The 70355-nt window shown below is 49.4% G+C and overlaps 1 protein-coding gene across 1 annotated transcript; it reads right to left on the reverse strand.

Moving 5' to 3' along the window:
* Nucleotides 1-44669: 44669 nt before the first annotated feature.
* On the reverse strand, nucleotides 44670-57994 carry Rhbg (Rh family B glycoprotein). The gene is made up of 10 exons (XM_090340740.1): nucleotides 57723-57994; nucleotides 50927-51113; nucleotides 49803-49953; nucleotides 49537-49684; nucleotides 47778-47944; nucleotides 47367-47504; nucleotides 47119-47252; nucleotides 46406-46527; nucleotides 45454-45527; nucleotides 44670-45279 (listed from the first exon to the last, which is right to left on the reverse strand). The coding sequence occupies exons 1-10, from the start codon at nucleotides 57907-57909 to the stop codon at nucleotides 45211-45213; spliced, it is 1377 nt and encodes a 458-aa protein (XP_090196866.1). The 5' UTR covers nucleotides 57910-57994; the 3' UTR covers nucleotides 44670-45210.
* Between the last annotated feature and the right edge of the window lie 12361 nt (nucleotides 57995-70355).

The following is a 70355-nucleotide window of genomic DNA, read 5'->3' on the forward strand; positions in this document are numbered from 1 at the left end:
GCAATGGTGTGAGTCCTTAGAGACTGAGGAACCCCAGGAAGAACTGGGGGATCACCACACAGAGGTAAAGATCACACCAAGCTCAGAAGGCAGCTGGCAACTCATTTCTGGTGGGAGAATCAAACCTTGTCCATATGATTTGTGTTCATGCACAAGTTGGAATGCATATACCCAAAGTCACTGCTTGGGTGCATACTTTACTAGGTGATGGAAGGGAGGAAAAGGGTTTGATAACAGGATGAACTCTGGATTTAGATTCAGCCTGAGCCTCTAGACCCTCAGGGGTAGAGAGGTCCCCACACAGGCCCCTAAACCCAGGGAGCCTACCTACACAGCCCAGGCCCTGCCTCCAGACAAACAAATCCTTGTTCCCTTCTCAGATCTACATTCTTTGTGCCTTTCTTGGGACTCTATGTCAGGCTTCTCCACACCCTGGGAGCCAAATCAGAACCTCAACCCTGTCTCTCTACATCTCTATCTTTGCTTCACAGCTTTTCTGGCTTCATCCATCTCTGTTTTCAGGTCTCCGTCTCTTCATAACACCCCCTCCCCCTTTGTTAATTCAAAGGCTTCTCACTGAGCCCCTCCCCACTCTTCCCAGAATAACACTGAGTAAAATGAGATAAAACCCTGCCACCACCCGCCCATAGGTTTTTGTGTTTTTCCCCCCTATCCTACTCCCCTCAGCCTCCTCCTCCAGGGCTACAACCCCCTCTTATAATGTCAGATAATTGCTGGTGTGCAGCTCCCGAGGAGCCAGAGCTGATACCAGAGAAGGAGAAAGGGGGAGAGAAATAAATAATAATCTGCCTCCATTCAGCGTATATAGGTTACCTGATTTACATATATGCTAATAATGCTATAATTACCCTGCTGTTCTGGCCTATGATCAAGTTCTATAAATACATAGGATAGCAGAGATACTCCTAGCAACACCACCCCCCAAATTATCAAGCATATGTATGTATACGTGTGCATTTATGTGTACTCAAGTCTGTAAGCTTCTCTTTGTTATCAGGAGCTCAGCTCTTTGGACGTTCAGCTGCCCCCCACTCCGTGTTTCGAGGCGATTCCAAAGGAGGCAAAATGAGAAAAAATATTCTAGTTATATTTCATTCTTGTATTGTGGAAGTTATGGTTATTTTTAAAGGAATCAAAGATTTCCCAAAATTATTGAATCACTTATTACCTCCCCATTGCTTCTGTCTTCTGCAGCTGCATCCTTTGGGATACAGTTTGGAAAACAGAGAAAGGGAAGCCCCCATATCCTCTGCCTATTGAGATGTTTCAGAAGGTGCTGTCAGGGGAGAGGAAGCAGAATGCCCTTGCCCAAATCTGTCCCACACCTTACTCTTCGAGCACATCCCCAACTCCCTCAAGAACCAGGGGTGAGATTCACAGGGGGTGTGCAGATTTTGGGTGGTGGTAGCAGAAATGGGGAGGAGGTTTGGAGGAACATAAAAGATGCAATCCACAGCTGTCTGCTTTTAATTATAATTATCCCCTTTTGCTTCCTTTCTAGCTAATGAGGGGGGGATTTAAATCCCCCCTTTTTCTCCTCCTCCCTCCTTTCCCTGGAGTTGAGGGGTGGGGTGAGTTCAGAGTCCTCCTCCCCTTCCTCTTCTGTCCCCTGGTTACTGGGAGAAAGGCAGACTCCGGAGGGTGGTGACAGTATGAAGAGATTTGTAGGAACAAAAGAAGGACAGGTTTGGATTGCTGGACACGTCCCAGAGTTAGAGAGACCCCCCCCATTCCACTGGCACCCCCTCCCATCAGCCCCCCAGCTCCCTAGACAAGGAACTCAATGTCTTCCAGCCGGTGAGAAAGGAGCTAACGGGAGCCCTGGTCTAGAGGGAAGGGGGAGGGAAGGGGTGGGGAGTTGGGGGGGGCTGCAAAATTAGTCTCAAAGGATCTTTATTTCTGAGCTAGTGAAGCAGATGTAATCAAGGGGAGAGAAAATAATCATAATGGAAGGAATGGGGGAGGGGAAGCTGGGCTGGAATGGGGGGACTGGGCCAGGAACAAGGCTGGGAATTGGGGGGTAGAGAACTTTGAGTGGGGGAGTCTAGTGCCTTATCCCATGGGGAAAGAAGGACTAGGTCTGTAGATTTAGCCCTCAGCCCTCAGAATCTCTCATTTGGATCTTAGGAAAGTCTTGGTCAGGAGGTAGCTGGAGAGGCACTGGGGAGAAGGGAGCCCCCTACCCCACCCCCAGTTGAGGGAGGTAGTGAGGAGAAGGGAGATTGAAAGCAGTGGGGGAGGGTGAGAGAGGGGAGCTGGCCCGAGACTCAAGTGGCCTCCAGGTCTGTGGGACAAAAGTTGGAGGGAGATTTGTGTATGAGAGAAAAGAGGAGGGGGCTATGGGGAAAAGGGGGCTTTGACAATGAACTTGAGACAAACTTCATTAGCATGCAGGCCTGCTGTCTGTCATGTTGAGCTCAGACTGAGTTCCCATGCAGTCCAGGAAGAGTGGGAGGGAGAAAAGGGGAGGGACTGAGGGTGGGGTGAAAGAGAGAAAAGAGCCCTGACCATTGTATCATTCTGGGCCCCAGCTTCCACCAAATATCGGGACCCCAGCCCTGGAAACCAACCCCCAAATCTCTCTCCCTCCTTGAAGAACAGGATAATTTATCTCCCACTTTGAGTGTGTGGCCGCACCCCTCCTCTCTGTCTAGACTTCCAAGTACTGGCCACCCTCCCTCTGCCCAGCCCTCAGCCTTCATCTTCCAATTGTCACTTTTTCCTTCACCATAAGAACCTGGATTTGCGATTTGTTCAGTTGACAGGGTTAGTGGGCCAAGGTGGAGGCTTGGAAACAGGGGACTGAACACTCCAGCTTTTAGATGGAAACTGGACCTCTGTGTAGGACTCCCATTAACTCTCTACCCTATACACACACACAGAGAGAGAGAGAGAGAGAGAGAGAGAGAGAGAGAGAGAGAGAGAGAGAGAGAGAGAGAGAGAGAGAGAGAGAGAGAGAGAGAGAGAGAGAGAGAGATCACCTCAAGTTCAAAAGTGAATTAAACTGGAGGGAGTGTTGGGCCGGGGTACTTCTGTCATTCCCTTTCTCCTGCTTCCTTGGGGGACTAGAGTGGCCTGGAGGAACAATAGTGTCCTCTTCCAGCCTCAGGTTAGCAAAGGCAGGAGAGGACGTGGGAACGGGGGGGGGGGGGGGGGGGGAGGATGACAAAGACTCCTTCCTACATAGGCGTGAGAAGGAAGTGGGGGAGGGCTCCTCATCTGAGTGGGCTGTTATTTTGGTGGTGGTGGGGTCTCCAGATAGGGGCAGCACCCCCGTTTTGCTGCCTTTCTAGGGAGAGCAGCAAGAGAAAGAAAGAGAGAGGCAAGCGAAATTCCTGAATGGATGGGCAGCTGCTACGTCACCAGAGCCGCATCCTCCACTCCACAAGAGGCTAGGAGCTGGGGGGAGACGGCCAGTCCAGCTGCAGGGCCACCCGCCCTGCCTCTCCTCTTTACAGAAGCCGGGTAAGTAGTCGCTTGGGTGTGGGGAGGTTCTGACCCTCTCCAAGCTCTGGGCAGGGGGTGGGAAGAGAGCTCCTAAAATGAGTCAGGCCACCCTAACCTTCCTACCTTGCCTGCTGGTTAATGGAGGCTGGCCCAATAATCCCCGAAAGAAAAGGCTGATACAGACTTGTGGGTTCCCCAGAAAGGAAGGAAGCATGTGTGAGGTGGAGTTGGTCCACTGCCCATCGGCCAACCAGACCTGCCTGCCAGCGGGGTTTCATTTCAGCTTCCAGGGCATTTGTAGTGGAGGCTGGAGGCAGGCAGGGGCTCTGCCCCACTGCCCAGAGACCTCTGCGTCCCCCTCCTTCCCCAGCTCCTGCCAGCAGAGAGACAGCTCACTAAGTTTGTCAATGGGATTGGGGGGTTTAGGGTCACGGTGCTACTGATCCTATTAATCCGCCCCTCCCTTCTCTCCATCAGACATGGCCAACATCTTAATGCTTGTACCAGAGGAGCAAGCGGCAGGAAGGGAATTCTTAGTGCGGATGGGAGGAAGAGGGGGAAAAATGGTTCTAAATCTCCTTACTTTCTTTCCTTACTTGGGCGCTTATTTCCTTCTGCTGCCCTAGAGACTGCAGGTTTTAGGGCAAGAAAAAGTCTGAGGGACTTTGGGAGGGCGAGGAGAATGGAGCCACATTTTCTAGAAGGAGGAGACCAGCCAGAATCAGGAAAGACCCCAAAACACTTTGATATTTAGACTGATTTTGCTCCCGTGAACTGGCAGGTAGACAAGGGGCGCAGGGAAGGCAAGGAAAGTATCGTAGCAGATGCTTGAGTTCCAGGATGGGAGACAGCCCCTACTCCAGTCCTCTCCAGATCCACCCAATGGAGGGATTTTTGTCTTTTAAAGGAGATCTATGGGCTGGAAAGAAGAGGTACTCTCTGCCCCAACCACACTGTGCTTTTGGGACCCAAGGTGGGATCATTGTATGTGGGAGTGGTGGGTGGTTGAAACAGAGCAAATCACTCCTGGTGCCCCAGAGGCCAGATTGCTAGGAGAGAGGCTGAGGCTACACACACACCACACCACACACACACACACACACACACACACACACACACACACACACACACACAGTGCATACAGTGCTGTGCTTCTCACCACCTAGTTCCCTGGACATTGTGTTTGCCTGGTGATGGTGGCAGGGCAGAGATCAGTGAGGAGATGTGCACCTGCCTGGGGATTCCAGAAATCCTACTGAGTTCAGTGGAAGAACGAAGCCAGAGATTTCACACCTTGTCTTATGCCTGTTTTCTGGCATCTCAGCAAAATTGCATGCATGGGGTGGGGTGGGCCCTCTTTATAGGAAGCTAACATTTTCAGACTGAGAAGGGGTTTTATGAAATGGGTCAGCAGGCAGAGCTGAAGCTGGAGTTGAGGTGAGAAGTGAGGAGATGATTAGAAAGCATTCCTCTTGGAAATTAGTCTTGAATTGAAGACTTTATTCCTGTTCCCCAACTCCCCTTTATTCCCCTGGTTTCCTCTGTATTAAGCTGACTTTCATGATTTGAGGTGGGGGATTAGTGGAACTGACTTTGAGATAGAATTCACTAGCCTACCCCAACACATAAACACACACACACACACACACACACACACACACACACACACATTAATCTACCCCTCTAGTGTTTTGGAAACTGGGACACAATGTCACATGTTTATTCTTCTAAACATTATTTTAACCCCAAAGCAAAATATTGGGGAGATAAGACTATACAGTATGGACTGAAGTTTCATAGCCAACATTAAAATAATCAACTATTTTGTATGCATACATTTGTGCTTGTAAAAGGAGAGAAAACTGATAGTCACATCGTGTCTTTATGGACCCTGAGAAATACACATGGCTAGATGACAGGTGGGTAAGTAAAGACCAAGATAGGTGGAGAAAGCTACAGAGATAATGTGACTGGGAATGTATTTTTTTTTAAGGTTTATCAAGGATTTATTTTAGTAAAACCAGTATCAAAGAGGGAGGCATAGGAAAAAAGAAGAGGAAACATTTCCTGTTTCCCACACCAGAAATAGGAATCAAGACCCCTGATTGAAATATCTTACATGTGTACAGGACTTTACACTTTATAGTTTATAGATCTAGCCAGACAAATACCTATCTCTGGCCATAGATCCTTCATTTTATCGTAAGAGTAGACAGTAGGTAGTAGGATTCTGCAAGGACATAGTGTCCATCTGGTAGGAAATTAGTTTTTAGATTGAAGTCAGAGATCTCTACAGGTTCTTTGTTCAAACCTTTGGGCCTGAAGGTTTGGGGTGAAGGTGAGAGAGAGCAAAGATTAGGGATGGGTGGCGTCATTCAGGGGATTTGAACTGGAGAATGCCTCCAGGGATGCTGGCAAGCCTGTGTGTCCAGGCCTTTTTCTTTTAGGATTCTCCCTGTACAGACTTGAGCTCTGGCAGTTGAAGAAGGGAGTCCAGACTGCCTGGGTTCTGGAGGGATGGCAGTAAGAGAGGCTACAAGGAAACTGGGACTATTAGGAAAAGCAAATTGGGAGCCATCCAAAAGATTTTGACCTTCGTGTTCTCCTTTTCCACAGGAGGTGGGCATCCAAGAAGCTCCAGTCGCCCTTGTTTCTGGTGTCATCGTAGATGGCCACCTTTGGCTTTTGGGGTATTTATTTTCTTCTTTGTTTTGGATGCTAGTGTGGGTGGGGGAGGAAAGGGAAAGCTGTACTTGCATTATCTTGATTTTATCCTTCTCCCTACTCTCCTCTCTGCCTCATCCAGCTTCTAGCCTCTAATTTTAGTCCACTCTGTAGTAAGGCCTGTATAGTTAGTGGGAACAGAAATGGAGAAAGTTAGCCTAGGAACAAAAGGCCACCCTCTGTCTAGTTCTATGGTGAGAAGGAAAGAACTGGGGATCCAGGGAAACCTCTTTCCCTTCTTACAAAGCAGAAGTGCAGGCCAACTGACTTTGGGTGGGGTTGGTTGGTTGGGAAGAGGACAGAGCTATATGTATGTGGGGGAGTCTAAGGAACAGTGAATAGATGTGTGCACCAAGATGTGTACCTGCACACAGTGAGAGGTAGTGCTGTTGGACATGTATGTGGATTTGTCATTGTATTTGTCTAATAGGTGTGTGTGTGTGTGTGTGTGTGTGTGTGTGTGTGTGTAAGCACCATTACACATTCAGCCCTATACCCTTAAGGAGGCCATTTACAGATGGCTGAGAGTCTTATGAATCAGCCAGCACTCACCCTTTCTGCTACTTTGTTCTTACCTCCCTAACATCCCAGGGCTTTTAGGCAAGTGAACATGTGTAGGTTCAAGAACAGAACTGGAGCAGCCGAGAAGGCAGAACGTAGACAAGCCTGAGGACTTTCCAGGGTAGCCCTCCACCGGAGGTGAAAAAAATACTCTGTGGAGAGGAAAAATCATATCCTCAGGGCACAAATCCTCTAGATTATGCTTTCTGATCTCATGATCTCATTTATGCACATCTATGTGCATATATATATATATAACTTTTATTGTCATAATCCTATAGATAGAACAAATATTCTACAGCAAAGGAATATATGGTAATGTCCATGATTCACTTCTAAGACAGAAATGAATTTCTGAGTCCACCCTTTCATCTGTATCTTCAAAACAAACAAATACGGTAAACAAATAAAAATAAATTTTTATTTAATTACCTGAATAGTTCAAAAGATTGGTTTACTGGCAAAATTTATGTGGGCACTCAAATTTTAAAGATCTGTCCAAAAGCTACATCCAGAGAGCATAATTCAGGCCATGTTGTTTTCTGCATGGGCCTCTTCAAGCACACAGACAATAGATGGGCAGCTGTGGAGATGGAGTGGGGATAAATGCCAGAAAAAAGAGCAGGCTCCAGCTTTCTTTAGGGTGTAGCTCAGTGGTAAAGCACTTCCCTAGCATGTGTGAGCATTTGCTCTCCAGCACCCCAAAAGAATGCAGGATCCTGAGCTAACTGGATCACAGACTCATATCAGCATAGCGATTTGAATGCTTTCCCAGTCTCCCAGAATTTGCCTGAAAGGACTCAAGGTGGGGTCCACAAACCATCAGACAGCTACTGTATGTACTGAATGCAGAGGACTCTACTCCAGCTAAGTAAGGCCTTTCTAGGGCATCTTAGACTGATAGGAAAACCACAAAGGGTACCCAACACACCTATTTTGCTCCATCTGTTAGCCTCTACAAACCTGGTATCTCCAGTTAATAGAAGGGTCTCTTCTGGTCAAAGAAACTGTGGAATACACACAAACACAGCTACACAATGGACACAATGCCCCTTCCTCTCCTTGCTCCTGTATGCAGATCCCACAGGAAGCACAACTGATCATTTCCTCATTTCCTACCATAAGGCCCCATGATCATACAATGGCAAACCCAGACTTGGAGACATACTCATAGGGACAGACATACCTGTATCCATTTATCAATTACTGGGCCCTCACTTTAGGCACACTCTGCCTAAAGTTTACCTACTTTCTTTACTCATGGAGAAAGGATACACCAGAAATCATCTCTACCCTTAAGATACTATTGCTCCTGAATTAGTTCTGGCAACTAGAATAATAGGGCTCAGTACACAGATCAATGCTGGGGAATTTTGTGGTGGAGAGTTCTCTGCTTCTCTCATGATGTAACATTCTGTTCCCATCAGAATAAAGACAGCTACCCAAAGTCACCAGCATCCCTCAGAGAAGTTAGTAGTGTGTCAGGGAAGCTGTAGGCTCTATTTAGAATATTTAGAATATTTGCAATGTCTGAGGCCTCCTTATTAAGAGGGTAGAGGTGCGAAATCTTGGCATAGATTCCATAGGGATGCATTTAGGGAATACATTAAACTGCAAACTGTTAAGTCACTCTATGATAATATTTGGGGAAAAGTTTTCCTTTTCTGCAACTGTAGTAGAGCCCCAGGAACCCTGAAGCTAGCATTCTTTAGATGGTCCAGTCTATGTTGTGCAAGCACCCGGGGAGAAGGGGCAGGAGGAAACCAGAAAGGGAGTGGACACACTGCTTCCTCGCTCACTATTGCCTAGTGGGCTCCCAGTTCTGGGAAAGTGAAGTAGTGATATTGTGGAAGCTTCTAGAAAAACTCTTTCTTGGTTACTGTGGAGACTGACAGAGGGGAAATTCTATGCAAAGCCCAGAAGAGCATCAGTCTTGGCTTGCCCTCAGAATGCCCTGAGGCCTTGGAAATCAGGTCGTTCACTTCAGCTTCTTGCTACCATTCTGCCAGGGAATCTCACAGTCATTGGGCTTTATTTCAGATTGCCTCCCACCCTTACCATTGTGCTGCCAGCAGTGTCTGAGGTTGTGCAGACAATTCTCTGGGTCTTTGAAGGGAGTAAAAACCATTGGCCATTGGCTTGTCTCTAGCCAAAGCAACAGCATTCACACCTAGCTTTCTTGTTGCCTGTGCAGAAAAGCACATTAAAAAAAAAAAAAAGAAGTCTGTGCAAGCTTGGTATTCCAAAAGTGGTCCCTTGGAGCACACTCCTAATGATCTAGTGTTCAAGGATCCCCGTTTACAAGAGACAGCCAATATTAATCTGACCAACAAGCTCCCAGGTAGCTCAGTCGGTCATACAGTCTCCATGACTGACTAGGGAAAGCCCCTGAGGAGGGTGACAATGCGGAAACTCAGCTGGGAATTCACACAGTTCTCTGGAAGACACAGCAGCTTCTAGGGCCCTATGGTTTGCTCTGAGACCTCTTCCACATAAACAGAATCCATATTCAGCCATATCCAGAACTTGATTTTGGCTTTCCCTAGCTGTGGGTGGGGAGGGTGACCCAGGAATGTCTAGATAGTCAGATATGTGAAGTCTGGTAGAATCCTTCTTGCTGAAGAGAACTCTTCCCTTTCAAGCTCCAGAGCTAGAAGGTGAGAGGGTTTTCAGGGCTTGAGGCTAGAGGCCCAGGGTTGAGTGGTATAAAGGAGAGAAGGCCTACAGAGGCCCTCTATGGCTGAGTGGAGTTCTATGAGTCTTGCCTGGGTTGATGCTGGCTGGGCTCCTCATCCCTAGCTTCCTTTACCTGAAACATCTGTGCTGTGAACGGGGGTTCAGAGCTAGTCCCTTCTGTAAGTAAAAAGAAAGTTCAGTTCTCAGACTCCTCTATCCCAAACTTCATTGTTTTAAAATGAAAAAAAAAAATCAAACAGGGGTTACAGCCTGTGGTTTGGGAAGGATTGGAACTCAAGAAACACAAAGAATATTCTGATGAATCAGGGGGCAGGGGAGGGTAAAGTCTTCAGCCTTCTAGTCTCTCCCTCTCTCCCTCCTCCTCCCTCCCCCCTTTCCCCTTCCCTCCCTCCCTCCACCCTTCCCTCCCTCCCTCCCCCACTTTCCTTTTCTCTTTCTGTCAGAGTTTCAGTGTGTAGCCCAGACTGGTGTAGAGAACCACTGGATTCTTCTCTGTCACAGCCTTTAGAGTGCTGAGATGGCAGGCATAACGGTTCTTTTCCGGGGATTTCACCTAATCTCTTTTATATCTTTGCACCATGGTCCGGGTGAAAACATACCTAAGCCCAAATAATTTTTTTTTAATGAAATTGGAGATCAAAACTATACCTGGCAATGGATTAGACAGACCACAAACCGAGGCGGGTCTCAGGACTGGGGGAGGCATTGAGATACTGAGGATCGGCACACAGACGGTTTTTAATCCCAGTCCACGCACCACCGCCCCCCCGCCCTCTTCCCCCCTCCCACCCCCTCCCCGCCCCCCACCGTTCTCGGCGCTGGAGAGGCGCCCCAATTGAGCCTGGGGAAGGAGGCGGGGCTGGCGGGGAAAGAGCGCTGACGTCAGATGAGGTACAGCCAATCAGAAGCTAGCCTGGGGAGGGAGTGTGAAAGGATGAATGAAAAGTCCGGAGCCGGAGTGCGCCCGGGCCAGAGCCGCCGCGGAGGCTGAGGAGCGAGCTGGGGTGGCGAGACCCGGCTCGGGAAGGGCGTCGCTCCCCCCGGCTCCCCCGGCTCGGAGGGGGCTGGGAGCGGACCCGAGTGCACCGCTCGGGCGCCGGCTGCGTCCCGGCGCGGGAGACGCCGGTCGGCGGAGGGCGCGGGCGGGGACCTGCCGGAGGACTGCGCCGAGCAGCGCCCGCGGGCTCCGCGGGCTCCGCGGGCTGGATGTAAGTGGCCTGGCCGGCGTGGGGCAGGCGGCGGGGGGCCGCCTCCGAGTACGACGGCGCGCGGCGTTTTCGCCACGAAGGCCCAGTGGACCCCCGCATCCTCGGCCAGGCTCCCTAGACTCCCTCGGCGATTCCAGTCCCCGATCGCACCCCGGGTCAGCCCTCAGGGCACGGCTCGCCTTAGACCCCCGGCCATTTTCACAACCCTGGACGAGTTCGCGTCTCTCGGTACAAAGCCGTGTCTCCGGGGGCGGTGCGGGTCCTAGGGCTCCGCTCACCTGGCCCGCAGCCCACGGCCTTCCTTCCCCCACTCCCAGGTCTCTTCCCCGGGTGGGGGCAAAACCCTTTCTCTCCTCTCCTCGGCAGACGCGCCGGGAAGTCTGAGTCTCCTTTTCCCACGCCCGCTCTGGCTGTCGTCTTGGGGTGGCGGGGGTTTCCCTGTGTCTGGAGGGGGGCTCCCCAGCGCTCGCGGCCGCCCCTCCTTCCAGTCGGCAGGTTCCCTCTCGGGCTCCGCTCCGCTCCGCTTCCACGGCCCTGGCGAGCTGCAGACTTGGCGGGGCTGGCTCTGCGGCGCGCCACGCACCCCGCGCGGAGGCTCCGCGCCGCCCGCCCGCGGAAGGCTAAGGCTTCGGAGGCCAGGTGCCCGCGGGGCGTCCGGGCGGCGCGGCCCGGGCCGGGCGGGGAGGCCTCGGTCGGGGTCCCTGCGGTCTTCCCGGGTGGCACGAAAAGCCCGGGCGTCCTTCTCCCCGACCGGGGAACTTTGGCCTCTGGGTGGGAAGGGGGCGTGGGAAGCGGGGCGTCCGAAGCGTTGCGAGCCCGGGGACCTGGGGAGGTGGGGCGGGGGGTCGATGCCAGGACCTCGAATCCCTTAGGCCATCGCCTCCTTCTCCCGCCTCGTTCGATCTCGGCCGTGTCTGTGTCACTGTCTGAGCCTTGTATTTTTTTATTTTTTGGTCTGGGACTCCGTTTCTCTCTCCGCCTCCAATTCCCACCGGCGGGCGACAGGAGGCTGCGGAGGCGCTGGAGGCGTCGGTGGCGGCGGCAGCCGGGAGGCTGCGTGGAAGCGGCGGCGGCGGCGGCGGCGGCCAGGAGGCGGGGTTGGTTGTTATCTTTGGTTATCTAGCTGTATGAGTGGTGTGGAGTCTTCATAAAGCTAGATAACCGAAAGTAAAAATAACCCCATGCACTGCGCAGAGGGACCCCGGGAAAGGTGGCCCGCACTGAGGACGGGGTGGGGGTGCGGCGGGGCGGGGGTGGTGGCGGGGGTTGTCGTGGAGGCGGGGGGGGGGTCTAAGGCTGGAGGACTGGTCGACCCCGGGAGGCTGCGAGGGGACCCAGGTGGCACCTTCCTCCCTGCCCCAGCCAGGTCCGCACAGGTAGGCGCCAGCGGCCCGCCGCGCTCCGCGGCCCGGCGCAGTCCGGCTTCCCCCCCGCCGCGTCGGCGGCCCGGCCCGCTCGCCCTCCGGCTCGGGTTGGGGCAGGCTGCTCGGGGAGATGTGTGGAGATCGAGTCGGAGGGTCGTGCTGGCCAGCAGCTAGGCTGGGCCGCCCCCCGGCCCTGCCCCAGGCTCTCCGCGGAGGTGCTGGCGGGGAGAGTTCGCAGGAGGTCACCCGAGGCGCGGGGCTTGGCTTTGGTGGGATCCTAGAAGCCCCACACAGCGCTCCAGCTTGGTTGGAAGGTGAAGAAGTGGCCAAGTGGGCTTATAGCTACGGACAGGATGCGAATGCGAGGAGTTTGCGTTCAAGAGAGAGAGAGAGAAGAAATGCACACACAGACACCCACACAGCCAGCAAAAGCAACATCTCAGGACACAGGATGACCCCAGAGCTTTTTGACCAGTCTGAATTGTGGGTGACAGAGGGCAGAGCTTCTCTGTTCCATTCCCATACTATTTCCTCCTTCAGACTTAGGACCCCAGTGACATCTTTAAAAGACCCTCATGTTCTTTGTCATTAATGACCAAAGGGGTTGAGTGTGGGTCTTTTAGGACATCCTCCTTTCCCATTCAGCTTTGCTTTTAGAAATCATGTCCAAGAACAAATGGCCTCAAGGAGCTCTGAGGAGCTCAAACACAAAGGAATTTGTAGCTTAGTATCCCTGCTGCCCAGAGAAAGCAAAGAATTAGTGAGATTAATCAAGGCCTTTCCTAAAAGAATCCATTTTATCTGCCCTGACCTAAATATTTTAAGCAAAAGAGTGTTTGGGTTAGCTGAGAAGAGAATGGTATCTGATCACTTGGCCAAATGAAAAATGTGGCCAGAGCCAGGCGTTATCCTTTAGTGCTGGTTGCTGCCCCCATCCCAGGGCCCTGCATTCCAGGACACAAGCAAGAAGTAATAACAGAAAGGAGAATGGAGCAAAATGTCCTTGTACAGACTCTAGTTTCTGGAATAAATTTAAAATTTCCTCCCAGGACCTGATTTTATAGCTAGAAGATAATGATTCAATTATATATTATATGGGAGAAATATTGGAGAATTCAAACTAAAAAAAAAAAATTGGGCTTCAGGGAGCCTGGAGTACATATGTCTCCTTCAGAGATTTAGAAGGTGGGGAAATTAGTGGCCTCTCACTTTTCTGTTGGGGATTCGGGGTTTCTAGAAGAGACTGGATTAGGAAGAAGAAGAGCAAATTGTATGAAAGGACTAATAACCTCTAACCTGACACTCTGCCTGCAAGCCTTTTTAAAAATCTTCCAGTGCTGAAAGGTAGCTTTTATTAACCCATTTCACAGATGAAGACCCACAGACCTAAATGAGTTCCTAATAACTCTCAGTGACCTCAAATTCAGAATGCTCTTCAGTGAATTTGTTGTGGCATGAGCTGGAGAGGATATTGCAGGACAGGAATGAGCTGAGGAAGAGTGAACGAAGACCCTTAAAGGGGAAGTGTGTAGTTGAGTGCAGGTTCTGGCCTTGAGGTGCAAGGAGAGAGAGAGTTGTTGTTGTTGTTGTTGTTGTTTTGTTTTCCCTTTCATATAACCTATTGGAATGTGAATATGGGATCCATATGAATCTCAGAATCTATTTTATTAGCTACAACGAATTTATAGTATTGTCATTCGTGGGCACACTTGACAGCAGGATTACCAAAAGAATCAAGGGAGGACCTACCAGAAACTAGCAGGATGGGGATTTTTATTATTATTATTTTTTTTTTTTGTGGGTCGTGGGGCTTGGACTCCAGGCCTAGGTGCTGTCCCTGAGCTCTTCCCCTTGAGCACAGCCCCACTTCCTGTTTTTTTATTAGTTAATTGGAGATAAGAGACTCACAGACTTTAGTTTTGGGCTGGCTTTGAACCATGATCCTCAGATCTCAGCCTCCTGAGTAGCTCGGAAAACAGGTATGATCCACTGTGCCTGGCTAGGATGAGGATTTATACCCTATAAAACAAGAAGGAATGGAAGCCAGGAAGGATATGAATTGAATATGTGTGCCCACCTTGTGTGGGTGGGTGGGGTTGCCAGGAGAGTGATGTATGCCTGTGTTTGTGAACTATGTGTGTGTTTCTGATGGCAGGGAACTGAGTGGTATGTGAATTTGGCTGCATGTCTGCACAGGAAGCTCAGTTGAGCTTACACAGCCCCACTGTGTGCAGGTAAATCCACTACCGGACAGACATTCTTAGGGGTTACCAAGGGTAGACATACAGGGACACCACTGAGTTCTCAAGGCAAACACCCAGTAGGGGAACTGGTGGAATTGGTGTGTGAGGAGGCTGGATGATGGGAGTTCAGAAGGGCCTCAGTGGCTACCAGCTAGGAGGTTTCCTCTCTTCTATCATCATGTCTCTGACTGTATTTAAGAACTTTCATTTCTTTCTTTTCTTTTCTTTCTTTTTTGGGGGGTCATGGGGCTTGCACTCAGAACTTTCATTTCTATTCTTCTAGTCATATGATAGCCACCTAATTTACTGAAAACCGAACTGGGTTCTGGATCCATTTTTTCCCCTCCACAGCTCATCATCCTAATGCCTTCCTACTGAATTCTCAGTCTAGGTAGCTAATATTTGACTAGAGTTTTGGGTTATCACTCATGCCTTCACCCTGGGACCAGTTTCTTTTTCTTAGTGCTAGGCACCAAAAGGTCTTGTTATAAAATCTTTCAGGTCATAAGAATTATCTTGATCTGGGTTAGTAGTGTGGCTCCAGTGTTAGAGCTCCTTAACCCCCAAATTCAAATCCAGTACTGTTAAAGCAAAGAAAAGGAAGGAAAGAAAAAAAGGAAGAAAGAATCTTACCATATGTGATGATACCTGTGGGGGAGGGTAATGCTTAGACTGCTGCAAAAGGGTTGTAGCCTATAGCTTGGAAAGATGACTTGATAGCGTGTTGTTGATTTCACAATGTAAAAGGGACAGTTCTTTGACATGTTTGTGACTAAGAATCTCAAAACATATAAAGGCAAGTGACTTTTCCACCTCTGGGAGTGAGAAGGGATGCCTAGTGACCCTGACAGGAAGTAGTAGAAGTTCAGGGAGAGGAAGGCCAGCCCTTGGGAAGCCTGTAGGGAGAAGGGAAAGGGGTTTTTATGGCAAGATGACCACTGTGGGCTTTTTGGCCATTATTTAAATTGAATTGAATTTTAATTTTTATGGTGCTGGAGATTGAATCCATGCTCAGCAAACATCTTTCGAACCACACCCCAACCATTTTTGTGTTTTGTGTTTTTAAGACAATGTCTTACTAACTTTCCTCAGACTGGCCTTGAGCTTGAGATACCTTCTGACTCTGTCTCCCAAGTAGCTGGAATTGCAGGTATACACCATCATGCCCAGCTTTTACTCTACTCTTTCTCCTTACAGTGGCTTACATGTATTGGTAAGAGCATTTATGACTGGTAAACTGATATGGAGATTGAGAAATAGGGCATGCATAAATGGTAACTCCACATTTAAGCCACTGCAACTTCTAGATTGTAGACTTGCTAATACATATGTACATGTGTGCACACGCGCCCCCACCCACCCACATACACACAGGAAGTCTGGTTATAGCACAGAGGCAGAATGTGCCAACTCTCCTAAAGATAAGGGGTTTGGGTTAATGTTTTAAATTCACCAGAGGGAGAGAGAAGACAAAGCTCTAAAACATTCCCGGCCCTTTGAAGAGAATGAAGAATGGACTTTTGAAAGGAAAGGTTGGTTGGTGTAGATTTAGCTGGGAGAGTGGTAAGAGAAAAGGGGGAACCCCTTTCTTGCTCCACAGGCTCTGCCAGGGCTGGAGTGACACCCCCCTCCTTCTGCCCTAATCCCCCCATTAAGGCAGCTCTGAGTTTGTTATGACAGCGGCTGAAGGCAGCTGAATTGCTGTTTGCCTTGTCTGCTAATTGGACTGAAGGGTTGGAGTCTGGACACTGAAAGGAACCATTGTTGCTGTTTACCTTCCACAGCTGCCTCCCTGGGGACCCTCTGGGTGAAGGGGAGCAGCATGCCCTCAGGTTATTGCACCCATTCCCTGTCCCTGCACATCCTTGCCTTGGGGGGTGGTTTGGGTTTTCTCAGCCTGGAGACAAAGCCAACACCTGAGTGAGTCCCCAGGCTAGACCCAGGGATCATCCCTAAGCCCTCAGGGAAGGGGAGTTAAATGCTTGTCTTTCTCCTCCATTTTCATTCCCTTTTTCTCTAAGGGGGCCTTTTCCTCCAGTGATCAGGCTTCACCCCCTGCATCTTTTCCTATCTGCTTCCTTCTAAGCCTGTGATTCTCAACTGAGTCATGCACTAAAGAAACCCAGGGCACTTGGAATTGTTTCTTGAATATGGATGTTTGGGCCCAGAGTCTAGGTATCACTCTTATTTAATGTGTAGATGGGTTAAGAATCCCTGGAAGTAGAGCTTTGGCTCAAGTGGCAGAGCACCACCTTTGAGAGAGAGAAAAAAATATCAGGGACAGCATCCAGTCCCTGAGTTCAAGTGTCTCTCTCTCCCTCTCTCTCTCTCTCTCTCTCTCTTTCTCTCTCTCTCTCTCTCTCTCTCTCTCTCTCTCTCTCTCTCTCTCTCTCTCTTCACGCACATTTGCTGAGATACACAAGAACCCCTGTTACAAACTCTTCTCTGTGTCTTGGACACACACACACACTTTCACCTTACCTTTCCTTCTAAGCACCTGATATCTATAATACTATCAGGCAGAGCAGGCTGTATCTAAATTCCTTATTTAGATTTGTAACTAAATTCCTTATAGTCAATGGAGTATTTAAGATGGTCTGTATACTGTCACCTCAGCCTGAACTCTTTCCCAAAGATGAAAACACTGTCACCATTTCTCCGTGGATTTCTCAATAAGATCCAAAGTAAGACTGAGCTAATCCTGAAGTATGTCAGTCACCAGGGAGGAAAGGCTGTGGGGTTCATTGGCTCTTGTGCTCTCCTTCTCAGAGTTGGTGATTTGGAGGCTTCCAGGGAGGAGTATATTTCTCATTTCCTTACTGGACCCAAATGTTTCTGCTTCTCTTCCCTTTAGTTTCTCATGTGGGGCGGGTGGGTGCTCCACCACCCTCCCGCCCTCTTTCCTTCACGTGGAGAAGAGAAAGAAGCAGCGGCATCCAGCACCACGGACAGCTCTCCGGGGCGGTGAGTGAACCTCAGTGCAGGCCCCTTGTAGGAGTGTGAGGAGGGGTCCTCTTGTCTGTGCCATCAGATCTCACTCGATTTCAAATCTGAAGGGTTTGTTGACAGACAACTGTGGAGTCTCAGGAGAAGCTGAGGCTGAGGGAGGTTGGGCATTCCTGTCTCCAGGACACTAGGTTTGTCTGAATGACAGGTTGCTCCCGTCATAATAATAGGATGAAGGTTAGATCTCAGGTAGGATTCAACCTTAGGTCATGTAAGACATGAAATGTACAGATCAGCTACAGCTAAAATGAACCTGAGCTATAATCAGCCCGATGTCCTCCTACAGATCCCAAGGGAAAAAGGAATGTGACCCAGGTCACGCAGCTGGTGAGTAAGATGTGAAGCTCTAGGCTCCTGAATTCAGCCTTGCCCTTTCCATATGTCTGATACATTTTTTTAGGGGTCTTCTTGCCTAGTGATGGCAGGGGAGTTTTGTATGGATTGCCCTCATTAAAAAAATAAAAAAAGATGGACTGCATGTCTGGACATATGTGGTGCCCACAAGAGGCAGGAAGAGATGGAATGGTGGGGGGGGAGGGTTGGAGGAAAGGCTTCAGGGGAGGTTTACCTAGCAGTAGCTGGCAAGCCATGAGAGCAAGGCAAAAGGACTACCATCTGCCAGGACACAGAGGCCAGTGGATGGCCAGCCATAGGAATCTCTAGAGGCCAGCAGGAGTCATGCAAACTGGAACGGGGCCTGGGAAAGGCCCTTCTGTGTGCCCATGCCTGCTCCCCCAACACCGTGAGCCTAGAAACAAAGGGGCCATTCTCTTGGATTTGATGCTGCCATCTCCGGCTGGCAGTGCCAGGTGGTGGGGGCATCAGGGGGTGTCAATCCATTATCCACCCCCCAACTCCTAAGTCCTCTGGGGCTGAATGTTGGGGAGGTGGGTGTTCTATGCTATGTTGCCATGGCAACCACCCCAACCCCCACCCTGCAAAGCACAAAAAAGAGACAGCTTTTACTCTCACCTCCAGGAAGAACCTGGGTCTGGCTGGGAATCTTCCCTTGGGAATCCTCCTTTCTGATGCACAAGCCATAGCATGCATTAAGCATCACCCTCTTTCCAGCACCCAGAATGGAAAGTTCTGGCATTGTGGGCCATATAGGCAGGGAGGCTAATGCATCCAGGATTTGGGCAAGGTGATATAAGTATCCTCCACTCTCCCTAAACTCTCCTGCCCCTTACCTGTAGCCAAGGCCATCTTTGGCCTTCTCCACTGAAGCAATGGCATGGGCCATGACTCTTTCCCAAAAGTGAGGGACACCGCGTTACCTCTAGCAAAGCTCCAGTGTGTGAGAACAGAGAAGAGGGGGTCATTCCTGACACCCTCCATCTGTACCCACTGCCATTACTCAATTACTCATTAAGCATTCTGCCCCCTCCTTCCGCTCGTTAAGCCTGATTTGCATACATTTGCATAATACAGTTCATTTGCATTCCAGGAGGCTCATAGTAGAAGCCAGGAAAAAAGAGGGGGGCTGGGTTGGAGAAGAGAGAAAAGGGGAGAGATTTTGTTTTCATCAAAGTGTGGGGGGAAGGGCTGAGGGAGGTGGCAGGAAGAGGATAGAAATAAAAATTCACACTACTTTCTTTCTTCCTTTCTGCCCTCCCTCCCTGGGCTGGACTCAAATGCCAAAGAGAGATGCCAAGGGACCGGCTTTTCTGTCCTTTTTTGTCTTGCTTCCTCCGGCCTTGGCTCCCCAGCCTGGCCCCCCACCTTGTTGGACTGAGCTTCAGAAAGAATGAAGCAGGGGTAGGAAACAAGGCTGTGGGAACGGAAGCAGGAGAAGGGTGGGGGGAGAAAGGCCGCCATCTTAGGTAGCTGGTACTGGTAAAATGGCTGCCTGTGACAGGTATGGGCTGAAAGCCATCCCTGGGTGGTGGCCATGGAGGAGAATTTCCTGGCTGGCCAGAAATAGTGTTGAATCTTCCTACTAGTAGAATTAGGAAGAGAGAAAGAGAGGAGGGAAGAAGAGACCAGGAAGCATGATTGGAGGCTATAACACTTGGTATAGGTCTCAGAGGATTCAGCCAAAAGTACTGGAAAAATCAGAGTGGAAATATCATTGGTGGTGATGCACCATATTCTCTTCATAGCCTGGCAGTCCTGCTTTCATCTTCATAATTCCAGTGAAACTGAACCCCTTATAGCCTCCTCATTTGGGCCTATTGCCTTTCTCAAGATGGGCCTCCATGACCTCTGTGGAGAATTTCATGCTGATGCTCAACGGTTCCTTGCATTCAATTCTCTGGTTGATCCAAGCAGAAAAGTTGCCCAAGGTTTCATCGTCAGAATCCTTTTTTTCCTCTCACTCTCTCTTTTCCCTCTAGCATTCCAGCACTTAAGCCATAGCTCCATTTCCAACTTTTTTGGAGATAAGAGTTTCATGGATTTTCCTGCTCAGGTTTTGAACCTCAGTTCTCAGATCTCAGCATCCTAATTGAGTAGCAGTGATTACAGGTATAGCCACCAGCACCTGGATTTCAATTCTTTTCTTAATCTTGATCTAGATCCCAAACTCCAGATTCACAGCCTACCCATTATCTTGGGGTCCTACCGTTAGCTCTCAAATGAGAGACTGCAATGCTCAGGTCCCAGCTGAAATAACTACCGTGAAGGTACTTGTGTTTTTAGCTTCTGTAGTGGTAAAATTCAGAAGAGGGGTCATTCTTAGGGAGTTTAGATCCTCAGGAGCTTTGACATAAGTCATTCCATGCCACCGCTTACTGACCTCTGTCAATGCACTGTAAAACTCCTAGGTTCTCAGCCTCAAATCTTGAGCAGTATCCTGGACTTGTCCCGTATCCATCAGTCTTCCTTCGTGACCCATCTTGCAGCTATACTTTTCTTATCCCCTGCTGTCCCTTACCCCTGCCTTCCTGTTAGCTCATTCGTTCAGCAGGTACTTACTGAGTGCCTCCTATGTGCCAGGAGCTCTGTGAAAGGGAGAGTAGAATTTAAAGCTCCTCTGAGGATATGGCAGTCTAGAGAGACAGACCCAATCAGAAGACATGTGTCAAGTGTTGCCCTACAGTTCTACAGTGTTAGACTCAGTGTTGGATGGGATAAGTGTGGAGCTTCCCTGTGGGACACCACAGGGTTGCTGAAAATAGCTTCCTGGAGGGTGTCAGGAGAAAAGTGATACAAGGTGTGCAGGGCCTTGTCAGTCTAAGGTGTTGGAGGAGGTGGGTGGTGGACAGAAGGCCACAAGAAGGTAAGAATTACTATGGTATGTTTGAGGACTAGCCTATCCTTCAAAGGGAGTCTGTGCTAGCAGTAAAAAAGGAAGCAGATGTTCCACTATGTTATGAGGCGGTGGGGGAGGGAAATAGGGACAAAAACCATGAGAAGGGGTATCAATGTATGAGAAGTAATGCACCGTCTACCTGATGAATGTAAGTGCAGCCCCTCTATACATTACTCCAACCAAAACAACAAACAAAAAAAGAGTGTTATGTGCCTGGAACCAAGGGGTGTATAAAAGGCCTGGAGCCACCTGAGGAAGGGATGTCCCTGCCTCCCCTCCAGACTCCTCCCATCTTCACCCTCCATCTCCCCCCATCTCTAGTTCTTTTTGTCTGTCTCTGCCACTCTCTGTCTCTCTCTCCCTCTCCCTCTGTCTCTCTGTCTCTCTCCCACTCTGTCTCTCTCTCTCCCTCTCCTTCTCCCTCTGTCTCTCCCTATCCCTCTGTCTCTCTGTCTCTCTGTCTCTCCCTCTCCCTCTCTCTGTCTCTCTCTCTGTCTCTGTCTCTGTCTCTGTCTCTGTCTCTCTCTGTCTCTCTCTCTCTCTCTCTGATTCCAGTGCTGGGGCTTGAACTCAGGGCCTGGGCACTGTCCCTGAACTTTTTTGCTCAAGGTTAGAAGTCTGTCACTTGAGCTATAGCTCTACTTCTGGCTTTTTGGTGGTTAATTGGAGATAAGTGTCTCATGAACTTTCCTGCCTGGGTTGATTTCAAACTGGGATCCTCAGATCTCTGCCTCCTAGATCGCTAGGATTACAGGTATAAGACACCAGCGCCTGGCTAGCTCTCTTGCTTTTTAAAAAATGAAAATAATCTGGGTGCTGGTGGCTCAAGCCTGTAATCCTAGCTACTCAGGAGGCGGAGATCTGAGGATCATGGATCAAAGCCAGTCTGGACAGGAAAGTCTAAGATTCTTCTCTCCAATTAATCATGAGAAAACAGGAAGTGGCATTGTGGTTCAAAGTGGTAGAGCCTTGAGCAAAAGGGCTCAGGGATAGTGCCCAGGACCTGAGTTCAGGCCCCACAACTGACAAAAGAAAAGAAGTTGAAAGGTTTAAGAGGCCAAGGACTATAACCAGCCCAAGGAGCCTGGAGTAAAGCAGAAGGAATTCTGTCCTAGGAACCTCCTGAATGCAGTGAGGTATCCAGGGCCAGATCTATGAGGGGCTCTTCCAGGGAAAGGGTATGAGAAGTTGGAGAGAACAAAGGAGGTGAGAAGGCTGTTGCTGGCCACTGGCTGGAATGCAAGTAGGGAATGCCAGCTGCTACCCAGTCCCCCACCAGCCAGCCTTTGCACAAAGGCCCCTCTGTGAGTAGCCAGGGAAGTGCCTTGTCAGGTGAGGGGACTTAGCTCCCAAAGGCCTCGTAGGGGGTAGAATGGTTTGAGGATGGGGGGGGAATGTGGAAGGGTGGCCTCAGGCCAAGCAGGTCTGACAGGAAGAGAAGTGGGATTATGTAAAGCCATTCCCAGGACAGGCTCCTGGCCTCTTTCTGGTTAGGTCCTGTTTCTGACTGCTCCCCATTCTTCCCAGGTGTGCCTTGTGATCCTACCTGGCCTCTCCAGCCTCCTTCCTTAACTCACACATGCTCTCTAGCCCCTTTTGGTCCTGATCTCACTAGCCACTCCCTTTCATCTTCCTGGCGGAAACTACAAGAGTACTCTCTCCAGCTCCCCATTCAAACAAGGTGGTGTTGGGAAGATGGAAAGACCAGGCTGATAAGAGCAAAAAAGGGGTCCCAAAGGCAATATAATCTCAAACCCTTTCTTGTCTTTCTTGTTCTCTCCTGGCGTGGCCCCAGTGGCTCTTCTTGTTAATCCGGGGAGAGGAGAGACCATCTTCCATACCACCAAGCTTTTATTAGCCACTTCCCTGGCCTTTCTAATAACTATCTGGACTTGGGGAACATGGAGCTATGGAATGATTTCAAATGCAAACTCAGTCTGCAACTTGCTTACCAAGTGCTAGGCCAAGGAAGGACAAGAAAAGATTTGGGAACCTGGACAGGGTGGTCAGGATGCCGATTCAGGTTTCCTTCATGTACTGAGTGATCTTAGGCAAGTCATTAATGCTTTTGAATCCTAACTTCCTTCCCATAGTTATCCTAAAGATCAAATAGGGTGGTGTGAATGAGTGTTTTGTGTGCAGACATCAAGGGTTAAATAGTAAATGATAATGGAGTCCGTTTGAGAAGCTATTGGAGGTTGGTTGGGACAATCAGACATGCTTTGGGGAAGTGTGTGCTGCAAGAGAGAAGAGTGGATGTACTCTGGGTGCAAGCTTTAATGAAAGCCTGTTGGGGAAGCATGGCTGGGCTGTGGTTAGAGCTTTAAGATCTCAAGTCTTCTCAGGTCTCCAGTGTCTTGCTGACACTGATTTGGGAAAGATCCATTAAAAAAAAAAAGTTTAGTAGATTCAATTTTTTTTTTTTTTTTGCCAGTCCTGGGCTTGAGCTCAGGGCCTGAGCACTGTCCTTGGACTTTCTCAAGGCTAGAGCTCTACCACTCGAGCCTCAGCACCACTTCCGGCTTCTTGCTATGTATATGGGGTACCGAGGAATCGAACCCAGGTCTTTGTGCATGCTAGGCAAGCACTCTACCACTAGGCCAAACTCCCGGACCCCATAGTAGATTCAATTTATCGAAGCTTTATTCATCCTTTCTAGGAAGAACATCCACTGGCCATATGCAAATATAATACAGCAATTTCAAGAAGATGCGAGGTGCAGAGGGATCTCCATCTTCCCAGATTGCCCATTGCTGGCCCTGCTCCTTCCCTGTAGTAACTGTCCTCATGTTCTCCAGAGGAAGCAGGAGCCAGACATTATGGAATCTCCACTACATGAACGTATAGGAAATGGTATGTGTAAACCCCTTCCGCGGGGGACCCTCCGGAGTCCCCAGTTCTACATCCCCTTAGTATTGTTAGGAGTGACCTGGGTTCAGATCTGAGTTTAGCCAGAGAGACACACTGATCTGGAAGGCCTTTGTTTCTAAGCAGTCATTCCTTGTCAAACAAGCGAGAGTCAGGAAGAGGAATGGCTTTGGCATCATCCCCCACAGATAGCAATGGAGCCTTTAGACCTGGAGGGGAGGACCAGGTTGAGGCTGGCATATGGAGGGAGAGCCCTGGGCATGAGGATGAGCTTCACCCGGCTGAGGCTGCCTTCTGCTGGGTTTGTCCATCTGGCACCAGCTGGTCTCCCAGCACCGCCCCTACAGCCAACTAGACTCCTTCTGTTGTTGCCATGACAATTGGCTGCCATCTTGTACTCAGGGCTCTACTTTCTATCTGGATTTCCCATGGGCTTCCTGGAGAATAGATGATAAGTCTCCAAAGATATCTTCTCTTCTCCTGATATTTATCCAATAAGAATTTATATTAATATATGATTTTTTAATGAAAAGGGCTAAGAATGTAACTCAATAATGCCTGGCATGCATAAGGCTCTAGGTTTAATCCCTATTCTTGGGTGGGGGGTAGGGGGGAGGGAAGGAGAGATATAGAGCAAAAACTTTGGTTTTTCTTTTTGTGACAGTCCTGGGGCTTGAACTAGGGCTTTTGTGCTCATGCCTACTGTGCCACAACTTTGAGCCATAGCTCTACTTCTGGCCTTTTTTTTTTTTTTGGTAGTTAATTGGAGACAAGAGTCTCATGGATTTTCCTGTCTGGGCTGGTTTCAAACTGTGATCCTTAGATCTCAGCCTCCTGAGCAGCTAGGGTTACTAGTGCCTGGCAAAAAAAAAAAGAAAGAAAGAAAAGGAAAAAAAAAAAAGGATGGGGGAGAAGCTTTCTGATTAAATGATTAAAAAATAAAATAAAATAAAATGGACCCAGGCACTAGTGGCTCACACTTGTAATCTTAGCTGCTCAGGAGGCTGAGATCTGAAGATCATAATTTGAAGCCAGCTCAGGAAGGAAATTCTGCAGGAACCTTATCGCCAATTAACTACCAAAAAGCCAGAGGTAGAGCTATGGCTCAAAGCAGAGTGGTACAGCACTAGATTTGATCACAAAGGCTCAGGGACAACATGCAAACTCTGATTTCAAGCCCCAATACTGCCATGCACACGCACACACGCACGCACGTGCGCGCGCCCCCGCACACATACACACACACAAATAGTTAAATGGCTAAATTAGGCTACTATGTCTTCTATGTTGCCAAGCTCTGAACTAGACACTCCCTATGTATCATTCACTGCATCTAGTAAAGAATGAGATAAAATTCAAGTGATTTCAACTGAGTTTTCTGTTTCTATGACAGACTATCCTTCTTTCCAGCTGAGAAGTTCCATGATTTTACTTATTTTCTGTCTTGGTTGATTCTCCTCAATGCCTAGCCAAGATCTCTGCTGCTACAGCACCAATTCTTTGACCATTGGCTTGACATGGCTGGGTTAAGAAGTAAGGAAGGAACTGTCACCTCACTTTGTCACTTTATAGATTCCTGGACTCCAGCTCCTGGGAAAGGGAAGCAGACTTTAGCTAGTTTGGTAAGAAGTCTGTGTCCCTTAAAGACTTGAGAGCTCCCACTCAAACATTTTGTTAAGAAGAGTCAGTCCCTCCCCCCCACACAATGTTTTAAATCCCCCCTCCCCTCTCTCCTTGCTCCTATTAGCACCAAATAAAAATAGGTGGAAATGTAGGATCTCTTGGAAGACAGCCTCTCTCCTCTCACCAACAAGTCCCTGAGAGACGCTGGGTGGGATAGTAAGAGTTACTTCTTTCTGGAGTGAAACCAGAAGGCAGGGAGTGATCACCTTTACCTGGAAACCCATTTCTAAGGGGCATTGAGCAGGACCAGGCTGAGGGGGTCTTGAATGAGGAGCAGGTGGAGAGAGAAAGGCCATTCTCTGCTGAGAAACAGGGTAGGGAGGGAGGGGCTGGGATAATTTATGATATCATTGTTTCTCCGCCCAACTTTCCCAGCCACCACCCCTCTTCCCAGCCCCCTGCTACTGTACGGTTGCTAGGAGATTCTGGCTTTGCTGTGTCTGGACTGGGAGGGTAGGCGGAGGCTGTTCCATCTGGACTCCTCCTCCCCCATCCAAGGGCAGGCTCTGTCCTGCCCTGAGCCAAATCCATCACCCTTACAGTCACCAGTCTCCTCTGTTGTCCCCCCTCACATCTAGTCAGTTTGGGGAATAGGTCTCTCAGGAGGACTGAAGAGCTAGAACAACGGATGGGAAGGGAATGTGAAAGAGACGTGGCTAATGGACTCCAGAGCTATTGCCCCACTGAGTGACCTGAGAGCCAGGACATAAGGGGCCTGGGCAAGGCAGTCCTTGTCTTTTTGGGGCCATCCAACATGATGGAAGGAGCCATTCTGACTCCTCTATTCTACCAAGGTCAAGGTTAGGGCAAAGGTGGGAGGAGATGGACGAAGAGGAGCTGAATCTGGAAAGGCTGAGGAAAGTCTAGATAGAAGCAGCACAGGGGTGTGGCTGAATCCCCTGCTCTTTTTGAAATTCCTTTATCAAATTTTAAGGCTCCTGGAGAAGTGGGGTGAGATAAATTCTGGGAGCTATCAAACCTGCTGGCTCCACCTCTGGATGGACTGGAAAGGGATGCTGTACTGGACTAGCACTAGGCACAGATTCACTCCATAGAGGCATCTGGTCTTGACTTGGCACTCTCAGTTCCAGAGACTTGACTTGGCCTTCCTCTCAGTTACTTTTCCCTACCTTGAAATAATCTGGGGATCATGCTTTCTTAGCAAAAGAGGAATCAAAGCTTCAGGAAGGGAATGTCGATTTCTCAGAGTGACAGGACTGATCAATCGGGCGGGGCTTCTTGGGCACCAAAGTCTACTTTTCTTCCCTCTCCTGTGCTACTCCTGCAGAGCACTTCTGGAACCCAACGGCAAAGAAGAAAAGAGGATCAGATGAGCTAGCCATCTCTCTGCCTGTTGTCAGCGCAAGGGCCAACTCTTCCAGATGCTAAAATGATCTTTGTAGGTTGAAGACAGAACTGGGGAAGAGGAAATCAGTGCTGAGGAACTCATCAAAATCGTCCCAGGTTGGTTTCTATCGCAATAGGAGCATACGTCTTTTCCATGACCAAGTTCCCTGGGCTCTCTGCCTAATTTCTAGAATTCTTGGCTCTAAGCTTCTGCTCTGGACATCCCTAATCTCCTTGTTCTGGGCAGAGCACCCCGAAGTGATGCCGAGGCTCCAGTCACACTCAAGGTGGCTCCCTTGCCTCGGGCCTGTCCTTGTGCCCCACTTTGCCTTTTCCTTAGATCGCCATCTAAAGAGCCAAAGAGTTCCTTTTTGTTCAGTTCTCATAGTTTCGCTTTATTTTTTCTTTCTTTGTTTTTGTTTTTCAGATGAGAAAAGAAGTAGCTATTTCACCCTACTGGCTGAAGTTCTCTCTGAGAAGTCTTCCTGGGCTGGCTAAAAGATGAAGCTAGGCTGCGCATAGTGCCTTACGCCTGTCATCCTAGCTACTCAGGAGGCTGATTTCTGAGGATCTCAGTTCAATCCAGCAGGGGCACTAAAGTCTGTGAGACTCTTATCTCCAATTAGCCACCAGAAAACCAGAAGTGGCGCTGTGGCTCAAGGGGTAGGGTGGTAGCCTTGAGCTGAAGAGCCCAGCGACAATGCCCAGGTCCAGAGTTCAAGTCCCATGACTGACCAAAAAAAAAAAAAAAAAAAAAGGTGAAGCCCAGCTGTAGCCAGAGAAAATTGCTAAAAGCAGAACAGAAGTGGGGAGCCCCCAGCCTCCAGCCTGGGCAGACTATTCTACCAGGAATGTCTAGGATACGGCTTTGTTTGCCCAATTGCTCCTATGCTCACAGGCAGTCTATCCTGGCCTGTCCCATTTATCCTGTGTCATCTCAACCAGGATTCCTATGTCCTTTGAGGCAGAAGTGCCATCTCCTGTCTAATAAAGATTTTGTTTATAACAGTAATGGTGGTGGATGTGCTGGCCCGGGCTAGAGGGGTGGGCTGAATGACAGGGAGCAATGCTGGCTCCCTCTAACAAACACCAATGCTACAGAAGCAAAATTACAACAGAAGGTGGGAGGGGAACCTGAAGGCCAGGACCCCAGCTGCTGGGCTACAGTGGTGGTGGATAAAGAAAGTGGCTCCTCCCACCCCTCTCTGCTAGTGCGAGGTTACGGAGAACTTCATCCACGATTAGGAGATTGTAACTTAGAGCAAAGGGCCCACACTCCCAGCCCAGGAAGCACCATCCTCAGGACCAGGAGGCTACTGAACGGCCCTGCCTCTTTCATAAAAGGGTCTTTCCTCAGAAATGATTTTCTGGGACCAAACCGGCCACAGAAGCAATACTCATGCCCCAGGCCCACCCACTTCTGCATCCTCTCTGTCTAAACTCCGGGGAAATAGAAGGGAATGATTATTATCCTCAAGAGATAACAGGTGGACTTCTCAGCAGCAGCAAGATCTGGGAAAGAATGTGAGGAACATGGAGAAAATCATAGCTTCTGGGCTGTGCTCTTGACACCAGCTCCCATAACACACTGTGTCCTACATGCTTTCCCAAAAGATGGGCCCTGTTCCACCTTCTAGAGAGCCCACTGGAGACAAGGGCAGCCACGGCCCAGACTGAGTGTCTATGAAGCTCTCACTCATCCTTCAGGAAGTTCCCTTCTGTCCAACCACAATCCCATCATGGGACTACAGTTTGAAACCTGATTTTTTTTTTCAAAATAAAGAAGCTTATAATATATATGGCACAACTCTAACCGAACAAAAGGGAAAGTATGTCTCTTTCCTAGAGCTGAGGAAGGGGAGTATAAGCAATCAAACCCTGAACCATGAGGATCACGGTTCAAAGCCAGCCGGGGCATTTAAAAAGTCTGAGACTTTTATCTCCAATTAACCACCAGAAAACCGGAAGTGGTGCTGTGGCTCAAGGGGTAGGGTGGTAGCCCAGAGCCCAAGAGCTCAGGGACAACACCCAGGCCCAGAGATCAAGCCCTACAACAGACCAAAAAAAAACCCCAAAACACTGAACCATAAACACACCCCTACTCCCCAGCTTCATTCCTGAGACCTTCCTAGAGGGTTCTGTACACAATATAAACATACTCCCTCCTATTTCTTTTTTTTTTTCTGCCAGTCCTGGGCCTTGAGCCCAGGGCCTGAGCACTGTCCTTGGGTTCTTTTTTTCTCAACATTAGAACTCTACCACTTGAGGCTCAGCACCATTTCTGGCTTTTTTCAATGTCTGAGGTACTGAGGAATCGAACCCTGGTCTTCCTGCATGCTAGGCAAGCACTCTACCACTAGGCCAAACTCCTGGCCCAATATGGGCTTATTGAGAAGACGGGTTAGCATCTGTCCATGATTTCAAAACAGAAGGCTCATATGAGAAGGCTCTCATGCCTGTAATCCTAGCTACTTAGGAGGCTGTGATCTGAGGATTGTAGTTCAAAGCTAGCCCACGCACTAAAGTCCATGAGAGTGTTTTTGTTTTGTTTTGCCAGTACTGGGGCTTGAACTCAGGGCCTGAGCACTGTCCTTGGGCTTTCTCAAGGCTAGAGCTCTACCAGTTGAGCTACAGTACCACTTCTGGCTTTTTTCTATGTATGTGGTACTGAGGAATTGAACCCTGGTCTTTGTGCATGCTAGGTAAGCACTCTACCACTAGGCCAAACTCCCAGCCCCTCCAGGAGACTCTTATCTCAGTTAATCACCAGAAAACTGGAAGTGGTGCTGTGGCTCAAGGGGTAGGGTGGTAGCCTTGAGCTGAAGAGCTCAGGGACAGGCGCCTTGGCCCAGAGTTCAAGCCCCATGACCGACAATTTAAAAAGGGGGGGAGGGGATGGGAAGGGAAATGGGGACAAAAACACGAGAAGGGGTATCAATGTGTGAGAAATAATGCACCTTCTATCTGGCGAATATATATAACTAACCCCTCTATATATTACAATAAAAAAAGTGACCTGGCCAGCTCCAGAGACCTATAACACAAGCTACTCAGACCTGAAGGTCTCAGTTTCCTAAGCAGAAAAATCCATGACACTCTTAAACCCAATCAAACAGCAAAAAAAAGGTCAGAAATAGAGCTGTGGCTCTAGTGGTAAAGCACCAGGCATGAGTAATAAAGCTAAGGGACAGAGCCCAGTCCCTGAGTTCAGTCCCAGTCCTAGCACATATGGTATGTCCTTGCTGAGCTCTTCATTTTACAGAAGAAACTGAGGCTGCAGAGAGTAAGCACTAAGTCCAGGGCCCTCAGTATTATGGAAGCCTATTAGGAAGATAGTACTTTTTTTCTGCCAGTTCAGGGACTTGTAATCAGGGCCTGAGCACTGCCCTTGGGCTTTCTCAAGGTTAGAGCTCTGCCACTTGAGCCACAGCACCACTTCCAACTTTTTCTAAATATGTGGTACCAAAGAATCAAACGTGGGTCTTTGTGCATGCTAGGCAAGCACTCTACCACTAGGCCAAACTCCCAGCAGGAACATAATTTTCTCTCTCTTATTTGCCCAGAACCCCCAGGTTACCCACCTATGATAAGGACAGGGACTGGGAGGGCTACTAGAGTTGTGGATGCTACTGGGAAGAGGCTATTCCTCACATCTATCCACATATGAGGCCAAGCTTAAAGTCACTGAAACGTGCTCCTCAGGTTCCATTCCTTCACTTTAGGGTTTAGTCTCACATACCCACAGCCTGACTTTGCCAGGACCTACTATGGCCCCTTTGGAGAGTCCCTGGAGAAGCAGGGTGAATAAAGACAGGATCTGGCTTGGGGTCAGTTATCGCAGAGAAAGCTGGCTGCCCCTCCCCCTGCTTTTGTTTGCACCCAGAACGGAAGCATCAATCTTCATGGCCCCCTTATCCTTTGAGTGCGGGAGTGCCTGGCCAAGAGTGGCAGCCGGTCAGTGGACCAACCCTCACCTCTGCTAGTAGCCTTTTGCTTGCAAGGGAGGTTCCAGAGGAAGGAGCTGGGGCAGATAAGAGGAGGTGGAGAGAAGGACCCCACTGAGCACAGGAAAGTGGCCCGGGCAGGCAGGCAGGCAGCGACAGAGGATGAGCTGTCTTTTGGAAACAGAAAGACCCAGATCCAGACTGGGGCGGGAATGGTAGGGAGGGTTAGGGAGGAGTCCCTCCCTGGACAGGCAAGCCAGGCCTGGGGTGGGAGGAACTAGGAAGCCACTTTGGAATGTGCTCTCAGAGTCCCACTGAGTCTATGCAGATGAGGCTTGTCTGTATGCAAATGAGCCTGTCTGTATGCAGATGAAGAGAGAGGGCATTCTCTTCTCTGGGTTACCATAGAGCCCACCCCCCTCCTGTTCCCTCAAGGGTCCAGCTGCAGGGTAGCCTGGAAAGAGGCCAGGACTGGGGAGTGGAAACCTGCAATGGAAGGTTAGACTTCAGGATGGACTAACCACAGAAAAATGACCAGTTTGGGGAAAGAAAGTGTAAATGGGATAAGCAATATGGAGAAGCTGTTGGAAAAGGCCACTCCAAAGCAAAAAAAAAAAAAAACAACCCAATGAGAGTGTGCCCCCAAAGAACATCTCAAACCCAGGAAAAAGCCCCAGGGCTTTGACCCTGGTCCATGCTGGAGAGTAGCAAGAAGCCCCAACCTCCTGTGCCCCGGAACCTCATCATTTCACCAGGAAAACAGTCACAGTGGCAAGTCCAAGGAGGCTGGGGAAGAGGGAAGGGGAGAAACCTCACTGAGCAGCCCATTTCTCTCTCTCTCTCTCTCTCTCTCTCTCTCTCTCTCTCTCTCTCTCTCTCTCTCTCTCTCTCTCTCTCTCTCTCTTTCTGTCTCCAGTCCTGGGCTTGGACTCAGGGCCTGAGCACTGTCCTTGGGTTCTTTTTTTCTCAAGATTAGAGCTCTACCACTTGAGCCTCAGCACCATTTCTGGCTTTTTTCTATGTATGTGGTACCGGAGGATTGAACCTGGGTCTTCGTGCATGCTAGGCAAGCACTCTACCACTAGGCCAAACTCTTGGTCTCTCTCTCTCTTTTTGCCAGTCCTGGGGCTTAAACTCAGGGCCTCTGCACAGTCCTTGGGCTTTCTCAAGTCTAGAGCTCTACCACTTGAGCCCACCACACCATTTCTGACTTTTTTTCTATGTTGTGTGGTTCAGAGGAATGGAACCCCGGTCTTCATGCATGTAAGGCAAGCACTCTACCACTAGGCCAAAACTCCCGGCCAGCAGCCCATATCTCTACAGTGCCATTTGGATCCTGAGTGATGAGAAGCATTTTGCAAACAAGGCCTGAGGAGGCCGAGACTTCTCTAAGCCACACAGCTTGCAAGTGGCAGGACCCTGGCCTGTCTGATTCTATAGAAGGCAGCTACAGCTTAGAACTTTCCTACTGCTTCAGGACAAGCTAACTGAGCCAGGGGAGCTGAAGGGCTGTGCTGGGGGAGAACTAATGCAGCCTACAGGGAGCACAGGTGGAGCCAAAAACTGTCATTGGGATGGGCGGGGAGGCTATCAGAGGGGGCTGGGTGAGCAGAAACCCAGAGGGGGACACCAGGGCTGGGAAAGAAGCCAGGAATAATGTAGTGGGGGAAACTGAGACCTAGAGAGGCTGGGAAAATTGCCTCCTCACTCAGCTGATCCAAGCCCAAGCCAGGCCTGAACTCAGGCCCTGGGCCCCCAGCCCAAGGCCCCTTCTTAGGAATACAGAGGGTAAGGATGGGAGGGGGGCTTTGACAACAGCTTCCCCTCTTCCTCCGGTGGCCGTCAGCCCCCCACATTCAGTGGTGCAGCCAAGGCCTTTGTGGGGAGGCCGTGGGGAAGAGAGGCCCCTTGTTGGTCCATTCATCATGCCGAAGGCTTGGCCCATGCCAGCCCCCGGCACCGGCTGGACTTTCCTTCCTGGGGGCGTCAGCCAGCCCCCAATCACCCCGCCCGCTCCCCAGCTCTGTCATTTCCTGGAGCCTCAGGACTTTGGCCCTGGTCCCGGCTGGAGGATGGTGGGGAGCCCCAACCCCCTGCGCCCCCCACACCTCACCATTCACTCGCTGGCACCAGAGCCGTGGGAACGCTGGATGGCAGCTGGGCATCGATGCCCAGCTCTGCCCACCCCCAGCCTCACCGACCTTGGAGGGGGAAGAAGAACAGGCCGCCCCCCAAAAAAGCCCCTCCAGGATGGGGCCCTAGAAACCCTCAGCACTAATTATGAATCTGGGGACAAACAAGGTATTTGCAAGTCAATTAGTGACAGAACTTTCCCAGGAAAGAGCTTCATCCAGGCTCAGCCCCAGACAGGGCCACATGCTGGGTCATCTTGTCCCTCCCCCTGCTTCTGTCCTGCTTGCAGCTCCTGAGATAGAGGCTGGATGATGTTCTGAAAGCCAATAAGTGGCCTAGGGCTCCTAGGCCTTGGACATGAGAACTGGGAGGGCAAGGCTGGGCTTTGCTGCGGTCAGTGGGGTGGAAAAAGGTCTGCCACCAGGAGGCGTCTCATCAGGGTTGTGGCCTCAGTTCCACCTGCAGAACGCCTTGGATCCTGGAAGGAGACGCCAAGGAGGCAGCTGGTCCAGACAGAGTGGGTGGGTTGACAGGAAAATGGAAATCATTGTGAAAGGGCCAGGAGGAATGGTTCCAGAGAACTCTGAGAAACCGGGACAAGAGAAGACCAAGGCGAAAAGACAAAAAGAAAAAACAAAAAAACAAAAAACTTCAGGTATCTTGGCAACTGTGCCAAAGCCAGGGCTCTGAGGACACGGCTCCACCAGTGGTGAAACTTCCAGGTGATCACCATAGCCACCTGGGGCCACTCCCCCAGGAGTGGACAAGGAAAGCAGAACGTAGGGTCTTGCATCTCTCAAGCAGAGCCCCTTCTCTTTCTGTGAGGACCCCTTAATTGGGGGAAAAAAGGGAGGGAAAGGGGCTGGGCAGGGCAAAAACCCTAGGGCCAGCCCTGCCATCTGAGGGAGATTAAAAGATTATAATTAAAACGCATTTGAGGGGCTCAGAGCAGGTGGGTTGGGGCTGGTGCTAAAGATCTAATTGCTGCTTTAGCCAGAGTTTTCACTGTGGTCTGCCTTTGGGGCTCTAATGAGTAGGGGAGGTGAGTGAGAGGAGGCAGGGTTGACAGTTGAAGTGGGGCCATGAGTGGGAGTTTTCATCCTCACGTAGAGCACCCCAGTTCACAGATTCTGGCCACCCTCCATCCAAGAAGAGGAAATCAAGATGAAGGCCTAAGCCTAATGGATTTATGGTAGACCTGGAGAAGAATTTAGAGGCTAGGAATGCCTAAAGAGCGTGCTTAGGTTCCCACAGAGAGGGGATATTGAGACAGGGGATTGTTAGGTAGGGGGACAAAGGGGTGTCCTTGGAATAATTATAACTGCCAGCATTAATTAAACATGTGCTCAGTGACAGCATTGTGCTAAGCCTTTATCAGTTTATTTAACCCTCACACTCTCTGTAATGACTCAGTAGGAGATACCCAGAGAGCACAAGTGGAGCTCTGGCTTACATGGTGAAGCAGAAATACTCAGGGGCAGTGTCTAGACCCTGAGTTCAAGCCTCAGTTCATGGGGGGGGGGGGGGCTCTACTAGTTGTCTGCATTAGCAGTCCATTTATTATTTTGTTTTGTTTGTTTTGTTTTTCCCAGTTGTGGGACCTGAACTCTGTCCCTGAACTCTTCAGCTCAAGGCTACCACCCTACCCCTTGAACCACAGCACCACTTCTGGTTTTTCTAGTAGTTAATTGGAGATAAAAGTCTCATGGACTTTAGTGCCCAGGCTGGTTTTGAACCCCGATCCTCAGATCTCAGCCTCCTGAGTAGCTAAGATTACAGGCGAGAGCCACCATGCCCAGCTAGAAGTCCATTTATAGGACCCTCTGAATCTTCCTCTCCCCTCCAGTCTCTAGGCTCCCTGAGAACTACCCGGTCAGTGAGTTATCGGACCATCCTGGCAGGCAGGGTGCTCATTGATGTGAATGAGTGACTTGATAAAAACTGTGAATTTACTTCTATAAAGAAAGGGCCTGGGGCCGGGAGTTTGGCCTAATGGTAAAGTGCTTGTGTAGCCTGCACGAAGACCCAGATTTGTTCCTCGGTACCACATACATAGAAAACAACAACAAAAACCAAAAGTGCTATGGCTCAAGTGTAGAGCTCTAGCCTTGAGAAAGCTCAAGAACAGTGCTCAGGCCCTGAGTACAAGCCCAGGACTGGCAAAAAATTAAAAAATGAAAAGAAAAAGAAAGGGCCTGACAGTCTGAGACAGAGTTCTTAGAGGACAGATAAGAAACCAGAAACATGGATTCTCTCTCAGATGGAAACTAGGTAGTAGAGACCCAGCTAGGAGGGAGACTATTATGTAATATATTTATTTGACTGCGCCTTGAAAGTTTTGTTCTACATGAAATAATTACTTGTTCAGAAATAAATTTATTTATTCATTCTGAGGATGAGTTCTATAACCTTGAACACACTGAGCAAAATATTCTGTCACTAAGTTGTAACCCCAGCTCCAAATTCATTTTAAAATAGTAACTAAAGCCTAGCACCGGTGACTTAAGCCTGTAATCCTAGTTATACAGGAGGCTAAAATCTGAGGGTCATGGTTTGAAGTCAGCCCTGACAGGAGAGATGGTAAGAATCTTATCTCCAATTAACCACCAGAAAATTGAAAGTAAATCTGTGGCTCAAAATAGCAGAACACTACCCTTTGCATAAAAGCTCAGAGATAGTGGCCAGACCCTGACTTCAAGCCCTTGGACCAGCACAAATAAATAATAAATAAACTATTAACTATTGCTTTGAAGAAAAATAGATGAAGCTAAGCACAGTGGCTCAGGCCTGTAACCCTAGCTACTCGGGAGGCCGAGATCTGAGGATCACAGATCTGAAGGAACTAAAGACTGTGACACTTTTATCTCCAATTAACCACTAGCAAATGGGAAGTGGGGCTGTGGCTCTAGCGGTAGGGTGGTAGCCTTGAGCTGAAGAGCTCAGGGACAATGCCCAGGCCCAGAGTGCAAGCCCCACAACTGACCCTCCCCCCAAAAAAGGGAAGAAAAATGGATGAGGACAGATAATGTACAACTGCAAAGGCCAGAGTCTAAGAGAACCTCAGCGACTCCACGTTGGAGAGTAACCCTCTCTCTCTCTTTCTCTCTTTTCCACCTTTTCAGGATCACGATGCTTCAGCTTCCTCTTAGGCCAGCCCAGCTTGGTTGCTGGGCCCCACCTTTTGCCCATGTCCTCCAAAAGCCTTTCAGAATTAGTCCCTCTCCACCTCCCTCCTCCCTATCCAGTTAGCACGGTGGGAGAGAGCACTGGATTCCTACCAACTATGTGCACATGCACATGCTGCAGTACCCAAGCCAGCATCTGCTGGGTGAGAGGCAGGACTGTGACAGTCACACCCTACTGTAGCTAGAGGGGCATGGGACACCGCTTAGAGAACTGGGGGCTATGCCTGTGCCTTCTTCTGCTTATGCCACAGGAAAGCCTAGGCCTCAGCCGCTGATCTGCCTCATACAACTTCCCAGGTCTCATCCCCTCTCTGAACCTTGGATGTCCCCTCCGAAACGTGATCGCATCCCTGTCTTTTCTCTCCCCGTATAGCTGAACAAAGATAAAGAACCTTGACTGTCTCCTCTTTGCTTTCTCATCTGGAAAATGGGGATAGGGGCAGCAGTTAGTTCCCAGAGCTGCTGCTAGGGAATTAGATGAAGTAATGTATGTAAAGCACTTGTGCCACATGGGGCACGAAGCAAGGACTCATAAATGGTAGCTGTTATTATAGTTATTAAATGGGAGGGGCCCTGCAAAATGTGCTAGTCCAGGAAAGGGTCTCCTTATTATTGCTCTGGCTGGGAATTATGAGGCCCCTCACACTCCCAGGCCTTTCTGACAAAAGGACACAGCGGCTGGGGATGGGCCCCGACAAAGTGAGAAGTTAATGCTGCATTATGGGACACTTAGGGGCTTAGCTCAGACTAGAGAGGGCTGGGAAGGCCCCTCCAGCTGTGGCTCCAGGTGCCGAAGGACTCCATAGGCTAGGAAGGTCTGTCCCTTCCCCTTATTGAGGCTCTACCAAGAGCCTTCAGACACCAGGCCTTCACTAGCTTGAACTTAGTGCACTGGGCTCTGTCTGCACCACTCATGCCATGACCTCTGACCTGGTGAGGGAGATGGTGGTGAATAGTGTGTGTGTTGGGGAGGGGGGAGTGAAACCATGGGAAAGGAAGACAGGGGCTGCGATGGTGAGCTACTGCAATTTAAAGATATTTAGGGAAGACTGGATTTTGTTCAACTTTTTTCTTGCAGAAATTTGTATTTACGCGGCCGGGAGTTTGGCCTAGTGGTTAAAGTGCTTGCCTAGCATGCACGAAGACCCGGGTTCGATTCCTTGGTACCACATACATAGAAAAAAAGCTGGAAGTGGTGCCGAGGCTCAAGTGGTAGAGCTCTAGCCTTGAGAAAGTCCAAGGACAGTGCTCAGGCCCTGAGCTCAAGCCCAGGACTGGCAAAAAAAAAAAAAAAAAAAAAAGAAATTTGTATTTACAAAGTAAACAGAATAGTATAAAGAACCCCCCACCCATCCTGCCTTCTACCTTCAACAACTGCCAATCTTGCTCCATTGGCACCCCACCTACTTTCCTCCACTTGTTTTGAAGCAAATCCCCTTTCATGGAGGGTGTGATCTGGATGAAAACTGAAGGAGGTAAGAGAGCCACTTCCAAGCTTTGTGCCTGTGTTTGGAGGATCAGGCTCCCATTTCTGCTTTGCCCCTACCTGGGTGTGGAAATTCACAGTTCCTTAACTGTCCAGTTTCTTGTCTGTGAAATGGAGCTGTTGGCAGGAGTAGGAAGAATGCACTATTCAAGTAGAGTAAGGCAAAGGTCAGTTGATATTCCCAAACAGGTCTGGTTCCCTCTCTTTGGAGAAAGAAAACAAGGTCCTTGGGCACCCAAGATAAGATGGGGACTAGGAATCTGATGGAGGAGGGGGTTGCCTGGAAGGTGTACCCCTGAAAGTTCAGCCAAACTAAAGCTTTCGGAAGTGAACCTAGCTGGCTCTCCCCTCACCCCATCTCCCCATGGATAGCCCACTGGATCCTAGACTACTGGATACAAGGAAAGGGCAGAATGCCTGAATGGCCAACTGTTCTCAGAGAAGGCTTAGCCCCCTTTAAAGACCCTCATCACCATCTCCACCTCCCTCCCAGGGTGATAATCACCCTGGGGACTCAAAGAGACCCTCAACTCCCATGTTCTAGGCAGGATAATGGGCCATTCACACTGAGGGGACCCAAGCCTCACACCTGGCCCTCTCAGGCTGCTCCTGACCGCCTCATTGTCCCAGGCCTAACTTGCACCCGGGTGTAGTGTTGGGGAAGCCTGAGCCCCCAGCTGCTGCACTCCTGGCCCTTCCCCCACCCCTCCAGCCGCCTGGACTCTGGGCTGATTTGGGGGAAGTGGCCTGCCATTCATCCCACACTGGCTCACTAGGAATTTTGCTCCTCTCCAAAGTCCTTACAGAGCGGTGGGAAAATGGGAGGGAATAATTAGGAAAATCATTAGCGTCTCAAGGCCCATCTGAGAGGGATTAAGGGATTAAGAGCCTTCCAACAGATCTCTTCTACTTTAAGGTTGTTGTAGGGGTTTTGTTTTCAGGATTTCTTTTCTTTTTCCCTGGGTTGGGGGAGACTAAAGTCTTGGTGGATCCTCCGTTCAAATGCAGCAGGAAAAAAAAAAAGCCAAGATAGTAACTTGGTCTCGTCTTGGTTGGGAGGAAAAGAATGGGAGCAAAGCAGGTGAGGGAGCAGGCTCCTTTCCCAAGCTCTGCCTGAGGCTGTCCCGGAACAGGTCTAGAGAGAAAATGGGTGGCAGAAGGGATGTGAAGTCGGGGCAGGGTATAAGGGGAAGCCCCAACACCCCCCTCAATACTTCCTCATCCTCGTCTGGCACCTCCCACTCACCTCTTCCATGTCCTACCTAAAAGTAGGCAGGCTCTCCTACGACCATCCAGCTGAGGCAAACCAGGCCAGAAGGTTCTTTGTCATCCCTTCTGTGAGGGTTAGCCTGAGGCTAGATATCAGGGAAGCCCTAGACAGAAATGTCACCAGAAGGCAGACAGCAAAGGCTACTGCCTGTCGCAGTGAGTGACACATGCAACCCACGACCTCTTTATCAGACCACAGTCCGGTGGGGTGAGTAGATAAGTGTACAGTTCATCACAACCCAATATGAAATGTGGTGACAAGTAAATGGAGATGCAGAGAAAAGAGAGCACATGCAGTCTGGAGAGAGCAGGACCAGTTCCCTGGAAGAGATGATTCTAGTACATTTATGAGTCTCCCTTCCCCCTGATACATGGTGGGCGGGTGCTCAGTGATTGTCAGGTTATTGTTTCAGTCAGATGTGTCTCCAAGTCCCCTTGCCACTACAGACTGCCTCACTGACAGTCTCTTAGTCTAAGGAGAAAATACCACAGCAAGGGCCGGGCACGTGGGTACTGTGGAGTGTTGTGGCTGCCGTGTGCAGGGGGTTACATTAAGGTGCCCACCCATTCTCTTCCCTGCATCTCCTCATACTGGATCGTGCCCCATTAGTGCAGGTCTGCACTCTCGTATGTACACACACTGGCCTCCCTGCTTCCAGTGGTGGGGGTCTCTGCAGTATAGGTTGCCCCTCCATTTTTCTGAAAAACCCAGCTAATCCACTTCTAAGCCCTCACCTGGAAGAACCTGGGGCTGGAAGGAAGACAGAGAAATGGAGGAGTCCTTCCTAAGATGGAGGCAAGCAGAAACACCGCCCCTCCAACACCTTGCTAGTACTGCTGGTGATGGATGCCGACTGCCGACTCCTGGTGCAGCATTAATAATCACATATATTAATGGTCTTAATTAGCAACTGCCAACAAGAAGCCTGGTGCTAATTCCACCAATAATCGAAGCTTGTGGGGTGTGGACAGGAAGGGTGGGAGAAGGGATGGATGGCTTGCAGCTTGGGCAATAAGACATACACTAAGGATAGTGCTGCGTCCGGTGAACTGCCACCTGTCTGAGGGACCGGAGCGATGGGGAGAAGGGACGACCCTGCCCTCCCCAACACCAGGGTTCCTCGACTCCCCCCACAATACAATCTCCTCAGTGATGTTGGTGCAAAGTGAAGCGTAAGGAATTGCAGGAGGAGGGAGCCTCTGTCTGAACCTTTAGACTCAGAACCCCGACAGCAGCCTCGGGATGGAGTCTGTAAAAGCCGAGTGAAATGAGCTAGAAGGGGATTGGGAACAAGCCCCACAGTGTCCTGAAGCCACATTCCTTGCTCTGGGGAGACGGAGATGGATGGTGCTAAGCTGGGAAGGAGGGGACACTGGGCAGGTGGGGGTGGGGAAGAGGCTTCTCCAGCTGAGGGATCTCCTGCCAAGAGGAGCAGGGTGGGAAAAATCAAGCTTAAGAATCCAGACGATGCCAAATGCCCACACAACAAAGCCCACATCCTCCCTCAGCCTCTGAACCATGGGGGCTTACTTGGGTCTTTCTAGGGGCTCAAAGACCAGTCCAAAAAAACCCCCCAAAAAAACCCTGGAAATGTAGGCCAACAGGAGAGCCACCAGAGGCAAGAAGCTCTGGTTCACCCTCTTCTATGACTGCCCAAAGTAAAGTTTACCAACTTCATATGCTCTGGGAAAGGAGGACATGAAAGAGAGGAAATACTCTGGAACTCAAGCAGACCCTGGCTATGGGAACTGGTTCAGCATTTACATATTTGGGGGGAGGCAGTACTGGGGCTTGAACTCAGAGTCTTGAGCCCTCCCTTAGCTTTTCTGGTTAAGGCTGACACTCTACCATTTGAGACACACCTCCACTTCCAGCTCTTTGCTGATTGGTTGAAGACAAGAGTCTCAGTTTTATCTGCCCAGGCTGGCTTCAAACCAGGATCCTCAGACCTCAGCCTCCTGAGTAGCTAAGATTATAGATGTGAGCTGCCAGTGCCTGGCTAAGTTCAAAGTTTTTAAAAGGTGATGCTTATGTCTCTGTAGGAATTCCCACAAGGCTGAGAAGCCTAGATCAGAATGTGCTGGAGCTGTTCAGGACTGGACCAGAGACTTGGCCAAAAGAGTAGCTAGGTGAGGAGCTGAAGAAGGGCCAGTTTTCAAGGGGGAAGGAAATGGAATTCTGTTTGCTTCCTTGTCAACATGAATCGCCTTGGCTCTCAGCCCTGATCCCTATCCCCAACTTCCCTCTCATCTAATAGCTTCCAGAATGCTATTACCCCGGGGGCCACTTCCCTGCAGCATGAGGCCAATGTATGAGCTATACCTGGATCCTTACAGAGGACAGAAGGAAGAGGGGCAAGCTCCATCTCCTAGGAAAGGCTGGACCAAGGCTGAGTCATGAGGAAACATGACTCAGAGGTCAGCCCCATCCCTGACCCCAGGAAGCCTACCTACCCTACCAACGCCTTCTCCTCAAGCCAGCCTCCTTTGGAATTCCTGTGTGAGTTCTCTTTTTGGTGTTCTGGCTGATTTTGCCCTGGGAAGTATCACTGTTTTAAGGACTCCACACCCCAGCAGCATGGCCCTTTCCCATGGCTCTTTTTGGTGGGCTCAGGACCTGTGCCTTGTGGCGTTTCAAGGCCATTTGCTGAAGCTCTGTCTGGAAGTGCCCAAGTACAGAGGCCAAGCTCCCAGCAGGCGTGGATGTGTGCTCTTAGCATTAAGCTCTCTTGCCACTGTCCAAGAGCTTTCCTCTCCAGCTGGGCCATAGCATACAGTGGTGGGCCCCGGTGTAGGGATTAGGCTTCCTCCTACTTCCATAGTTTAGTCCTACCGTAGCTGACCTCCCTCCACCCTCCCCACGCAGGTAAAAATAAGGCTCCTTAACTGGTCATCAGTGGTGGAAGGAGACAAGAAGGCAGGCCTGGGGCTCACGGATCAGACAGGACCCCTTGAACGCACTCAGTAACCGATCCTGCTTGCGTGACATTGTATTTCCCTCAGGGTCCTGGAATGGAATTGATCCTAGAGAGGCACCTGCCAGAATCCACTGGGTCGATACACGATTTTATTTTATTTTTTTAAAAAAGGATGGCGGCTGGAGAGGAGAGAGGCCACCAAACGAGTGCACAGGAGGGCCGGAATGGGGGACGGGGGACGCCATGGCCTAGCCCTCAAGCCGAGGCTCGGTGGGGACAGGTGTAGGTGTGGAGGGGAGTCCCGGGCCGTGCGGGCCGCCCGCCGCCGCCCTCCCGCGCCGTCTCTGCCGGCGATCAGACGGCGGCGGCGCGGCGCAGACAATGGCGCTCTGTCCCCGGGCCTGGGGACGACAGCTCATCCCTATGCAGCGGCCGCCTCCCCCCGCCCCGCCGGGCCGCCAGCCCCTTTCAGAGGTGGAGGGCGAGGCGGCGGCCGAGGGGGATTCTCACAGGCCGTTAGGCATTTGCATAGCGGCGCGGAGACATAGGCCCGCATTGTTCCGGGCGGGCGGCGGCGGCGGCGGCGGCGGAGGGCGCACGGGCCCGGGGCGCGCGGCGGCCCGGCTGGGAGCGGCCGGCCGCCAGACAAAGGAGGAGGGCGCGCAGTGGCGGGAGGCGGCGGGTGGGGGCATCCCCACGGTGGGAGAGCCGTGTCGGGGTGAGGAGGAGGCCCCGGGCTGCCGAGTGTGCCCGGGCACCGCCGCCGCCCCGCACTTTGGACACCCACGCCGTGTCTAATTCCTCCCGGAGCGGGGGGGGGCTGCCGACGGCCGTGATGTGAATCCCAATAGCGGGGATCCCAGGCCTTTCCCATAGGCGGCCCGGGCTCCGCGCCGCCGGGTCCTCCAGAGGTCAGAGTCGGCCCCGAATGCACCGGGGCCCCGGCTGCACCGGCGCCCAGGCACCCACGGCCCCCCGCGCCTCCCACGCCGAGGCCCTCGCGCAGGAGACCCCCGCTGATCTGCATCCACAACGTGCCCCGGGGGTCTTCCAGCCTCCTACCCCACCCTCTCCCCCACTGCAGGCCGCTGGAGGCCGGCCGGCGTCCTCGTCCATCACTGTCCCCAGAGCTCAGGCACAGGGACCGGACAGACGAGAGTTCATGAGCGGGCAAGTGTCCGATTGTCCTGCATTGAGAGGGATAATGGTGCTGATCAGAGGGGCTGGGCCTGCGTGGTACAGACCTTATTGTCCTGAAGGGGTGAGGAAGGAGCCCCCTTGGCCCCCGGGTCCCCAGCGTCCCCTTGACCTGCTCATTGTCACCCTGTTGACCCAGTCTGAATGGATGGCCACCGAGGCAAGGGAGCAGCAATGCTGGCGCAAGGGCTACAGACAAGGGGGTGGAGGGAGAGAGTCGAGCTTGTTCACCGAGGGGGGGGGGGGTCCTAGGATACCTGTCTCTTTCCCAGAGGGAACTCTGTGATTGGAATGATCCCCATACCCAGACCCCAGATAATGCCTCAAACGGATGAAACAATCTCCAGAGACTCACAATATGGCTCTGCATTGAAGGCCAAGTGAGAGAAGAAAACAGAGTAAAAGGCCCAAGGATGTGGTTTAGGAGCATTGAACTCTGGGTAGAGTTCCCTGACTAATGATGGATGCACAAGCTTGTGGTAGAGCTCTGTGTTACTGTCTGGATAGTGGCTTCATGGAAGTAATGGAGCTTGGAACTATTTGGCTACAGGACACTTAAGGCCATCTCTCCTAGGCTGGCCTTCATCAGATCCAGTCCTACTTTTTGTTTTGCGGTGTTGGGGGCGGGCACTGGGTAAAGGCAGGGGAGAGGCAAAGGGTGGCAGGCCATACAAGCATCCATATTGACTTCTCTTTTATCTCTTTTTATCTTTTATCTCTGGAAGATGGTTGGGAAATTGCCCTCTCCAAAGGGGTTTCAATTGTCCCTTCTCCAGGAAGACTCCCTGGATTGTGATGAGTGATTTTCCTCAGCAGGAACCATTCCTGGTTGGATGTGCCCCCCCCCCCTTTTTTTATACCTGGAAGTCAACTTGAGAGTAATCAAGAAGGAAGTATCTGCTGAGGGACAGGATAAGGCTGTAAAATGTTGGTATCATAAATAACTGAAGATGCATGGCTTTCTCTGCTCAGAGAAGGCTAGTCAAGAGTGTGTCTTATTCTATACTCAAATCACCCTTCTTTTGGATATCTGCTGGAGGAGCTCTGGGATTGGAGCAGGGGAGATGCTGAGGGTAAAATAGGGGATGGGGACTCAGCTCTGACAGGCTCCTTCTCCCCAGCAGGCCCTGGCAGTGACTGAGAGCCTTTCTGCAATCTCAGATTGCATCAGGCGCAGTGGCTCACGCCTGCAATCCTAGTTACTCAGGAGGCTGAGATCTGAGGATCTTGGTTCAAAGCCAGTCCAGGCACTAAATCTGTGATACTCTTATCTCCATTTAACCACTAGAAAACCGGAAGTGGTGCTGTGGCTCCAGGTGTAGGGTGGTAGCCTTGAGCTGAAGAGCTCCGGGACAGCACCTAGGCCCAGAGTTGCTATAGAGGAAGGAGGGAGATAAGGGGAGGAAATTTAGTTATCTTGCATGCAAAAGGATGGTCCATGGAGGGCTTGTCCCTGAGCCACTCTCCTCCTGTTTGGCTTTTTGAAACAGCCAAGCTCAGATCCTCCAGCTATACTGAGAAGGGAGAAGGTCAGATCCTTGTCCCAGAGTGAGGCTCCAGGATTCCTACTTCCTCCTAGGGTTTCTAGATCTGAAGGGTCTTGGTTTGGAGAAAGGTGCGTGCAATCATATTCAATCCTGCCAGAAGCCTGAGAAAAGGACAGAAGAGGGCAGAGGGGGTCCCAGTCCTTCAGTGTAGATACTGAGGGGCTCAGGTCTACTGCAATGACAGACTCTCTATGTGATGAGATTTGAGGCCCTTAGTAGGTATTTAGTTGGGAGCTTGAAAAAGAGCTGTGATATGGATGCCTAAGGAGCAGAACTGAAGTAGACAGGAAGAGGGTTAGGCTGAAGGAAGGACTTCCACTCTTGGTAGAGGACATGAATGACACAGAAGTAGTCAGGAGCGCCCTCTTGTGGTAAAATGATTTTAGGCCAACAGAAGATCTGGGTCTGCCTTCCTCATGCTCTAACACAGCCCTAAGCTATGAAAGGCCCTTCTTTCTTATTCCTGACCCTCCAATCTCAGGACAGGGATATAAGGTGATTGGCTGCTTCTAGCTTCTAGGGATTGGTGTAAGACAGTTTTTATGTGCCCCTTTGGCCCTAGGGGAGCTTTTCCTATTTAGAGGCTGTCAGACTTTAGGGTCAGAGTGACAACTGTTGGGGATGAGGGAAAATGTTTGGGCAGCCCAACATGTGCTGGAACAGACACAGTCTCTCAGGTAAGAATGGGCTCCCCATCCCTGAGAAGGGTGAGCCCAGGACATGGCATCCTGCAAGTAGTCTACAGACCATGAAGGCCTTTGTCAGAACTAAATAAGATTCAGAGTCTTTGATCATACTGTTTATCATCCTCTGCTCCCAGCTTCACAGTAACTCTGTGATACTGGCCCAGTAGATCAGAAATCATTTAAGGCCTCATTTGGCCACTTTTACCCAGGTCCCAGGCTGGTAAGGCTGTATGGGTTGACAGTGAGGCTCTCTCTGTCCCCCAAACAATAGACCTGCCCTTTCATCCTGTCTCTTATGGAGTCAGCCTAAAGGCAGGAAGATCTTTTTGGCTCAGATCTTTTTTGCAGCAGGAGCTGAGAAAGATTTCCCAATAGGCGCCATCCTCATCTTCTAATGTAAATAACCACGAGGACTGGCAGCAGTCAGGCCTGAGTGTCTTGTTCTTCCCTATTCAGTGGTGTCTGGACTTCCGGCTCATGCTCTCCAGGCACCTGCAAGGGAAGGGACAGGGGTAGATCCAAAGAGCTTAAGTTCACGGTTCAGAGATGTTTGCCAGGGGAGAAGGAGCAAGAAAAAAGGGAAAGAGGCAGATTAGATCAGAGGAAGAGAGGCAAGGCAGAATCAAAGGGCATGAGGACCTCACAGATACAAGTGCTGTGTCTCACCTCCCAGTAAATCTGGTCCTCATAGCACTGAGAATCTGGTGGGGAGTCCAGACATGGCAGCCTCAACAGGAGCCCTGGCAGTGAGAGGGCACATATGAGACTTTTCTACCTTCTACCCCAGGGGGAAGTTGCTACCTAGTGCTACAAGGCACAGAGAGACCAGAATATATAAGGTCAATAGGCAAACAAGAGCTGTGTTTGTTGAGCATCTACTCTCTAGGCCCTGTGCCTAGGGCTTGACAAATTACTTTCCAGAGGAATCACAGCAAACCTATAAAGTGCCCTGTGTTACCACTGAAGAAACCAAGGCTCAAAGATGCAATTTGCACAGTCGGTAATAGGCCAAGTCGTGATCTTGTCATGAACCATAGCTCATAAGCTTTCTGTAGCTTCCCCTTAGAAGGGCCCAGAAAATATTTACTGTTACAGAAGTTATTGAATGAAGAAATTGAACCTTAGAGAATGAGACTCGTCAGTGAGAGGATGGTAGGGATACTGAGTCAGGGATTTTTTTTAAAGAAGGACAGCCTGACCCAGCACCAGTGGTCAGTCTGCCTCTGTGGAAGGTTTTGTACTAGGACCTGAATCAGGCATTGAGCCCTCACAAATGGTGGGACCTGAGATCGTGCCTCATGGGGTTGGGCTGCCCTCTACTGGGCAGACGGAGCAGCACATGTGAACGGAACCCAAGAAAAGGGGACCACTCTGAGCACCCACTTGTATCTCCGCATCCAAAGGAGGACGGTTCCACCAAAGGAGGTCCCTCCCACCTAGGGCCCCTCAACCTGATTCGATTCATCACAAGTTAGGGCCTCAATAAATATCTGTGATGAATGACTCAATGTTGAGTAGAGGATTGATTCCAAGGCCCTTCCTCCAGAAAACTCCTCCTCTGTCCTCTCCCCACCTAGAACCTTCTACCAACCTCCCACCCTCAGCCAAGGCCACTCACCTCCAAGACTTCCTCCCACAGAGGCAAACACCAATGTGACAAACAGCCCGAAAAGTTGGTACACGGCTTGAGATTTGGCACTGCGCTGGCCATTAGCTATGAGTGGAAACACATTCTCCAGGCTGCAGGAAGACCGAGTCACGGAACACCAAGGGTGGGCATGGAGGAAGACACAGATGGAGGGTGGATCTAGGACTGGTTATGTACCAGCACTCATACAAGAGGATAGGAAGAGCCAAAAGGACTTCCAGGGAGCCTGGAACCTGTCAGGCTGTTATCCCTGGGCCTTTGCCTGAAACCAGGCCATAGACTAGAATGCCATCCTGTTCATATGTCAGCATACCCATACACTTTTCAAGAGCCAAGTTGAGGGTCACTTTTGCCCACCCTTTCCTCTAAGTCCTGGAGTGGGGGAGAAGGGGAAAAAAACAGATCCCAAGGGTCATTGGCTCTCTTAGCTCTTACTGGTCCTTCAGTAACACACTTGAAACCATTTGTTCAATGACCTACTGCCGTTTGGCCAGGAGAGCAGTCACTAGGTTGGTCCCATTCTCTCTAGTTTCCTTATAGGATGGGAAAAGTCCAGGATCCACAGTATGGTGTATGAATGAATGAATGAGCTGAGGTTTTTTTCATTATTGGCCCACAAAGAGGAGCAGAAGGGAGGTCATTCCAAGGGAATAATAACTATATGTGGGCAAGGAGAAACTCACCCATCTCCATAAGCTTCATGGGTAGCCAGTCCAGCCACAAGGACTCCCAGAAATGCTCCCAAGATTCCTGGCATCCCGTGGAGGTTGTGGATGCCACAAGTGTCTTGAACTTTGAATTTTGACTCTAGGATGGGCTGGAGGACAGAGTGGGCCATCAGGCTCAGGTGTTCCCTCTCACTCCCACCCTGTCTGATGGGGAGGTCAAAGTGACTGCATAGTCTACCCAGGGCTCTGAGAGGTAGCTATACCGTGAAGAACTTGTACCCCAGCGTGGAGATAGCCCCAGCCAAGAAGCCAGCAGTCAGAGCCCCGAAAGGTGTCAGCATCATTTCCCCAGATGTTCCCACCACAACCCCTCCAGCCAGTGCCGCATTTTGGATGTGGACCTAGAGGAAAACGAAAGGGCAAAACTTTAGAGGCCTTTCAATCATCACATCCACCCCACCCATTCGGTGGCACCTACTGCTTCCAGAAGAAGTCCATCTACCAGCTGCCCTCTAGCTCTCCTGCTTTTATATTGTCTCTTTCCATTCTCACCACCACCACCAGGACAAATAGAACTCCTTGTGCTTGCTTCGTTGGAGATGCCTTGGCACCAGCTCACACCCATCTTCCCCTATCAGGCTGTCCTCTGCTTCCTCAAGACCCCCTCTCCATACCATGTCAAGTCGCCCATCGCCGCTGACAAGGGCCGACAGGGCAAAGGTGCCGAGCGTGCTGGCGGTCAGGGAGTAGTATGTATTCAGGGCTGTCCGATGCTGCACATCCCCCAGGGATGTGGGTGCAGAGTTGAAGCTAGGCCAGAAGATCCACAGGAAGATGGTCCCTGAATGGTAGGCCATGAGGGAAAGCAAGTGGCTCACCCATAAGTTTCAGATGTATAACTTCAGACGAGGCTCTCGGAAGCCGCAGTGTCTTCATCCATATGTGAATATGTGAAATTGATTATAGTATGATTTCATAAAGCGAGGATTTAAGGATATAAGGCTGTGTGTGTGTGTGTGTGTGTGTGTGTGTGTGTGTGTGTGTGTGTGTGTGTTTTACATGGGGCTTGAACTCAGGACCTAGGTGCTGTTTCTTAGCTTTTTAAATTTTTTTTTATTTTTGTCTGTCATTGGGCTTGAACTCTGGGCCCTGCCCTGAGCTTTTCAGCTCAAATCTAGCACTCTACCATTTGAGCCACAGCACCACTTCCAGTTTTCTAATGGTTAATTGGAGATAAGCGTCTCATGGATTTTCATGTCCGGGCTGGCTTTGAACTGTGATCCTCAGATCTCAGATCTAAGCCTCCTGAGTAGCTGGGATTACAGGTGTGAGCCACTGGCACCGGGCTCTTAGCTTTTTTTTTTCTTTTGGTCAGTTGTAGGGCTTGAGCTCTGGGCCTGGGCACTGTGCCTGAGCTCTTCAGCTCAAGGCTACTACCCTACCACGTTGAGCCACAGTGCCACTTCATTTCCTCTTAGCTTTTTTTTTTTTTTTCTGCCAGTCCTGGGGCTTGAACTCAGGGCCTAGCCACTGTCCTTGGACACTTTTGCTCAAGTACTCTGCCACTTGAGCCACAGCACCTCTTCCAGCTTTTTCTGAGTGTGTGGTACAGAGAAATTGAACCCAGGGCTTCCTGAATGCTAAGCAAGCACTCTACCACTAGGCTACACTCCCAGCTTTTTTTTTTTTTTAATCAAGGTTGGTGTTTTACCATTTAAGCCACAACTCTACTTCCAGAGTTTGGGTGACAATTTAGAAATAAAAGTCTCCCTGGGTACAGTGGCTCACACCTATAATCCTAGCTATTCAGGAGGCTGAGATCTGAGGATCATGGTTCAAAGCCAGCACGGGCACTAAAAAGTCTGTGAGACTACAATTAATCACCAGAAAACCGGAAATGGCAATGTGGCTCAAGGGGTAGGGCAGTAGCCTCGAGCTGAAGAGCTCAGACACAATGCCCAGGCTCAGAGCTCAAGTGGCTCAGGGTTAGTGCTCTACCACTAACCACGACTCCACTTCTGGTTCGGGGGTGATTAATTGGAGATAACAGCCTCACAGACTTTCCTGTCTGGGCTGGCTTCAAACCAGGATCCTCAGGTCTCAGCCTCCTGAGCAGCTAGGATTATGGGCAGCCGCCACCACCAGCTGGCTCTGGAATGTAAGCAGGAGGGAAATGGATTTGGAAACGTCTCTGGGTGTGGATGTGTGGATGTGTGTGCCCCAGGGCTGACCAAAGAACATATTACGGAACTTTTGAGAATCATGGGCTCAGGCCTCAAAGCTCTCCAAACAGAATGCAGGTGGGAAGGGAATTCCCAGCCAGTCCTGTGGCCCTCCACAGGAACCTCGACTGTAGGCAGTCCCCACTGACCAGACCCAAGGCACCTGAGACCAGTCGCCCCATGCATGGCACCCCACCTCAGCCAGCCTTACCAATCATGGCAAATAGGTCCGAATGGTATACAGAGCCCTGGCGGTGCTTGCTCTTCTCCAGTCGAGACCTGTAGAGGACCCGTGAGAGGACCAGCCCGAAGTAGGCACCAAACGTGTGGATGGTCATGGAGCCTCCAGCGTCTCTCACCTGCAGAGATAGAGCTGAGATGGAGTGGCAGCTCTTACCCTCACCCAAACACATGCACTCAGCTTCAAAACCCAGGCTTGACCCCCACACCCTCACCCTACACCCTTTCCAGACTTACCCTCAGGAGGCTGAGGAGCACAAACTCATTGATGCCAAACAACACTACCTCCAGTAGAGCCATGAGCAGCAGCTGGACAGGTCCAGTCTTGCCCAGAATAGCCCCGAAGGAGATGAGCACCGCCCCGGCACAGAAGTCAGCGTTGATCATGCTGTAGTGGCACAGAACGGGAGGAGAGGGACACAAAAAGAACTCCTAGGTCTCTGCCAGGCATGACAAAGGGACAGCACAACACAGGCAGGGGAGGGTAAGGAAGCAAGGGGGAGCCCTCCCTGGGGAGTCACAAGGAATCACTCCCTATAGAGGAAGAACTCAGTGATGCGGCTGACAAAACTCACACCAAGTGGATGACCCACAATGTGAGCCAAGAGTTCCACTATGCCTTGCCCTTTTCTATTATGCTACCTATCGTTGGAGCTCTTGGGAAATAGGGGCCCTAAAGAAGTGAGGCGGTGGAGTAGAATGTGTGGGTTAAGATTGGGAGAAACCAGAACAGGCAAGGAGAGCACTAAAAAGATCAACTGATAGTCAAAAAATAGGGGTCAAGCCAGGCGTGGTGGCTCACGCCTGTAATCCTAGCTACTTCGAAAACTGGGATCTGAGGATCAGGATATCAGTTCAAAGCCAGCCCAGGCACTAAAATCTGTGATACGCTTATCTCCAATTAACCACTAGAAAACAGAAAGTGGGCTGTGTCTCAAGAGGTAGGGTGGTAACCTTGAGCTGAAGAGCTCAGGGACAGGGCCCAGGCCCAGAGTTCAAGCCCCATGGCCGTCTAAAAAATAAAGCTCAGAGTGGGTGGGGATCGTAGCCTAGTGGCAGAGTGCTTGCCCAGCATGCACGAAGTTCTGGGTTCAATTCCTCAGTACTACATACTCAGAAAAAGCCAGAAGTAGTCTACTGGTAGAGCGCTAGCCTTGAGCAAAATGTGTCCAAGGACAGTGCCCAGGCCCTGAATTCAAACCCCATGACTGGCCAAAAAAAAAAAAAGTAAGCTCAGAGATAGCACCCAGGCCCTGAATTCAAGCCCCAAGACTGGCATAAATAAACAGGCAAATAAATAACCAGGGGTCAGGAAGCACACCTGTAGTACAGTGAAGGGAGCCAGACCTGCTGCTGCTCACCTCTCCACACCCACATAGATGTGACCCTGGTGGAAGGAGTGCAAGAACCCTTGCACCAGTGTGGACCACTGCAGGGCAAGGGCGGCCAGGAGGAAGGTGAATCCCACGCTGCTGAAGCCGTAACGCTGCAGGAAGACCATGAGGAAGCCAAAGCCCACAAAGATCATGGCATGCACATCCTGGAAACCTGCAGCAGGCAAAGGGCAGGTGGGAACATTGGGGTTGTTCTGGCCACAGCTCATAAAGCTGTGCCTGTGCTCCGGCTGCACCAGCCAGGGCTGCCTTGAAGTGGAGCCACACCCATAAAAACTCCCCATGCATGGCAAGGCCTGCCAGGCCTGAGCCACCTCAGGGGAGCTGACTAGCTTGGAGCAGGGGCCCAGACTACTACTGTCCTCTGATCAGAGCAAGGGACTAGAACCTTCTTCTCTAATAATTTGTCATTGCCTATCTGTACTCAGTCATCCCATCCTCGAGTCTCTTACAACTAAGAAGTCAAAGTCCAACCTGTTCTCTTTCTTCCCATGGGCCATGAGGGTAGCCTAGTGGTAGAGTCCTTGCCTACCATGCATGAAGACCCAGGTTCAATTCCTTGGTACCACATACATAGAAAAAGCTGGAAGTGGTGCTGTGGCTCAAGTGGTAGAGTGCTAACCTTGAGAAAAGTCCAAGGACAGCACTCAGGCCCTGATTTCAAGTCCCAGGACTGGCAAAAAAAAAAAAAAAAAAAAAGTAATAAGGGCTGAGGGGTGGAAATTAAGTATCAGGAAGGACTTCCAGCAGAAGGAAAAAAGTGGAAAGAAACCTAAGAAGAAGATTTTTTTTTTTTTTTTGCCAGTCCTGGAGCTTAAACTCAGGGCCTGGGCTCTGTCCTTGGACAATTTTTGCCAAACTCCCAGCCCCATCAATTCCTTTTTTTAATCTTGGTTGGGGGGGGTTAATCTTTTTGGGGGGGGGTTGGGGGGGGTGTCTGGGATTGAACCTAGGGCTTTGACATGCTTTGCAAGCAGCACTCTACCTTTTTTTTTTTTTTTTGCCTGTCCTGGGGCTTGAACTCAGTCTGGGCACTGTTCTTGGGCTTTCTTCAGGTTAGCACTCTTTGGCCTTTTCTGTATATGTGATACCAAGGAATTGAATCTGGGACTTCATACCAGCTAGGCAAGCACTCCATCACTAGGCCATGCCCCTGGCCCAAGCACTCTAACTCTTGAGTCACATCCTGTCTTCTGCCTTTCTATTTGTACTATTTTTTCTTTTTTCTTTTGAGATAGGGTCTCGCTGGAATCATAGGCATGTTCCCTTCACCTGGCTTAAATTCCTTGAAATTTTAAGTGTCAATGGGATTTCTAGGCAGGAAAATTTGGGGCCTTTTCTGTTTCTTGTCACATAAAAGCTAAGATAATAAAATAATAAATTATAACATATATGTATATTTATTTATTTATGTACTGCCAGTCCTGGGGCTTGAACTCAGGGCCTTATACTCTGCCTTAACTTTTCTACTCAAGGCTGGAGTCTAACACTTGAGCAACAGCTGCACTTCCAGCTTTTTGCTGGTTAATTGGAAATAGAAGTCTCACAAACTTTTTTTTTTCTTTTTTTTTTTTTGACTTTTTTTTTTCTTGCCAGTCCTGGGGCTTGAACTGAGGGCCTGGGCACTGTCCTTGGGCTTTCTCAAGGCCAGTGCTCTACCACTTGAGCCACAGCACCACTTCTAGCTTTTTCTATGTATGTAGTACCAAGGAATCAAACCCAGGGCTTCATGCATGCTAAGCAAGTACTCTAACACTGGCTAGAGTTACTAGTATGAGCCACTAGTATTCAGCTCTTGGTTTAATCTAAAAAGGCATCAGGAAATTATTGAACCATTCAGCCAGTAACTCTGAGAGAAGCAAGATTCTATGCTTTTTGGGTGTCACACAGAGGGACAGATAGGAAGTGAGTTTTCAAGCACAAGATTGTGTGCTGGAATTAGAAGCTAGTAGCACCAGCAGCTAAGAAGTAAGGGCCTAGAAGCCACTGTCTTTGCTAAGTAACCCCTGCAGGGCTTCTCCAGACCTGCCTAAGCCCCAATCACTAAATCCAACAGAAAGGGAGAGACAACACCAACTCAGACAGCTGCCTAAGTTTGCTCAGGCCCTCTGGTTGTGCCCAAGGAGAATAAGATACTAAGGGGGGCTGGGTCATGATGCTCCAAGTCTATTACATGCACGAACTGCTCTGGAACTTGTTTGAAGTGGTGAGTGTTTCTATTTCCTTACCCAGGTTTGTTTGGAGTCAAAACTCAATATAAGACCATTCAACTGGAGTCTAAGCATCAAGTGCTCTCCTTCCCTGGGAAACATTCCACAACAAGTCTCCTTGGCTCTGATGGGTGAAGGGCTAGTACAGTTGGAGGTGGGATGATGCTGGCATAATCTCTTCACCCTTCAAGAGGATAAGCCTCACACTTGTAATGCTAGCTACTCAAGAAGCTGAGATCTGGGCCCGAGAGTTTGGCCTAGCGGTTAAAGTGCTTGCCTAGCATGCACAAGGACCCGGGTTCGATTCCTCGGTATCCCACATACACAACCAAGCCGGAAGTGCCAGAGACGAGACTGCAACAAGCGACAGAGAGCGAAAGCAAGCAAGCGGAGCCCAACCAAGTGGTGGTCGGAGCGAGCAGGGCCGGAGCGAGCAGGGCCGGAGCGAGCAGGGCCCCCAGCGAGGCCGGAGCGAGCGAGCGCGAGCGGGGCCAGAGCGAGAAGGGGCCGGAGCGAGTGGGGCCAGAAAGAGAAGGGGGCCAAAAAAAAAAAAAAAAAAAAGAAGCTGAGATGTGAGGATCACAGTTCAAAGTCAGCCCAGGCAGGAAAGTCCATGAGACTCTTATCTCCAGTTAACCACCAGAAAACCAGAAGTGGAGCTGTGGCTCAAGTGATAGAGCATTAACCTTGAGCTAAAGAGCTCAAAGAGCACCCAGGACCAGAGTTCAAGTCCCACAACCAACAAACCAACCAACAAAAAAGGAGAGAAAAGAACAGTTGAAACTAAGTAACAGGAAAGAAATGTATATATCACCTGTTCAGGAAGAAATAATTTTATCATTAATGTTGAAAAAGCTAAACTTTTTCCCTCCTCCCCAGTCCCAGGTTTGAGCTCAGGGCCTGGCCACTGTCCTTAGGATCTCTTAAGGCTAGAGCTCTACCACTTGAGCCACAGCACCACTTCTGGCTTTTTTTTTTTTTTTTTAAACCAGTCCTGGGCTTGAGCTCAGGGCCTGAGCACTGTCCTTGGACTTTCTCAAGGCTAGAGCTCTACCACTTGAGCCTCAGCACCACTACTGCCTTTTTTTTTCTAGGTATGTGGTACCGAGGAATTGAACCCTGGTCTTTGTGCATGCTAGGCTGTTGGGGGCCAGGTAATGCCATGTCTAATAACTTTCTGCTGAGACAAGGCAAGTCACAAGAGGCAGGGCGCAAGACTTAATTACCATTGGTTACATATGTGTTATTGTTTATCACTCTCTGCTGGAACCTAGAGTAAGGCTATATTAGCTGGAGGGACTTCCTCAGGGGGATTTTTGGGGGGAGAGAGATTTTCCTGCCTTGATGAAGCTGCGTGGTGTCTCTGTTCATGCTCCAGGGAAGGAAGGGAGGACAGTGGATCTCTCCTCTCGCAGCTTGGACTGGTCCGGGTGTGTTTTTCCCCATCCCTTCAACTAGTCAAGAGGGACTGGGGACGAAGGACCCCGACACTAGGCAAGCATTCTACTACTAGCTAGGCCAAACTCCCAGCCCACTTCGGGCTTTTCTTGTGTATGTGGTACCCAGGAATCAAACCTGGGTCTTCATGCATGCTAGGGAAGCACTCTACCACTGGGCCAAATTCCTGGCTCCAAAGAGTTAAACTTTTTTCCTATGTAAAACTTGAGGTCTTTGTACTTTTTGTTAATCATAAGCTTTGAAAATCAGAATGATGATGTAGAAGTGTGAATGTAAAAATGATTATGTATGTAATTACTCAATCTCAATAAAGAAAAAAGAGGAGGAGCCTGCATCCCTCACAGTCCCTCCAATCTTTGGTTGGAGAAGATAAAAAAGCCCTTTACAAAGCCAGGTGTCAGAGGCTAATACCTGATACCCTAGCTACCCATACGCTGAGATCTGAGTATGGAGGTTTGAAGCCTGCCAGAGCAGAATAGTTTGTAAGAGTCTTATCTCCAATTAACTATCAAAAAGCCAGAAGTGTGCCTGACACTAGCAGCTCACACCTAAAATCTTTGCTACTCAGGAAACAGATCTGAGGATTGCAGTTCAAAGTCAGCCCGGGCAGGAAAGTCTGGGAGACTTTCATCTCCAGCTAACCACCAGAAAACTGGAAATGACACTGTGGCTCAAGTGGTAGAGCACTAGCCTCAAATAGGAAAAAAGAAAGAAAAGAAAAAGAAAAAGCTGGGCCAGGAGTTTGGCCGAGTGGTAGAGTGCTTGCCTAGCATGCATGAAGTTCCAGGTTCAATTCCTCGGTACCACATACACAGAAAAGGCCAGAAGTGGTACTGGGCTCAAGTGGCAGAGCTTTAGCCTTGAGGAAAGCCCTAGGACAAAGAAAAAAAAAGCTCAGGGCCAACATCCAGGCCCTGAGTTCAAGCCCCATGACCAATAACGGCAAAAAAGCAAAAAACAGAAGCAGAGCTCTCTTGTTGAGGGGAAATGCTAAGGGAGAAGGTCTAGTATTAGCAAAAACAAAAGAAGCAACCAACTTCTAGTTTGTCCCTTTTTCTAACTCAGAGTATGTGAGTTTGGTCAGGCCACATAACCTGTCTGAATCCTCCCCAAATTTGAAAGAGGTGGATCAGATTCCTGAAGATTTTTCCTGCGCATAACACAGCCCTTCAGAGTGGCCATGCCCTTGACACTGGCCAGTCCCTGACTTCACCAACAGCTGCAGAACTCCCTTTCATCTCCAGAATCAAAGGATGGTGGCTGCACCTCCCTCTGGCCCTGACCCTTTCCCCTGGACACAAGGGGAGGTGAGGACCGGGCTCATCAAAGCTCTGAGCTCTAGAGGCCTTTACACCTCTCTCCTGCTCAACCTTTCCTCACCACAAGGTCAAAGTCCACGGGAATAGGAACCTAAAACAAAGAGCAGGAATTCCACTCTGTCCCTCTTAACTGTACTGGTGCAGTAAAAAGCTGTGTGTCTGAGCCCCAGCACTGCTGAAGAGCAAGAGGTTGGACTTTAGGAGGGGCTAGGTAACAGGCAGGGTTTTGAGACCCGGAGTGAAAACAACACAAAAGCAAGTGGGGGGGGGGGGTTAAGGAAGATAGCCAAGTCAGATTAATGGATTAATAATCCAGCATCAGGAGTATTCCCTCCCAGTTCCCTAGCTTTCTGGACAAACAAGTGGCCCAAGAGTCAGCAGCCCAGCTTTGAGGTTCTGACTTTGATTCTAGCTTACAACCAGCTCGTTTTTCCTCAGAGCTGGGGATGAAATGTGGGGAGGACAGAACTGGACTTTTCTGCCTCTGATGGCAGAGTGTCTAGTGCCTAAGACACGAAACCAGCCCGTCCAGTATATCCTCAGCATTGTTAGCTTTAGCTGGAATGGGGTGAGGTGAGGCCAGTGCCACTAGCTCTTCCTATAGAAAGTAATCTAATAATAGCTTAGGAAGTTTTATTGGAGACTCTCACATCTTAGGTCTTGCTTGAATGAATATACTTCAAACTGAGGCACCTTTTCCTCTACTACTCAGATGGGAAAAAGTGAAATTTAGAGATCTAGCTATTTGTGATGAAGAGTACTGTGTCTGTAGTTTTCAGGTTTGACTGCCTAGAGCATGAATACTTTTTGCCTAGAGCAAAGTAGCCTCCCCAAAAGAATCTTGAGGAAGCTCTATTTCCACAGAAAAAGTAATCTCCTCTTCCTGAATCTGTGTGTGTGTGTGTGTGTGTGTGTGTGTGTGTGTGTGTGTGTTTTCTGGGGCTTGAATTCAAATCCTGAACTCTGTCCCTTAGCATTTTCATCAAAACTGGTACTCTACCACTCAAGCCACACCTTCATTCTCTTTCTGAATCTTGTCAACAGGCAAGCAACCAGTTTTCAGTGAGTTAGAATGCCTAACTACTACTTCCTGCTTTGCTGCTCACATGGTGGGGAACCAGGAGAGAGTGACACCCCTTCTGAATCTCAGCTTCCCTCCTCTAAGAAATGGACACTCCCATGCCAGTATCTCAGGTCTGGGAGCTCTGAAGTGAGCTGGTGGAAGGTTGCCTCATTTTTTCTCTGATATTTGAAGAGCAAGCTTTGAGATCCTGGAAAAGAAATGACCCGGCCCAAGGTAGTCTTGGATGCCTTACAGGTGTGAGAGTTTCATACTGAACACTTTCCATTTCTTCTTGAAACAGCACCCCTTCCCCACCTCTCCTTACCCAGCAATCAGAGTGGATCTCTGGAACAACCTAAGCAAAACTCAGTATGGCCAAATGGGAGCAAGGATCAGAGGCTAACATGGGGCTTTAGATCCGAATTCAAATCCTACTGCCATACTCAAATCCCACTTGACCCTAAGACAGCCACTTAATTCTCTGTCACTCCCACCTTTGTGTTTCTCACATTTTAAATGAGGGTCATCACTCTCCCTTCAGCAGCATAATACCTGGATGGTGGCAGACAAAGAATAGTGCTACTTTAAGTCCAAGGATTCTCATTTCAAGGAGAGGTGCCCACTTAGGGGCAAATCTGAGCACCCGAAAGCCCCCTTTCCAAGCACCTGGGGCTTGGAGGCTTTGCATCCCAAGTGTCCTCACCCACACTCACTTGGATAGCGAAAGTAAAACTCATTGTCCGAGTTACTGTGGTTGCCCAGGTGCCAAGCGGCAGCGTCGGTTTCGTGGTTGTAGCGGACGAAGGTGGCAAAAAGGATGGCAGTGATACCCTGGAAGAGGAGGCAGAGCAAGGGCAGTTGCAGTCGCCGGCCCGCGGCGCGGCGGGGAGACTCGGCCATGGGACGGGGGCTGTGTAGGTGCGGGCTCTGGCTGGGGCTCCTGGCGCAGGGCACCGACCTGACACTCCCATGTTAGGCATGCCCGGCTGGTTTCGCCCGGACAAGGTCCCGCCCACGCTAGGCCCCGCCCTCCACGCGAGCCACGCCCCCGCGAGGCCACGCCCCCGGCGCTCGGAACGCGCGGAGAGGGCGGTGGACTCTGCGGCCCACTGCACGAGGTGAGCGGGACTGAATGCGGTTGTCTCCTAGTTGACTCCAGCTCTCTCAGCGCTGCTCTGGGAAGTGACCCTGGAAAGGCGCCTTTTGTTCTACTAGGGCCCAGCTGCAGGACCAGGTGGTGGATGGAGAGAGAGGGCCCGCACCCCTCATATATGGTATTTGTTTAGGGAGTGTCTCCTAAGAAACTAGTGTCCGTTAAAAGTCCTAGCTGGCACTCCAGAGTCAGTAAAAGAGATGCAGGATCGGTTTGCTCAGTCTTTTCTCTACTTAAAAAGCAGAGATAGAGTCTGGCACCTGTGGCTCACAGCCTGTGATTCTAGGCTGAAGCTGAGATCTGGGCAATTATGGTTTGAAGCCACCTAGGGCAGGAAAGTCCCTGAGGTTTTAATTTTTTTTTTTAATTTTGTTTTTCGTCCGTCTTGGGAATTACCCAAAGCCTAAGTGCTGTCCCTGAGCATTTTCACTCAAGGCTAGTACTCTACCACTTTAAGCCACAGCTTGATTTCTTGTCTTCTGATGGTTATTGGAGATAAGATTCTTATAGCCTTTCCTGCCCAGGCTGACTTTGAACCTTAATCCTCAGATGTCAGCTTCCTGAGTAGCTAGGATTACAGGTGTGAACCACCAGCATCCAGCTAGGAAAGTCCCTGAAACTCTTATCTCCATTAATCATCCTAAACAGGCTGGAAATGGAGCTGTAGTTCAAATGGTAGAGTACCAACCTTAAGCACAAAACCTCAGGGACAGCCTCCAGGCTCAGAATTCTAGCCCCAGGACTGGCACAAGTGTACACACACACATGCACCCACACACACACACAGTGGAGATAAGCATGACCTTCAGACATTGATGATTAACTAGATCCAGGGTGTCTGAGCCTCAGTAGTAGAGTCTCCATACCTCCCATCCCTAATCTATATCCCACTGCAGTATAGCAGGCTGCACCCCACTACACTAGGGTTCCCTGAATCACTAATGTAGATATAATTATGCCTGGGTCACTTGCTACATGTAGAGAGAGGGAGGCGGGAGGGAAGCTGGATGGAAGGAATCAGTCCTTTCAAGATACGCATCCACTGGGGCTCTGACAGGCCCCAGTGGGGTGCTAGACCTGTATGGAACATTTACTCTGAGCCAGACTATGTAGGTGAACTGATGACTCCCCCCTCCCCCCACCTACTGTCGGACAGACAGCTGAGAAGGGAATTTAACCATCACTGAGGTGGAAGGTTTGTGATCCTAAGATAAACAGATGCTATGGGGGCTCAGAAGGAGGGGTTCAGAACCCAAAAGGTGGAGGCAGATAGGGAATGGAGATTGAGAATCTTCCTGGAGAGATAATGTTTGAAGGCACTCTGGAATCACCTAGGACTGGGCAAAGGAGAAAAGACAAGGGAACATTTCAGGCAGTGGAAGCAGCACAGAGAGCAGTCTGGCAGTGTAAGAGGCTGGTATGTTCAGAAACTGAGGCTGGGGTGGAAGAGTCTGGAAAGGCCTTGAAGGCCCTGCTGAGACATGACTTCTACCCAGTGGGTATGTACTCGAAAGAGCTGGGAGACCCTGGTACTATTGATTCTGACACCTGACAGTCCATAAGAGGCAGGAACAGCAGCACATCAAGTTCCTGATCCTCTTTTTTTTTCCCCTTTGCCCTTTCTCAGTTACTCTCCTTCCTACTCCCCTCAGGGACTTGAACCTCCAGCCTCTCCTGGACTATGGAGGACAGTCAGATTTGAGGTATCCAGTTGTCTTCACTTAAGTGCCCAGGAGCACTTAAGGAACAAAGTTCAGCCTCTGGTAGCTGGTCCTCAAAGCCCCTATCCAGAGATTCTCACCACTTTGTTAGCAGGAAGTTGATTTCTGGCCCCTCCCAGGAAAGGAAGATATCTGGTCAGTAGTCAGTCCTTGGATAATAATTCAGCATCCTCTCAGACTCAATCCTCTTCCCCAGAGATACTTGTTGGACCTTGTTTTTGAGTTGCTCTGGGATATCCCAGCAGATTCTTGAAAGGCCCTGGGAGAGAAAAAGCCTTCAAAGCCTGCAGAACAAGAGTCAGGGCCTTCCCTAAATCTGGGAGCTGCCTCAGATTCTAGCCACCCCAATCTGTTTTACCTGTTGTCTCCTTGAATTCCTCTGGATCTCTGGTTTTCCTTCTCTCAGTACATTCATTTAATAAACATTTTCCTTTAGTGCCAACCCTGGACCAGGTTCTGGGGCTTCCACCCTGAGCCCTAGTCAAGATATATAACAGGGTAGCATCCTTTAGGCTGCAGCCTGGCAGGTGTTAACACTTTAGTTGCTGGGTTATGGCAGTTGTATAGAGAACCCTTGGGAGAACAGACAAGCTAGATTAGCCTCTGGATGTACAAATCAACATGATTTGAAAACAGATATTTACCAGCTTTAGTGGGTGATCTTTATATTTTCATAGTCTGGGAGTACCAGAAGGTATCAGTCCTAATAAAGAATATGGTACTGTTTTGAAGGTCCTCTGTTCTACCTCTCCCTACACCTTTAAAAGCTGGGCAGGGGTGCCAGGCTGCCACCTGGGAGGACTCCCCCATACCTTGCACCCACCAAGTATGGTTGAGAGGCTCAGTCCCTGGCTTTCTTCCAACTGATATCAAGCTATCAGGCCTCTCTCCTGCCTCTTTCTTCCCTATGAAATGAAAAGAGGTTCACTTCTCCCTTCTCATTCAACGCTAGGCCTAACAGGGCCAGGCCCTTGACTGCATTATCCGCTTTCCTCCAGCCTGATTTGAAGTCTGCCCAGTCCTTGACTTTCTGTCTCCAGTTTCCAGTTGTGACCAGCCACGTACCTAAATGTTGGCTATGGCGAACCAGTGTCTATCTGCTGCCTGCCTTGCCCAGCCTGGCCAGATTGTCCTAGGAGACCAAGAACCTAAGGTTATTGAATAACTGGAGGTTGTTCAGGACTGCTGTCAACCAGAGTCACCTCCTTCCTCAGGCCTGCTTTCTTGGCTCAAGAATTCCCCAAAGGCATTTGACTCCTTTAGTTTTACTGAGCCAACTCTGGCCTTTATGAGAAGAAAAAAACCAAACAACTGCAACCAGCAAAGCACCAGAATCTCTAACAGATACACTTCTCCCTTCCTTATCACTTTTTTTTCTGTGTGTATGCTTATCCTGGGGCTTGAACTAAGGGCTTGGACACAACCTGAGCCTTTTTTACTGAAGGCTAGCAACTCTACTACTTGATTACACACCCATTTCAATTTTCTATGGTGGTTAATTGGAAATAAGAGCCTCACAGACTTAACTGCCTAGGCTAGCTTTAAACCACAATCCCCAGATCTCAGCCTCTGGCATAGATAGGATTATAGGCATCAGCTACTAACATCAAGATTTTTTTTTTGTGGGTCAGGGGGCTTGAACTTGGCCTGAGCCTGGGCATTGTCCCTGAGCTCTTCAGCTCAAGGCTACCACCCTACCCTTAGAGCCAAGCCCCACTTCCCATTTTCTAGAGGTTAATTGGAGATAAAAGTCTCAAGTCCTGGGACTGGGAGTTTGGCCTAGTGGTAGAGTGCTTGCCTAGCATGCATGAAGACCTGGGTTCAATATCTGGAGTACCACATTCACAGAAAAAAGCCAGAAGTGGTGCTGAGGCTCAAGTGGTAGAGCTCTAGCCTTGCGAAAATCCAAGGACAGTGCTCAGGCCCTGAGCTCAAGCCCAAGACTGGCAAAAAAAAAAAAAAAGTCTCAAGTCCTTTGGGCTGGCTTTGAACCTTGATCCTCAGCTCTCAGCCTCCTGAATAACTAGGATTACAGGCGTGAGCCACTGCATCCAACTTCAAGCTGTATTTCTTTACTATATGACATTGGGAAAGTTACTTCGCCCTCTTTAAATCTCAGTTTTCTGTGGGAGTAATACTATTTCCTATGGGGACTCCAAATAAATTAGGATTACTGGCATTTTTTGCAAGCATTCAACAGCTATGCTAATTATTATTGTTCTGGTAGGATAAGCAGGGTAGTCAAACAAGGTCACTGAGTTCAACATACACCAAGATACACAGTATCTCCAAGGAAAGGAACAGAGGAAGGGACAGACACAGCCCCAATGTATTTTTCCCGTGGACAGCAGGAACCTAACGTAGGTGCATTTGGGAAATATCATCCAACAAAGCCCTAGTGACCCAACCAATCTTAAACTGGAGATTTGGAGAAAGGCAAAACCTTTCTTCATTTGACAGACATATATTGAACACCTGTGTGTGCCAGCCCTTGTACTAAGTACTGGGGATCAAATGCAGTATCCTCGGACCAGAGCTCCACTTGGAGATATATAAATGAGTAGGCAAAGCAGACGGGGGGTGTGGATCAAAGACATAGAATGCCTGCCTAGGAAATCTAAGGCTCTGAGTTCAAGCCCTAACACCTCCAAAATAAAAAAAGTAAGGATCAACCCACAGAAAAAAATCATTCTTCAGAAGACTATACTGGTAGAGATAGGCTCATGGCCAAATGGGGATGATCAGGAAAGACTTCCCAGAAGTGATGCTTATGTTGTGACCCAGTCTAATTTCACAACGAAAGGGAGGAGTTGTCCAAACACTCCAGCATGAAAATAGAAAAGAAGATACACTAGAGAACTCCTCAAAGTGGAAGTAAACATGCCCTGAAGACAACAACCTCTGCAGCACTGTGAAAAATACTATGACACTTCAATAGGTGGCACATGATGGACTGCAGTGGCTCATGCCTGTAATCCTAGCTACTGAGAAAGCAGAGATCTAGGGATCATGGTTCAAAGCCAGCCTAGGCAGGAAAGTGCATAAAGTTCTTATCTCCAACAAACCATGCAGAAAAAGGCCAGAAGTGGTGCTATGACTCAGTGGTAGGATGCTAGCCTTGAGCAAAAGAAAGTCAGGGACAGTATCCAGGCCCCAAGTTCAGGCCCCAGGACTAACCAAATAACAATAACAACATGGCACATAAGAATTAAATATAAGCCAGGCACAGTGGTTCATGCCTGAAATCCTAGCTACTCAGGAGGCTAAGATCTGAGGATCAAGGTTCAAAGCCAGCCCTGGCACAAAAGGAACTAAGACTCTTCAATTAACCTCTAGAAAATGGGAAGTGGGGGCCAGGAGTTTGGCCTAGAGGTAGAGTGCTTGCCTAGCATGCACGAAGACCTGAGTTCAATTCCTGGGCACCACATACATAGAAAAAAAAAGCCAGAAGTGGTGCTGTGGCTCAAGTGGTAGAGCCTTGAGAAAGTCCAAGGACAGTGCCCAGGCCCTGAGCTCAAGCCCAGGACTGGCAAAAAAAAAAAAAAGAAAGAAAATGGGAAGGGCTTGGCTCAAGGGTAAGGTCATAGCCTTGAGCTGAAGAGCTCAGGGACAATGCCCAGGCCCAGGGGTAGGATGGCAGCCTTGTGCTGAAGAGCACAGGACAGCACCCAGGCCGAGTTCAAGCCCCATGACCCCCCCCCAAAAAAAATTAAATGCAGTCTTTTTTTTCCATAGGGTCACCCTATTAGTCTTCATTTAAAAATTTGTGTTGGCCAAGTGCCAGTGTCTCATCCCTGTAATCCTAGCTACTCAGGAAGCTGAGATCTGAGGATTGTGGTTCAAAGCACACCTGAGTAGAAAAGTCCCTGAGACTCTTTTTTTTTTTTTTTTTTTTTTGCCAGTCCTGGGCTTGAGCTCAGGGCCTGAGCACTGTCCTTGGACTTTCTCAAGGCTAGAGCTCTACCACTTGAGCCTCAGCACCACTTCCGACTTTTTTCTATGTATGTGGTACCGAGGAATCGAACCCGGGTCTTCATGCATGCTAGGCAAGCACTTTAACCACTAGGCCAAACTCCCGGCCCCCCTGAGACTCTTATCTCCAATTAACCACCAGAAAATCAGACGTGGCTCTGTGACTCAAATAGTAAAGCAATAGCCTTAAGCTGAAGAGCTCAGGGACAATGCCCAGGGCCAGAGTTCAAGCTCTACAATTGACCAAAAAAAAAAAAAAAATTGTGGCCGACACCAGTGACTCATGCCTGTAATCCTAGCTACTTCAGGAGGCTGAGATCTGAAGGTTGTAGTTCAAAGCCAGCCCAAGCAGGAAAGGTCCAGGAGACTCTTAGCCCCACTTAACCACCAGAAAAACAGAAGTAGCTCTGTGGCTCAAGTGGTAGAGCAATAGCCTTGAGCTGAAGAGCTCAGGGACAACACCCAAGCCCCACAACCAACAACAACAAATAAATTTGCCCAAGCCAGGAGTGTGGCCTAGTGATAGAGTACTTGCCTAACATGCACGAAGCCCTGAGTTCAATTCCTCCATACCAGATGCTTCTGGCTAGAAGAGGGGCTGTGGTTCAAGTGGTAGAGCACTAGCCTTGAGAGAAACCCAAGGGCAGTGCCCAGACCTTGAGTTCAAGCCCCAGGACTGGAAAAAAAAAATTGCCTAAATCAGATGACTTATGTTGTTAAGCTTTCTTTATTTGTAAGAGGAAAGTGACAGTAGCTTGGAGAAAAAGGTTGTCAGAAGGCAATTATCACAAACAAACATTTTCTTCATTGAGTTATTTGTCAGCTTATTTGCAGTCCTGCTATGTGCTGGGTGCTAAATTCTGGAATTAAATTAATGTCCTCCACATTGTCATCACTACCCAGAGCACAACCACACCCTTTTTTCAGGATGTCAAGCTAGATAAGATGCATACTCAAGTTTCTGAAGTCCATCTGTATCCCTGGCCCAGTGATAAACATCTTGCCTTCCTTTTGGAGGATCTCCAGTTAGTTCCAGAGCAGAGAATCTTTGGAAGGCAAAGAATAACAGAAGGTAAACACATGGCATGCAATGATAAGGACATAGAATGGTGAAACCCAGCTCTGTCTAAAAGAGAATTGGGATGAGTTTCAAAATGTGGCTCAGACCCCAGTTTCCTCATCTGTTACATGTAAATAATAATAGTACCAACCTTTTAGGACTTGAATGGGTTAATGGCCAAGAAGCATAGGATGTGTGGTAAGTTTCTAGTGACGTAAGACATGGCTATTGCTGCTTTTACGTGAAAAAAAGATATAAATAAATATCTTGGGTATTTCTTTTTATTCCTCCTCCTGCTGACCTTATTACTGTATTAATCTCCGGAAACATAAGATAACTGAATCACAGTTCATAATTTTGAACACAGAAGCATATACCTGACTGGGACCACATCAGAGGAGAAGAGGGAGTATCAGAGGGCAGTAGGCTTACTTCTAGAACAGCCTGTGTGGATGTGACTTCAGTCAAAGATTATGCCTATACGGCCAGGAGTTTGGCCTAGTGGTAGAATGCTTGCCTATCATGTATGAAGACCCGGGTTTGATTTCTTAGTACCACATACATAGAAAAAAGCCAGAAGTGGTGCTGTGGCTCAAGTGGCAGAGCTCTAGCCTTGAGAAAGCCCAAGGACAGTGCTCAGGCCCTGAGCTCAAGCCCAGGACTGGCAGAAAAAAAAAAGATCCTGTCTATAATCTGAGAATGCAGAAGCTGAGACAGGAAAATTATGAGTTCTGGACCAGCGTGGGGTTCATAGAAAGAGCATGTCTCAAAAAAAAACCCCAAAGGACTGGGTATCTCAATGGGAAAGCACTTGAATAGCATGCTCAAAGGTCTGGGAAAGGGAGGAACAGGCATGAGAAGGCACAACCCCACCCATTTCCTTTCTCTAGTTCTCCCTTGAATGTGACTATCAATGTCACCACCAAATCTACCAAAACCCTTGACTCCAGAACATTTGTATCCCATTTCTATGCCAGGCACTGTTGTGGCCAGGCATCCTGAGCTTAGATTCTTAATTTGCTCTCAGTCAGCATCATCCTCTCTTCCTTGACTTCCCCAAATGTGACTGGCACCTTTACATGTCCACCACTTTTTTGGAAAAGAAAAAGCTGGGTAGAAATGTTTTTGTATAAGGCCAGAGACAGAAAAATTGTACAAGTTCAGGGCCAGGAGTTTGGCCTAGTGGTAGAGTGCTTGCCTAGCATGCATGAAGACCAGGGTTCATTTCCTTAGTACCACATATATAGAAAAAGCCAGAAGTGGTGCTGTGGCTCAAGTGGTAGAGCTCTAGTCTTGAGAAAGTCCAAGGACAGTGCTCAGGCCCTGCCCTGGGACTGGCAGAAAAAAAAAAAGAAAAATTATAAAAGGTATAAATCTCTGCCCAGGACTAGGAGGAGCTATGATGAAGATGATAAAAATGATCCCTTAAGATCTGACTGGTGGCTTGGTGCTGGTGGGTCATGCCTGTAATCCTAGCTACTCAGGAAACTGAGGTCTGAGAATCATGGTTCAAAGCCAACCCCAAACATGAAAGTCTGTGACACTCTTATCTCCAATTAACCACTGAAAACTGGAAGTGGTGCTGTGGCTCAAAGTGATAGAGTGCTAGCTTTGAGATAAAGAGCTCAGAGACAGTGCCAAGAGGCCCAGAGTTCAAACCTACGACCAAAGGGGAAATAAAGATCTTGTTGGTAAGGGCCAGGAGTGTGGCCTAGTGGTGTAGTGCTTGCCTAGCATGCACAAAGCCCTGGGTTTGAATCTTTGGTACCACATACACAGAAAAGGCCAGAAGTGATGCTGTGGCTCAAGCAATAGAAAACACAAGGACAGTACCTAGGCTCTGAATTCAAGTCCAGGACTGGCAAAAAAAAAGAAAAAAATCTGGCTTGTGGCTCCTAGCAGTCAGTGACAAATAAAGAAGCAATCAAACTTCAGTCTCTCTAGTGTACATTCAGGAATGTGGAATGCCTGCTTTGGGGTTTTCCCTCTTCAGCACTGCCTGTCAACTGAGACCCCAAGATCACAATAAGATATAATATTTCCGGCCAGAAGTTTGGCCTAGTGGTTAAAGTGCTTGCCTAGCATGCATGAAGACCTGGGTTCAATTCCTCGGTACCACATACATAGAAAAAAAGCCAGAAGTGGTGCTGAGGCTCACGTGGTAGAGCTCTAGCCTTGAGAAAGTCCAAGAACAGTGCTCAGGCCCTGAGCCCAAGCCCAAGACTGGCCAAAAAAAAAAAAGATATAATATTTCTCCCTCTCTCCCTCCCTCCCTCCCTCTCTCTGTCTTTCTGTCTCTGTCTTTCTGTCTCTGTCTCTCTCTGTCTCTGTCCTCTCTGTGTCTCTTTCTCCTCCCCCCCCCCTCTCTCTCTCTCTCTCTCTCTCTCTCTCTCCCTCCCTCCCTCCCTCCCTCTCTTCCTCCCTCCCTCCTTCTCCTCTCTGTCTCTCAGGGTACACACCCTGGGGTTTGTCCATGAGCTTTTTTTTGCTCAAGGGTATCAATATACCAGTTGAAGAACAGTTCCACTTTCAGTATAAATAAGAGTCTCACAGAGTTTCTTGTCCTGGCTGGCTTCTGTGATTTTCAGATCTCAGCCTCCTGAGTAGCTAGGATTATAGGTGTGGGTCACCAGTTCCTGGCAGATCTGTGGTTCCTAGTGTGGTTTAGCAGTTCATTGCAGTTCATTTCATAGCTTTTCTTTTGCCAGTCTGGGGGCTTGAACTCAGGTCCTGAGCCCTGTCTTTGGGCTTTCTCAAGGTTAGAGCTCTACCACTTGAGCCATAGCACCATTCCCTACTTTTTCTATGTATGTGGTACTAAGGAATCCAATCTGGGTCTTTGTGCATGCTAGGCAGGCACTCTACCACTAGGCCAAACTCCCTACCCCATTATGTGCAAGGTCAGACAAGCCTTGAGGACACAGCAGTGCACAATTCACACAGTCCTTGCTCTCAGAGTTCATACTCTAGTGGGAAGATATGTAACAAGCCCATATATAGATATGTAAGATGTAAGAGGCTTGAAGGAACCAAAGCTGGACCGGAGGATATAGTGACAGTAGTACTATTAAACTGTATTAAAGGAAGGCCTTAGGAGATTTACAGATTCCTAGGGAAGAGGGTGCCAGGCAGAGGAGACAGGAGATGCACTGATCCTGAAGTGAGGCGTTCAGTCTTGACTCCATCTAGATGAAGCCATCATCAACACTGTTAGCCATCTTATCCAGCCCTCCACCCTGGAGATTCTCACCTGCCCTCCCTACTGAGTTCCTCTTCTAGCTGCTTTCTCCATCAGGCCCAGTTACTCTGAGGCAGCCTGCCACCTGGTGGCCATCTACTGCTCCGCTCCATCCCCAAACATTCACTAGAGCACTCTTAAGCCACCATGAATGCTTTCCTGAGGAGACTGGACCCCCTTGAGATGAGGCTGGAGGCTGAGGGACAACTAACAAGTTATGGAACCTAACATGATCTCTGCAGAACCATTTTCCAGCCTTGTTGAAAAGGTTCTTCATGGGTCCCTGTATGGCAGCACCATTACCCAAAGTGACTACACTGACCTTGGGGACGTGGATCAGGACCTACAACTCTTGACTATACTGCAGAATTCCCTGAGTTGAGAGGAAGAACTTGGAAAAAATACTGACACTGAGCCCTACCCCTAGAGATTTTGATTTTCACAGGTATGGAGGAGTTCTAGCACTGATATATATATATATATATATATATATATATATATATATATATTTAAAGCTCTTTGGGCAGTTTCAAGGTATAACCAGAGCTGTGAATCACTAATGTAGAATAGCAACAAAATCTCACCCTACCCCTCTCCAAACATGGGAGTTTGTGGTAAAAATTCTCAGTTCTATTGAATCGGAAACTCTGGGAGTCGGCCCAGTGGTTTGCTTTTTATTTAATTTTTTTTTTTTTTTTTGCCTGTCCTAGGGCTTGAACTCGGGCTGGGCACTGGCCTTGAGCTTTCTCAAGGCTACTGCTCTACCACTTGAGCCACAGCACCATTTCTGGCTTTTTCTATGTATGTGAAGAATAGGGCTTTGCACATGCCAGGCAAGTACTGTACCCCTAGGCCACACTCCCATCCCAGGAGATACCTTTTTTTTTTTTTTCAGTTGGTCATGGGACTTGAACTCGGCCTAGGTGCTGTCCCTGAGCTCTTCAGCTCAAGGCTACCGCCCTTCCCCTTGAGCCACTGTGCCACTTCTGGCTTTTTCTTTGTATGTGGTACTGAGGAATCAAACCCAGTGCTTTGTGCATGCTAGGCAAACACTCTACCAATAGGTCACGCTCTCCGTGCCCCCTCTGGCATTTTAAGCTCAATAATTTACTCTGCACAATGATTCAGATTTACCCATTGAATATTCTCATTTCTAAATCCTTTATACAGATTACAGTAGTTTCATATCAGATTGCCAGTACTTTCTGCACACTTCCCTTCTCCCTTCATACTAAAATTTCTTCCATTTATGCTCTTTTAGGTGGACCTCAGCCCTACCCGATGACTATCACTGGCTTCTAACAGCCATCATCAGAATAATCCCATGTGGAAAGTTGAATTGTCTGTTCTGCCTTCCTCTACATTCTACTTCATACTTTATATTCAGGGGGTGAGGACTCTTCTACTTATTCTTTTGCCAGTTTGGACATGAACTCTGGGCTTGGGCACTGACCTGAGCATTTGTGTTCAGGGCATTGCTCTACTTCTTGAGTTACAGCACCATTTCTGGCTTTTTGTAGTTAATTGGAAATAATAGTCTCATGGACTTTCTTGCTTAGGCTGTCTTTGAATCACAATCCTCAGATCTCAGCCTCTTGAGTAGCTGGAATTACAGGTGTGAGCCATCAGTGACTGACACCCTTGCTGTTTCTTCTTCTTCTTCTTCTTCTTCTTCTTCTTCTTCTTCTTCTTCTTCTTCTTCTTCTTCTTCTTCCTCCTCCTCCTCCTCCTCTCTCTGTCTCTCTCTCTCTGTCTCTCTCTCTCTCTGTCTCTGTCTGTCTCTGTCTCTGTCTCTCTCTCTCTCTCTCTCTCGTGGATCATGGGTCTTGAACTCTGGGCCTAGAGGTTGTCCCAGACTACCACCTTACCCTGCAGCCCCACTTCCCCTTTTTTTTTTGCCGGTCCTGGGCTTGAGCTCAGGGTCTGAGCACTGTCCTTGGAGTTTCTCAAGGCTAGAGCTCTACCACTTGAGCCACAGCACCATTTCTGGCTTTTTCTATGTATATGTGGTACCAAGGACTTGAATCCGGGTCTTCGTGCATGCTAGGCAAGCACTCTACCACTAGGCCAAACTCCCGGCCCCCCCACTTCCCTTTTCTAATGATTAATTGGAGATCAGAGTCTCTCTGCTTTGTATTGCCGGGCTGGCTTTGAACCATGATCCTCAGATCTCAGCCTCCTGAATAGCTAGGATTACAGGTG

This window comes from Megascapheus bottae, chromosome 10 (assembly GCF_031878675.1).
Source record: "Megascapheus bottae isolate mThoBot1 chromosome 10, mThoBot2.hap1, whole genome shotgun sequence".
Lineage (NCBI taxonomy): Eukaryota > Metazoa > Chordata > Mammalia > Rodentia > Geomyidae > Megascapheus > Megascapheus bottae.

Excerpts from the sequence above, each read along its gene's own strand:
- Rhbg (XM_090340740.1), bottom strand. The coding sequence starts at position 57,909 with ATGGCCGAGTCTCCCCGCCGCGCCGCGGGCCGGCGACTGCAACTGCCC. Across the intron at positions 49,954-50,926 it reads ATCTATGTGGGTGTGGAGAG|CATGATCAACGCTGACTTCT; the intron begins GTGAGCAGCAGC and ends GTGCCACTACAG. Across the intron at positions 49,685-49,802 it reads TGCTCCTCAGCCTCCTGAGG|GTGAGAGACGCTGGAGGCTC; the intron begins GTAAGTCTGGAA and ends CTATCTCTGCAG.